This window comes from Peromyscus leucopus, chromosome 3 (genome assembly GCF_004664715.2).
Source record: "Peromyscus leucopus breed LL Stock chromosome 3, UCI_PerLeu_2.1, whole genome shotgun sequence".
In the NCBI taxonomy this organism is placed as follows: domain Eukaryota; kingdom Metazoa; phylum Chordata; class Mammalia; order Rodentia; family Cricetidae; genus Peromyscus; species Peromyscus leucopus.
The window spans coordinates 132737465-132809553 of NC_051065.1; the positions used below are offsets into that span (position 1 = coordinate 132737465).

Genomic DNA, 72089 nt, shown 5'->3' on the forward strand with positions numbered 1-72089 from the left:
GAGAGGGAGGGTATATGTACACATTAATGTGGCAGACGTGCACAAATCATATGCATGTGTGTACACGGGCTAGATGTCTAGTGGATTCCTTAATTGCTCTCCACCTTATTTCTGTTTTTAGATGAATCTGGAGTTCATCAGTTCAGCTAGAGTGAGTGGCAGGTGAGTTTCTGGGATCCTCCAACTCCCCAGCACTGGGTTACAGATGTGCACCACCACACCCAGCTCGGATCCCAGGTGCTCATGCTTCAAAGCAAGCACTTTATCACCTGAGCCAACTTCTCAGACCCAAAAAGAGAGATTTTGGAATGAGCCTTCAAAGAAGCCTCCTCCAAAGTCAGGCTAAAAACGTAAAATGTCACCCAGTCCTTTAGTAAATGACCTCAAAACATTCCAATGAACATCCTGCTGGACTGCAGAAACCTTTGACAAGAAGCATGCCAGGACGCAACTCTTGTGGAAAGAATAATAACAATCATGAGGTGCAGACATGGCCAATTGATCTGGGTACCTCATATATCAATTCATTTAAAGAGCTTTTTCAGGGCCCAGGAAGACAACTCAGTGGGTACAGGCACCTGCTGCCAAGCCTGATGACATGAGTTCAAATCCCAGGATTCACACCGTGGAAGGAGAGAAGTGAGTCCTTAAGGTTGTCCTTGGACCTTCACAGTGGATCATGCACACACACACACACACACACACACACACACACACACACTCACACACAAGTAACTTTTAAGAACTTCACAATCCACAGTGCTTGTACAAATGGATAAACAATAAATTCTATAAAAACTCTTAAGGTTAAGTACAAGTGAATTGATGTTATGAAAGATAAGAACATTAAACTTACTTAATCATGTCTCAGAATAGAACTCAGAGGGAACCTGAGAGGTTGTCGTTGGCTTTCTGCCTCTGAAGTTGATAAGAAGTTTATCCCGGACGAGGAACATTTTATACTGTGTGTGTGTGTGTGTGTGTGTGTGTGTGTGGTGTGTAGTATAGTATGTGTGTGCATGTGTGTGTGTCTGTGTGTGTGCATGTGTGAATGAGTGTGTGTATAGTGTAGTGTGTGTGTGTGTATAGTGTAGTGTGTGTGTGTGTACACCTGTGAAGCAGGAAGACAACGTCAGGTGTCTTCCTCTATCAGTCCCTACCTTATTTTTTGCATTATTTTCTTTTTTATTTATTTTCTTTTTTTGAGACTATAATATCATTACATCCCTTTCCCCTTCCCTTTCTGCCCTGCAAACCTTCCCTTACACCCCCAAAAAGACAACAACAAGAGACATGCTAACGTGGAAGCCGGGGTGGAGCGCATGTGGAGCTCATGGGGCCTCAACCCTACACAAAGAACTAAAAGCAACTAAGGAACATTGAGAATGGGGAAATCTTCTTCCCCAGGGCAGAGCACAGCAATTGCTTATCTAATACCAAATGGTCAGCACTGAAGCACATGGGTAATATCACACGGGCTGGGCAAGTTTCCCTTATATATTTAGGAATGCATATACTGTATTTCTGAGACAAGATCCTCATTAAACCTGAATCTACCCATAAGATGGACTGGCCATGAAGCAAGCTCCAAGGATCCCCGTCTCCACCTCCAGCCCTACGATTACAGGCATGCAGCACCATCCGCCTTTTTCCTCAGACCCTGGGGATCCAAACTCAGCCTCACATTTGCATGGCAGGCACAGCACCCCGAGCCATCTCCACAGACCCTTCCTTATTCTTATTTCTTTTCTTTTTCTTTTGAGGTGTGGGGTGTTTTGTTTTTGTTTTGAGACAGGGTTTCTCTATGTAACTCTAGCTGTCTCAGAGCTGGCTCTGTAGACCAGGCTGGCTTAGAACTCACAGAGGTCCACCTGCCTCTGCCTCCTGAGTGCTACGATTAAAGGCGCACACCACCGCTGCCCAGTATCCTTAATTCTCTATACCCTGGTCTTTGCTCTCTTCTTCTCAAGAACCTTTTTCCAAGCTTCGCTTTATTCCAGTGCTGAATTCTGCTGGTGCTTTCTAAGCTCAATGGATACAATGCCCAAGTTAACTCTGTTCAAGCATCCTCCCTCCAGTTCTAGAAAAGTTACCAGGTGGGTGGTGCCTGCTACTGTCAGCTTGAGTCAACTATCCAAGCCAATACCAAGTGTGAAAATATGAACCACACAGATGCAGTTATTACTGTAGCAGTACATATTATGGGCCCAGTATAATTTTATTTCCTATGGAATGTATGGTGTGAAATTAGCCTAATTAGCATATTCATCTTCTTGAAATGATTTGTGAGGCCAGGTTATCTTCTATGGCTCAAGCTGAATTCAGAGTCATGATCTGCCTGCCTCAGCCTCCCGAGGCCAGGAATGACAAGCGTGTGTCACCACAACCAGTTCCTTGAACACTTTGCATTTCATTCATTTTATCTTTAACTGATATATAATGACGTTTTTAAAAACTAGATGGGGTGCCAAGCAATATTTTGATGCATATATCCAAGTCTCAATTAGAGTAAACATTTGTCCCTTTAAATATGTCACTTACTTGTGTGAAAAACAAAATTCCAATGTCCTTTTGTCTACCATTTGGGAATATGTCATACATAAATGTCACCTATAGTCATCTTCTATGCTTCTGAATCCTATTCCACTATAACCTTCAAGGAGGTTTTCTGTTGATAACCATTCTTTTGTAACTAATGAGACATTCATTTATTTACCTCTTATGAATTCATAGCACATCCTGATTCACCTTTCTTGCTGTGAAGCCCTCTTGAATGTTGGTGAGGTACAGAATGAACAGTCACTAGTATTTTGTCTTTGAAGCCTAACTCTGGTATGTGTGAAGCTTTCTCTCCCTTTCTACATCAGAACAAAGCAGACACTCCAAATGACCTGTGTGGAAAAAAACATTTGCTGGGGTTTCTCCAACCAAGAAGCTATAACCAACGAAATTCCTACCTGGCCCAATCTTCTTTCCCTACATTCCTATTTATACCCATTGTAACCTCTGCCCAAGGCTAGTTCAGGCTGGAGACACGGCTCGGCCACCAGAGCATGTGCTGCTCTTATAGAGGACCAGAGTTTGACACTCAGCACCCACAGAGGGCAGCTCACAACTGCTTCTGATTCCAGCTTCAGGGGAATCCAATACCTCTGGCCTCTGCAGACATGTGCATGCACACACAGACATATAGAGACAGACAGACATGGAGAAGGAGAGACAGATAGAGAGAGTGAGAGAGAAAGAAAAGAGAATTCTTAAAATAATAAAAATTCATCTCTACAAAGTATCTATCAACCAAGCTATTAATCTCCAGGTCCTTCCAAGTTCCTAGAGGAGTTAATGGGTTTGTTCTCCTCTCAGACTTCTCAGATACAGAACCCAGAAGGGCCATGGGAAATTCAATTAATTCACTGCTGCGCAAACTAATCAATGTCTGTATAGTTCATTGGTGACTTCTAGAAGCACACCAGTAAGTGTTGTATTCTATTATTTATTTCAAAGAGAAAAAAGCATACAATTGGAAACTATTGCCCATTCAGTAAAATATCTAAGTGGAAAAAAACAAAAAACAAAAAAACACTATCACCAATAAAAGAAAACCCACACACAAACGACACAAGGCCTTTCCTGTGATCCCCACACTCCCTCACAATCCAGGGCCTGGAGTCTGGCTATTTCAGGCCGAAGATCTGGAGCTCTCTCAAGGTGTCCTCCCATGGCTTCAGTCAGGTTTGCTCCGGAACAGAAGAAGTTCCAGCACATAGTAGGTGTTCAACAAATGCCTCTTAAGGTAATGAGTTTTTTCACTCAGATGTGAACACAATTGAAGTTCACAGGTCGGTGTCTCTGGCCACACTTGGCCTATGAATACAGAAGTTCCCATGACATGAATGTATATTCAGAGATTGGAGAGAAACAGTACTTAACACTAACTGAGGCTGATCCTTGGGCTGGGGAGTTGGGGATCATGACAATGACCAACATTGTCCCCAAGACACTAGGTAGTTAGGTCAGAGGACTCTTCAACAAAGTGATGACTCCTGGTCATTGGACACCTTGACTCTCACACTGAAATCATCTTGACAGAAGCTTCAACTCTGGGCTGCAGCCCCTGGGGTCAGGCAGCTGAATGTGAGAGGCAAGAAAATCTGGTAACTGAAAATGAAATCAAAACAAAACATATAATGAATCTAATTTGGGGGTCACAACTGCCTATGTTGCGTTGTATGACTTCACTTGCTTCTGTGCACGCTGCATGGTGCACGCTGTCGGCCCACACAACAGCAACAAACACTTCCTGAAACGCCTCAGCTCCGAGTCAAGCATGTTATGAACTGCAGCATCTTTACCACACTTCCAAGTTGTCTTATAAAAACACCGTGGCTTAATTACAAAAAACCAAGTTAGTGTGCCTTTGATTGGATTGAGTTAGAAGGTTTGATTTTTCAAAACTGCTATTTGAGTTGCTGAGTTTCATAAATAAATAAATTTTTAAAAACTGTGAAATGAATTTTGGCTTGAAAATAAGATAGAACTTCCAACAATTTCTGAAATGGCCCCAAACATATTTCTGCCATTTCCTACTACATATTTATGTACAGCAGTATTCTCAGAACTGATGATTATAAAATCAAAATATTGATCTATTCTGAAAAATGTTGAAATTTAATCCTTTATATAAAATTAAACAATACATCCATCTCATTAGTATGCAAATTTTATTTCATCTTTAGTAAATGGTAAGATTATATGTATAACAAATATTTCATTTAAATAAAATTAAATGCCTAAGGCACAAACCTTCAATCCCAGCACTTGGGAGGCAGACAGGCAAATCTCCAGAAGTTTGAGGCCCTCCATGGGTACAAACTTATCTCAAAATATAAATATAAATAAATAATAAAACAAATGTCTTCATGATTTATTATCAGTAAATGTTTGGTTTGTATTCCTGTTTCATATCTCTGTTGTGATGCTCAGCCTTCATTATCAGCCTCATTGGGTTTAGAACGTCATGGAAATAGCCGCTCAGCTTGTTTACGAGAATGTTTCCAAAGAGATGTAACTGAAAGTGCGGAGCGTTCTCCCCGGAGTTAGGATCCCCAGCTAGGTACAAAGGAGAAAAGTAAATGGTTACGGGCATCATCTCGCTGCTTCTCGACTGCAGAGAGTGCCCGTGACCATGCCTTCCCTGTTTCCCTGCACATGATGACCACCTTCAAACCATGAGCCAAATAATCCTTCTGCCTACCTGCCTGCCTTCTCCTTCCCTCTCTCCCTCCCTCCTTCCCTTCCTCCCTCCCTCCCTCTTTCCCTCCCTCCCTCCCTCCTTCCCTCCCTCCCTCCCTAAGTTTCTCTTTTGTCGGGTATTTTCTCCTGCTGTGGATGATTGATTGATAAATAATACACTGATTGGCCAGTAGCCAGGCAGGAAGTACAGGCGGGACAAAGAGAGGAGAAGTCTGGGAAGTGGAAGGCTGAGGCAGAGAGACACTGCCAGCCACCGCTATGAGGAGCAGGATGTAAAGTACCAGTAAGCCACGAGCCATGTGGCAAGATATAGATTAATAGAAATGGGTTAGGGAGTGGGTAGCAGGGGGCTTCTAACGCATCACGTGGATGGAGGAGATGTCCTATGAGCCACTGGACACGTGTCCGCTATTCATGTCTGGACCATCCAGCAGACTGTGGCAAGAAGACAGAAGCAGCTGTGGTGGTCCAGAAGAAGTGGGCACAGGATACATTAGAGGGAAGCTGTGTGAGCATCTCCCACAGACCAGTGAAGACCAACGGCCAGAGATGGTACATGGGAAGCTACTTGTTTACTAGCCAAGAAAGCCATGTGGGAGGGCAGGGCTTCCCAGGGGATGTCTCTGAGGAATGGGGCAAGGCCAGGCTTTGTGCAAAAGGATGTGCAACATCCAGAGCCACGGGAGGCTTCATCCTCCTCAGCTGAATTGTTACATGATAAAGAACCTTGGCTTTCACAAAGTTCCCAAAGAAGAGGGCAGCTTCATCCTTATTCCTTTCTCTTTTTTTTTCTTTTTTCTCTTTTTTCTTTATAGTGTCTCATGTTACTCCGGCTGGCCTCAAACTCACTTATATAGCTGAAGACGACTTTGAAATTCTGGTGCTCTTACCTTCATCTCCTGACTGCGAGGATTACAGGCACGCTCCACCACACCTCATCAATGAAGGGCTGAGGATCAAACCAGGTCTTTGTGCATGATAAACCAGCACTCTACCAACTGAGCCACATCTTCAGCCCCATTTCCATTATCTTTCAAGCCAATTTTCCATATTTAAAGCTTTACCTTTGATACATGCCAACTATTTCCAAGCATAGCCCCTGGACAGTTGATTGATGGCTGGAATACAATGTCTACCATAATGAAGGTGTTGTAGGAGACAGGTAGCAAGCAGTGAACAGCATCAGACCAAAATGCTGAGCTACACATGTCCCACCATTCAGGAGGTTGAGGCAGGAGGTTTGCCCTGAACTCAAGAACAGCCAAGGCGACATAGTGAGTTCCAAGTCAGCCTGGACTACAGAGTAAAACCATCTCCAAAATAAGGAGAGACTGTGTTGCCTGTTTCTTTACTCACGACTGTGAGGGACAGAGGTGGTTACTAGAAGGGACAAGCTGAGATTGCTCCTGTAGGAGCAGCACATTCCCACCCAGGGCCTGCCTGGGAAGGTTGCTTTTAAATACAGATGTTTCTCTCTGCTGAGGCAGGTCCCCGCACACTTCCTTTTCATCTGTCTTCAGAGCATTCTCATGTTTGGCCTTAAAACCTCCATGAGGAAACTTCACAAGGCTTAACCCACAAAGGCAGGCCCAGAGCATTCCAAACCGACTGAGGGGAGGAAACAGGTGGTGTGCACATTATTTTCAAGGCTGCATATGCCAGATTACTAACTAGAGAGGGTTAAATATAAAAAATTCACTCACAAAGTGCTAAGTCCTACAAGACGAACCTGACACTGCTGCTCACATGATATTTATACTCTTTTTGTTGTTAAGAGAAAAAGTAATAAGCACTAACACAATTGTGCTGTGGGAAGAAATCATTTATGCAGTAGGCATAAGAAGAACACTACTTTTTATCTCCTGGACATGACACAACATTTCATGTTTCTATCTAGTTCTGTCCATCCCATGTGAGGCAAGTCTATCTGTTGTTCTTAGTGAAGGGACAACTCATTTCCAGTCCCTACAGCAGCCTGGACAGGTGGCACCATGGACAGAGATTTGGTGCTGGTGGGGATACTGAGGTCAGAAGTCAGAGGAAGGGGATTAGTCAGTGAGAGGAATGTGTCCACTGTGTGTCATTGTCCTTGTTACATTTCTGTTGCTGTGATAAAATACCCTGACCAAAAGCAACATAGGACAGGAAAGAGTTTGTTTGGCTCTGAATCCCAAGTTTCAGTCAATATAAGAGTCAAGATAGGAACTCAAGCAGCCAATCACATCACTTCCACAGTCAAGAGCAAAGGCAGAATAAAAACATCCGGTTTGCTTGCTCTCTGCTAGCCCTCTCCTAGCTTGTACTGTTGGGTCTTTCTACAAAACAATCCCCCACAGACATGCCCATCGGCCAAGCAGATGTAGAAAAGCCCTCACTTGAGGCTGTCTTCCCGGTGAATCTAGGTTATGGAAGTTAGTAAAGGTAAAGCAACCATCGCAGCCACACAGTGAACACTTCAAAATTATTTCCTGAATCAATATTCTACCTACAAATTTGGTGATATGACAGTGAGTGATGTTCATTTCTCTATGACACCAAAGCCTGGAAGTCCACTCCCCAAATACCGCATCAGTGACGAGAACAAAATGGAATAACCACAAAAATGCGCTGGCCCTCCTCAGAGTATCGTCCCTGAGGGACAAGATACAATTCACCCCATACTGATGAAGCTGGTTGACTGACGTGATGTTTCCCAGACCTTCCCACCTTAAGAACACTACTTTGCCCTTTGTACTTAGTAACATTGTTTAGCATGTGTATGTGTGTTCACATGTGTGGGGGTGCATGTGTGTGCAATGAGTGTGTGTCTGTGCAGAGGCCCAGAACTCACTGCTTTTGCTAGTCTCAAAATCTCTGGTCTCATCATCTCTACCTCTGGAATGCTGGGATCACAAGCAGCTGCACACCTGCCTGACTTTTCACGTGGGTTCTGGGATTCAGACTGCTGTCCCCATTCCCGTACCACATGAGCTGAGCCACCTCCTCAGCCCCGAGTGAACAGCTTTTAAGAATATGCTTTAGTCAGACATGATGGTGCACACCTTTAATCCCAGCACTCAGGAGGCAGAGGCAGGCCAATCTCTGAGGCCAGCCTGGTCTACAGAACAAGCACTAAGAAAGCCAAGGCTACACAGAGAACCCCTGTTTTGAAAAACCAACCCACCACCACCACCCAAAAAAAGAAAGGAAGGAAGAAGAAAAGAAAAGAAAATATGCTATAATGGGGCTGGAGAAATGGTTCGGTGGTTAAGAATGCTTACTGCTCCTCCATAGGACCTGAGGTCAGTTCCCAGCAACCATGTCGGTGGGCCACAACCACCTGTAACTCTAGTTCCAGGACCATCATCCTCTTCTGGCCTTTGTGAGCCCACACACATGTGGCACACACAGAAATATACATACACATAAATAAAATTTTTAAAAGAATACACTGAGATTCTGTAAGGAGATAGCCATAATCACCTAGAGTGTGCACAGACGATTCTTGCTGGACCAGTTCCTGCCACGATAACTGCCATCCATCTTCATCCATCACTTGGCAACGTGCCATAGGAAAAGCCTGTCCCTTCTTCCCCACTCTACTATTTACATTGGCACATCTCCGTCTTACTGTATTGAACGAGGAGCTTCTGAAATTAACAATCATTAACACTTGTTTTGAGTTGCCCAATGTGGATCCTATAATTCATTTCCACCCTTGTTTCTTACTTTCTGGCTCAGGAAGGTATTCTCAGCTCACCTTGCCCTTTCCTGCTCTAACCTTTTCCCAGGGTCCTGAATTCTATTTAGTGGAAACTCTAGTATTCGGTACCCAGAATCTGGACAAGCATGTTCCAGACATCAGTGCACTGAGTTAAGGAATATGTATGTGCAAACACAGGGGAACATCAATATGCACATAGGCTTCTGTGAATATTTTTAAAATGACTTAAGCCGGGCAGTGGTGGCACACACCTTTAATCCCAGCACTCGGGAGGCAGAGCCAGGAGGATCTCTGTGAGTTCGAGGCCAGCCTGGTCTACAGAGTGAGATCCAGGATAGACACCAAAACTACACAGAGAAACCCAGTCTTGCAAAACCAAAAATAAATAAAAATAAAAAAAATAAAAATGACTTAAAGCTGATCTCCAATTCCAACCCAACACTGTGGAACCCCAGTCTTATTCTGCTCTGAGTTCCTTTGTGTCCGTGTTCACGTTGGTGCAGGTTCACATGCCAGAGGTTAGCCTCGGGCATCCTTCCTGTCTGTGCAGGGTCATATGTCAGAGGTTAGCCTCAGGCATCCTTCCTGTCTGCGGATGTGTATGCCAGAGGCTAGCCTCGGACATCATTCCTGAGTATGCAGGTGTATGTGCCAGAGGTTAACCTCCACATTATTCCTTAGCAGCTGCGCCCTTGTTTTTTGAGACCGAGCATCTCACTAGGATCTCTGCTCTACATGTGCCCACATATGACCAACCATAAATAGGATGTGAGCAGTGATTTCAATGTAGTGGATACATTTTAGCTACTAAGTGAATTCTCAAATAATTACTGAATTATTCACAACTCTCACATGAGAAAAATTAACTATACTGGACCCTCAAGCCTCTGAGTGGAAGTCTGGGGGTGAGGCCTCTTTCTCACCAGTTTGAAAGTTAGCCAGGATTTCTTCTCCCAGGGGTCCTCTGTTCTGCCTTGCCTGGTAATAATAACATGATACTCAAGCTATAGACAGGTGCACAAAATCCACTGTTGAACTTAAGCTCTGTCTGAAAAGAAGATCGTATGTGTGTCACTGTCCTCATGACTGTGACAAACACCTGACGAGAGCTGTCTGTCACAGAGGGAAGGGCACAAAGGCAAAAGCCTGGGGCAGCGGACCACAGTCAATCTGCAGTCAGGAAGCCCAGAGATGAGTGGTGGTGCTCAGCTCACCTTCTCCGTGTTATGTAGTCCGGGACTCTAGCCCATGGGACGGTTTGGATGATAATGCCCCCCTAGGCTCATATGTATGAACACTTGGTTCCCAGTTGGTATAACTGCTTCTCGACTGCAGAAAGTGCCCGTGACCATGCCTTCCCTGTCTCCCTGCACATGATGACCACCTTCAAACCATGAGCCAAAATAATCCTTCTGCCTACCTGCCTGCCTTCTCCTCCCTCTCTCCCTCCTTCCCTTCCTCCCTCCCTCCCTCTCTCCCTCCCTCCTTCCCTTCCTCCCTCCCTCCCTCTCTCCCTCCCTCTCTCCCTCCCTCCCTCCTTCCCTCCCTCCCTCCCTAAGTTTCTCTTTTGTCGGGTATTTTCTCCTGCTGTGGATGATTGATTGATAAATAATACACTGATTGACCAGTAGCCAGGCAGGAAGTACAGGCGGGACAAAGAGAGGAGAAGTCTGGGAAGTGGAAGGCTGAGGCAGAGAGACACTGCCAGCCACCGCTATGAGGAGCAGGATGTAAAGTACCAGTAAGCCACGAGCCACGTGGCAAGATATAGATTAATAGAAATGGGTTAATTTAAGATAGAAGAACTAACTGGGCGGTGGTGGCACACGCCTTTAATCCCAGCACTCGGGAGGCAGAGGCAGGCGGATCTCTGTGAGTTCGAGGCCAGCCTGGTCTACCAAGTGAGTTCCAGGAAAGGCGCAAAGCTACACAGAGAAACCCTGTCTCAAAAAACCAAAAAAAAAAAAAAAAAAAAAAAAGATAGAAGAACTAGATAGCAAGAAGCCTGAGCCATTAGGCCAAACAGTTTAAGTAATATAAGTCTCTGTGTGTTTACTTGGGGGACGTGAGTGGGAGAGATTTGTCCTGACCTTGGGCCAGGCAGGACCAGGAAAACTTCAGCAACATTCTCCCAACAGTGAAAAAGTAACTAACACACCTATATACCCAGAGTTGTGTAAAACTTCCTCTGGTGAGAAGGGGTCATGAGTGGGAAAAGTTTAAGCCCTGCAAAGATGGTTTCTGAAATGCTGATGAGACTGTAGCCAGAGAGTTTAGGCTGCAAACAGCAAAGCATTTATGGGCACCAACAGGGTTCATGGGATAGTCAAGAGGGAAATCTATCGTACAAAGAAAACTCAGAGTGTGAACGCTTATGGGAATAAAATAAGAAGCCGATTCCCAAGAACTTTCTCTACCTCTAGCACATCACAGAGAAAGCCAGACAGATGAAGAAGGCATGCAGAAAGGGCCTTCTATAGATGAGAAAAAGATGGAAAACATCATAATAGCTGCCACACAAGTAAAGGAGATGCTTTTAAAGTTGTGTAGGGTAGGGGCTGGAGAGATGGCTCAGAGATTAAGAGCACTGGCTGCTCTTCCAGAGGACCCAGGTTCAATTCCCAGCACCCACAAATCAGCTCACAACCATCTGTAATTCCAGTCCCAGGGGATATGATGCCCACTTCTGGCCTTTGTGGGCACTGCATACATGTGATGTGTAAACACACGTTCAGACAAAACACTCATACACATAAAGTAAAAATAAATAAAATCTCAAGAAAAAAGTTTAAGTGTTCAGGGTAAACCAATAATAATTTTGTTTATTATCACCAGACCTGTTGCAAACCTATCTCTGCTGGTAGAGACAGGCATTATGACCCTTGATCCCTAGTAATGAAAGAGAACAACCAGTACCTCAGAAGTCAACAGTGGCTTAGTGACTTCGCCTGGGTATAACAGACTCTTGAAGAAATTTTTCAGGAGAGCATTGACAATAAAGACAGTATGGTGGGCTTAATGTCAAACTTTGTTAGTCTGCCATGGCTAGCCTGCTGAGTTCTATGGATACTGAGAGAAGACATGCTGTGGGATGGTCCTTCTGTACACTGTGAATATGTGTTGCTCTCATTGGTTGTTAATAAAGCTGTTTGACCAATGGCTAAATGAGATAAGGTTAAGCAGTACAATCAAACAGGGAGCTGAGATGAAGAAGGACAGACGCCAGCCAGCCACCCAAAGAGCAAGATGTCAGAGAACTGGTAAGCCATGTTGTAACACAAATCTTAAAAGGTCTTATTAATAAAAAGAAACCTAGGGCCAAGTATTGGGGTGAATTCTGAAAGGTCCGAGAAGTAGAACAATTCACACCTTGCCAACTTCTCAGCCCATCCTGTTTCCTCAAACTGGAAGCCTCTGAGTCCTCACCCGAATGGATCTCAGCTGAACTGCTGCTAAAAGCCTAAAAGCTTAAAAGCCTCTAGTTCCTGGTCCTCACAAATTATATACCTTTCTGCTTCCTGCCTTCACTTCCTGGAATTAAAGGTGTGTGTCACCATGTCTGCCTGTTTCCAGTGTGGCCTTGAACTCACAGAGATACAGATGGACCTCTGCCTCTGAAATGTTAAGATTAAAGGTGTGTGTGCCACCATTTTCTGGCCTCTATGTCTATTTAGTGGCTGTTCTGTTTTCTGGCCCCAGATAAGTTTATTAGGGTGCACAATATATTGGAGGACACAAATATCACCACACCATGTAGCAATGCACAGATTAATAGAAATGGGTTAATTTAAATGTAAGAGTTAGTTAGTAGTAAGCCTGAGCCATTGGCCAAGCATTTATAATTAATATAAGCCTCTGTGTGTTTATTTGAAGGTAGCTGTGAGACAGGGGGAGACAGAGAAACTCTATTAACAAAGACATGAGATTCACAAATCACAAAGAACATGTTATTTTTCCTCACAACAGCAGTAGTTGGAATATCCATATTTGACCCAGTTTCTCTAAGACTCAAATTCTACAAGGAGATGCAGAGGGCTAGATGGTGTGCATCCAAAGGAACTGTGTTCCTGCAGAAAACCCTGAGCTTGGAGAACTAAAAATTAACTAATCACTAGAGACTGCCAGAAAAGCACAGTGTTGCTACACTGTATGGGAGGCAGGCTCTCCCTTTACTGGTTCAGAGCAACTCCCATCTCCATCTGCAAGGCATATTGCTTCTCACTGCTGCTGTAACAAAGTATACTTATCTTCCGGTTCTAAAGGCTAAACACCAGAATGTGAGCAGGGAGACCCCATTCCCTTGACTTTTCAAGGAAAAATGTATGTGTGTGTATGTGTCTGTGTGTAAACATGTGTATACATGTATTTACACACAGACAACCAGACTGAACCTAGATCAAAAGACTGCCTTAGTCTACATGGGTCAAAATGGGTAGATAATTTTATGTTTCCTCCTAAAGAGGAGCTGTACCAAATGGTTTCTGGTTTGGGGTTTGTTTTTTGTTTGGGTTTTGAGTTGGTTGGGAGGAGTGTTGTTTGGCTTTTTGAGATGGGCTCTTGCTATGTCCTAAAATACTAGTCCCCCTGCCTCAGCTTCCTTAGCAACTGGGACTACAGGTGTGCACTACGACACCCACCTTACAGTGAAACTTTATTAGCAGAGATCTCCCAATTGAATAAGGGCCCAAGTATGTGACCAGCTGCCATCTGCTTGCAGGGGTCGGGGACACTACAGGAAATAAAGCAGGCTCATGACCCAGCCAAGTTCAGACGAGGCCAACTTCAGGAAAGAGTCTTCCGGTCATTCACTAGTCTTTATTTTTTACTGTAGTATGTATGGTGTGAACAGAGACACACATGACACAGCACCCAAGTGTGGGTCAGAGTGACTTTTAGGAGTGGACTCTCTCCTCTTCACTGTGGGATCCAGGAGTTGAGCTCAGGCCTTCAGGTTTGCATAGCAAGTGTTTTTAAGTGCTGAGCTGTCCTTCTGAGCTGATTATTTCATAGCTTGAAACTCATCTATTTGGGGAAATTCTTTGTGTTTAACCTTAACACTTACTATTTGTAGCTTCAATTCACTTCTTCTCAACCTCTCCCCAGGTGTCTCCTGCATATCCCTTGTATGTTTCCAAAGGAGAAATGAGGCTGTTGTGAAACTTTCTCTAATAAATTGTTTGGAAAGGGAATTTTCTCTGTTGTTCTTACACCAAACCTATTTTTTTAAAAAAAACTATTTGGACCACGTATAGCTGTGCACACCTGCAATCCCAGCATTCAAAGGCTGGTGTAGCTAGAGTTTTCCTGCCTTGCCCACAGTCAGGACAAATCTTTGTCACCTGCCAGTCCCACAGTCACTCAGACCCAACCAAGAAAACAGAAACTTATATTGCTTACAAACTGTATGGCGGTGGCAGGCTTCTTGCTAACTGTTCTTATAGCTTAAATTAACCCATTTCTATAAATCTATACCTTGCCATGTGGCTGGTGGCTTACCGGCATCTTTACATGCTGCTGGTCATGGCTGTGGCTTGCAGTGTCTCTCTGCCTCAGCCTTCCGCTTCCCAGAATTCTCCTCTCTCCTTGTCCCACCTACTTCCTGCCTGGCCACTGGCTAATCAGTGTTTTATTTATTGACCAATCAGAGCAATTTGACATACAGACCATCCCACAGCAGGCTGGGGCAGGATGTTCATCACAAGTTCAACCTGGCTATATGTTAAGTCTGCCGACAACCCGGTCTTCTTAGTGGGCACTTGACTCCAAACACAAAACCCCAAATATGAAATAAGTATTCACAGCTATTGGCTTTCCAGGGACGATGACGTCTGCCCATGGAGCTGTTCACGTGGAAGTAAACATAAAGAAGTGTTTGTGTGTGTTGTATATTTGACTTGCAATAGGATGTTAAATAGAGGGCACAATAGAGGCAACAAGACCGAAGCCATGATAAGGTGCTGTGAGATCACAAGCAGAATTTGCAGGGGAGTCAGCCCCAAACACCTTACTGTGGCTCTTGAAATGCTTCACAGACAGCAAGGTTACAAAACACCAGATTGTGGGGAGACAGCAATTTGTGGGAAGAATCTGTTTGAAGGTAGAGGTTTTCCCCCTAAAGCCACTAATTTGACATCCTGGTGGGCCAGGCCTGTAATTCCAACTACTTGGAAGGCTGAAGCAGGAGGATTGCACATTCCAGCCCTGCTTGAGCTGCAGAGAGAGCTCAAGTCAACCCAAGCAAAATCCTGTTTCAAAATACAAGGCAGGCTTGTGACGCAGCTTGGTGCAGAGGCCTGCCTAGATTCAAGTCTCAGTACTGGAAATAAATAAAAAAAAGTCCCACAGGCCTACGAGAGGAAAGGAGTGGCAGATGTTCCCAGCAACTGAGGACTTAGTTCATTGTTAAAACATCGCATTGTGTCTTAGTTAAGGTGACTATTGCTGTGGTGAAACACCATGACCACAAGCAAGTAGGAAAGGGTTTATTCAGCTTACACATCCACAGCACTGTTCATCATCAAAGGAAGTCAGGACAGGAACTCAAACAGGACAGGAACCTGGAGGCAGAAACTGATGCAGAGGCCATGGAGGGGTGCTGCTCACTGGCTTGCTCCCCATAGCTTGCCCAGCCTGCTTTCTTATAGATAGCACTCAGGACCACCAGCCCAGAGATGGCCCCAGTCACGATGGGCTGGACCCTCACCCATCGATCACTAATTAAGAAAATGCCCTAGAGGCATGCCTACAGCCCAGTCTTATGGAGGCATTTCCTTTATTGAGGTTCACGCCTCTCATATGGCTTTAGCTTGTGTCAAGTTGACATAAAACTATGCAGCACACATTGCCTGTGTGAGGCCCTGAGTTTGGGTTCCAGCACCACAAATAATAATAGTAATAATGATGATGATATTTAAAAAATAAAATAAAAAGAAAGCACCAATGTAATGTGCAACCATAGAGCAGGTGAGATAGAAAGTCCTGGAAGAATGCTGGTTGTCAGTTTTTCTTTTATGGCTTCATAATGCCCCACCAAACAATAACTTAAATAACTTCTGCACAACCCAGAAATCTATCTCACACACAAGGAGAAATGATACTTCATCGTTATTTTAGCACCCAAACATTTTGGTGAATTTAACGTTTTCGTGGTCCCATCTTTGGTAGCATTTAGAGAGTCACAAAGTAGAAAGAGGAAACATCAAAGATGGCTGGGCCAAAGGCAGAAAGAACAGCATATGGTAAACAGGAATGAGCGCCCTAAGTGGAAACAGGCTGGAGCAGACAGAGCAATGCGCTCGTAGGGTTTCTTAAGTTTAATTGGTTCCTCACGGCGGAGTCAATGAAAGCAAGATGGCCACCAGGCGGGCTGCAGTCAAGTTCACTTGGAGTGACACATCTGTCGAGATCAGACGAGGTCAGAGATAGACTTTACAGAATTAAGTCGTGTGGCCGTGGGGCCCGGCAAGCCAGCATCAGTTCAGATAACCAGCTGGGAAGTCATTAGATTGGAGCCGCTCCGGTACTGACGTTTCCTATGCACAGCTCAGAGCGAGCACCATGTTCCAGGCCAATCAGAAACCACCAGCTAGCCTCTAAGGATTTTCCAGTGGACTGATTTCCTCGCCGTTCTTCCATGTTCGTCCCATAAAAGCTCTATCCTGGGGCTCCATCAGAGAAGCCCCAAGCCTCCTGTAAGCTAGAGGTAGTCAATTTGTTGGGGCCATACACTCAAATAAATTATAAATACCAGTGTGTCTCGGGTTAACTATCAAACCCCAACAGGCTGGTCTTGAGGAAAGAATTTGTTCAAGAAACCTCCTTCGATTTTTGTCTTGCAGTGTCCCCTGATTAGATGAGGCACCACCCACTTATTAAGGGTAGTTCTTTTACTTAAAGTTAACTAATTGTGGGTGCTGTGTGAACCACCTTTGTGGCGACACAGCAACAGTTCAGTGCGTGTTGACTCTAGTTCACACAAACGCAGCCACAGTGAATGACAGAGGTACAAAAGGGTTAAAATTTTAGGCTAAAATTCCAGGGCTAAAAAATATGATTTCCAGGGGGGAAACAATAATATCTAAAGAGGCTCTTCTAACCATTGTCTCTCCACGGACACATCAATTTGAACAGGCATTTATTTTGGGCTCCAAACTACCTTCTCAAGAGCTAAGGAAGCCAGCTGAGGAACTAGCGTGCCTGGCGCCTGAAAGATGAAAAAATTGACAAAGTTAGGCAGGAAAGCGCTGGTTGAGATGCCCCACCCACCACACCAAGCGCTCTGGTGGAAGATGCCTCCTACTGGGTGCAGGGATTGAGTTGCAAACACCATCATGGTGAGATGAGCAGAGTCCCAATGCGGAGATGTGACAACGTGTGGGAGAGGAGCCTGCGCCTCGTTGCTCCATGGTGATTAAAGCCTGGCCGAATCCCACAGTTCCTGACACACACGACTGAGGGCGAGGCAGTTGGGCCTGCCTTGCAGTTAGGGAAAGACTTATTGCTTCCCCAACTCGGGCTTAGCAACTGCAGATTTAGGACAAAGCTGTGGTTGGAGCGCCCTCTAGTGCTCAGACAGTGACAACAAACCAAGAGCGTGCGGCAAACCTGGGCTTAGGGCTTCCTAAAACGCAGGTGCGAGCACAGACGAGCTGGTGGGGTGGCTTAGCGGATAAAGGTGCTTGCTGCTAAGCCTGACAACCTGAGTTCGATGCCCAGGATCCACAGGGTGTATGGAGAAAGTTGACCTGTAAGGTGTCCTCTAACCTCCACGTATGCCAATGCACATGCATGCCCACATAGGTGCACATGTGCAAACACACACACAACAAACTAACCTTAAAATGCAATACTCATGACTACAGGCTCAGAGAAAATCACTTCTGGGAAGACAGTCATGGTATGTACTCACTCATAAGTGGATTCTAGATATAAAATAAAGAACAATCAGACCACAACCCATAGAACCATAAAGGCTATATATATATAGCATGGAGGTCCCTAGGACGACTGTGGCTTATAATAAATTTCGGTTTTACTCAATTATTGAAAAAAAATAGCCAAATGAATGGAAACACATGAACTATGAACCAAAGGCTGAGGGGCTCCCAGCTGGATCAGGCCCTCTGAACAGGTGAGACAGTTGATTGGCTTGATCAGTTTGGGAGGCAACTAGGCAGTGGGACCAAGTCCTGTGCTCATTGCATGAGTTGGCTGTTTGAAACCTGGAGCTTATGCAGGGACACTTGGCTCAGTCTGGGAGGAAGGGACTGGACCTGCCTGGACTGAGTCTACCAGGTTGATCGCAGTCCTCGGGGGAGGATTTGCCCTGGAGGAGATGGGAATGGGGGGTGGGCTGAGGGTAAGGGGAGGGGGTGGGAGGAGGGAGAATAGGGGAACCCGTGGCTGATATGTAGAACTGAATGGTATTGTAAAATAAAATAAATAAAATTTAAAAAAAAAAAGAAAGAAAGAAAAAAGAAAATCACTTCTGGGAAAGCAAAGTTAGATTATGAATCCTGAAAAAAAAAAAAACTAATCTTTCCATATGCAGGTGACGTCACATGGAGCATCAAGAACTGTCGGGGAAACAAGACTCAGCTAAAAGCAGAGCACCAGGAATGGCCTGGAGAGCAGCACTCCAGAGAAGAATTTGAAACAGCTGTTCTGAGGACACACCTTGAGTTTTCAGAGGAGGAAGGACCTGGTGTTCTAACAGAGAAGCTTGGCTGGAAGCTAGGAATGAGGTCTTCAAATCAAGCAGAAATTCCTGAGCTGAAAAACCATGAAGCAAAATTTTAGATGCAGCAAAAGGCCTTGATATCAGAAGAAACCAAACCAGGATTCCCCAAGCTCAATAAAAAGCTTTTGAACAAAAACAGGGTGTGGGGAGTGGGGAAAATAAAGAGAAACTTGCAGAAACGTCTAAAAGAACTTTGCTGTGGAGTAATCCTCTTGTACACTGCAAAGATTTGCCACTCTCATTGGCTAATAAAAACCTGACTCGGCAGGAAGTTAAGTGGGAGAGCCAAACTGAGAATGATGGGAAGGAGAAGGGCGGAGTCAGGAGTTGCCAGCCAGAGGCAGAGGGAGCAGGAGATGAACATGCCATGCTAATAAAGGTACCACCACACAGCAGAGTGTAAATAAGGAATGTGGGTTAACTTAAAATGTAAGTTAGTAATTCATACAATTCATATAAGCCTCTGTGTGTTTATTTGGGACCTGGTGGTTGGGACAGGTAACGCCCAATTACAGGAGTTATCACTGAATCCCAAGAAACTAGAAAAACGAGGTAGAGACATGGCTCAGTGGGTAGAGCACTTGCTTCACCAGCCTGAGGGCCGGAGCTGGGAACCCAGGCGTCCATGTAAACCAGGCATTGAAGTGCATGTCCAAAGCCCGGCTCTGTGGGGCCGAGAGGCAGGTCTGAGGGCTCACTGGCCAGTCTAGTCCACACAGCGTTCAGACTGTGTCTTGTCAAAATGCCATGGGGCTAGAAAGACAGGTAAGGCTAAGAGTGCTTGCTGCTCTTGCAGAGGACCCTGCACACATGAGAGCTCACGATCACCCACATGAGGGCATCTGGCATCCTCTTCTGTTCTCCACAGGCACTAGTCACACTAGAGTGCACTTACTCACACACATGAGAAATTCAAAACACTCACACAACGTAAGAAATTTTTAAATATTTTTAAAAAGGAACACATACTAAAAAATAATAGCAATAAGATGGAAAAACAGCTGGGACAGACATCTCAACATCAATCCCTGGTCTCCATATGCGCCTGCATGGGCAAACACACCCGCCTGCACACACAGATGTGCACACACACACACACACACACACACACACACACACACATACCACACACACCAAATGTGTGTGGGGTGCATTATTAAAAAAATTCAAATTAGAAGGAAAGAAATAATAAAGATCCAAGTAGAAAGAAATCTGCTAAAATGCAATCCAGCAGATTGGTAAAATGAGCAGTTGTTTGAAAAAGATAAAATTGGCAAACTCTTACCTAGGTTCCATGGGAATCAGAGACAGGGATAGGTAAAGTGGATGCAGGAAGGCCGTGACAATGGGCACAATAACAGCACAAAGGGTCACACTTCATGAAAGAGCCCTGAGTTCTCAGTGCTCAAGAGGCTGAATCAGGAGGGTAGGGAGTTTGGGGCCAGCCTGGGCTACACCACAAGATCCTGTCTCAAAATTTGAAAATCAGAATTATTTGTTTTTCAGGTCATGTGATTTGTCTAAAGGAGTAGTTTCCAATGCAGATGCCACTCTTCTCCTGTCCCTGATGGACAGCCACACTTGGGGGGCAGAGGGCAGATGGCCACACTCACATCCATCTTCCCCTTTGTCACCTCAAGGCAAACCATAGCCCCTGGGGTCCTGAGCAAACCACACACTGAGCAAACCAACTTCTATGGACAGAAATCAGAAGCTCCCAAACTCTTGGACTATTTTCTGGAATTTTTCCTATTCATCCTAGAAGACAATTCTAGTCACATTGAATCATTTCTCCAAATTTAAGCCTTGCATCAATATTTATCAAGTTGAGCCCAAGAAACAGTCCTTTCCAAAGAGGAAAAAACAAAAAACAAACAACAAAAAAAGATCCTCAAAATATTCTGTTAGCCCTTCAACATAATCTGATCAACAATCCCTTTTAATTTGATCTTCAGCAGGCATAGTTCTTCTGGAGGAACCTGACCCCTTATCTTACTTAAAATTAAATTTCTTAAATCAATTAAATAATAAGATTCTTGGAAGATACTTGAGAGAAATTGAACAAAGAGGATAAAAGTGCGTTTCATCACCTAAATACAACCATTGTTAATGTACGTTTATAATTTCTCTGAGCAGAAAAAAAGAAAAACATGCAAATCTCTTGCTTATACACACATAAGCATATACACAAATATACACATATTCACACATATACATATACATGCACACATATACGCAAAAATATGTACATACACATAAATATACACACATACACACAAATATACACTTACCTATACATACACATGCACATATATATCTTACACATTCACACAAACATACACACATATACACTTACTTACATACACATGTACATATACACACATACACTCACACACACATACACATAGTTGCACCTGCATCACTAAAAACAACAGAGAGAGAGACACAGATGAGACACGGTTTCCTGCCTCCGCCTCTTTTGCAGACTGCGCTAACCATCCGCCGTCCTGCATTTCCCGAGACCCCTAGGGAGAGCGTTCCCGAGCCCTCCGGTGCTCCCACAGCCCCTCACTTTCCAATCTCTCTGGCCTTGAGCAGAGGAGGCGGGTGTGCTACCCCTTCTGTCCTGTAGGTGGCAGCACGACCTCTAATACCGCCTTTTCCTCCAGCAGTTGGCCATTCTTGCAACGATCTCTAAGGAGTTGGAGAGATTAGGAATGGAGGAAAGTGCCATGATAAGGGAAGGCGTGGAAAATGGAGACACCGGAGCCTGTGGGGTCTACACACTCCCAGTGTCTATGTCAAAGATTCCACACACCCGGACTACTAGCGCCATCAATTCACTGCTAAGCTGCAAGATTCTGAATAACAGCACTTGTTGATTAGTTCACTTAATGCAGGCAAACAGACTCCCCGCTGTGTATAAAAGCAGCATCACGCACCTCCAGCAGAGCCATAAGCAGGTCACTCATCCTGCCCTCCTGGATCTTGTGTTCTCCTGCAAGAGCTACATGGTTAAAAAGGAAACCAATTAGTGGCTGATGGGAACTGAGCCGCTGATGGGAGTGACTGATTCAGACAGGCTTGTCAAGGAAGGACTCCGGAACTGTTTGTTTTCTTATCAATTAAAATTTAATACATTGTTACTGCCTCTCTGTGAGTGAGAGGGGGAGGGGCACGTGCGCCAAGGGGGGTCAGAGGACAACTTTGTGCAGTTGGTTCTGTCTTTCCGCCATTGTGAGTGTTCTGGGCATCGAACTCAGGTCAGGCAGCAAGCACCTTTACCCACAGAGCCTTTGCACGGCCTTTCTTTTTCTTTTTCTTTTTCTTTTCTTTTTTCTTTTTTAGACAAGGTCTCATGTGCCCAGGCTGGCCTCAAACTTGTTATGTAGCTGAAGATGGCCTTGAACTTCTAATGTTCGTGCCTCCACCCCTGCAGTACTGGGATCACAGACATGGTCCATGCATTTCATCCATATTTCCTCTTCTCCTCCCAAGTACAAACCTGTCTGGTAGGTGAGCATCCTCTATGGTGTCAGGACAACCATGAGACCTGCCTGTGTTAGTGAGCATCCTGTCACCCCCGCAAACACTGAGAAATAGCTTCTAGAGAGAAAAGCTTTATCAAGGTTCATTCCTTCAGAAGGTCTGGCCCATGGCTGGTTAGCCCTATCTATCCCTTTGCCAAAGGCAATACACCACAGCAGGATTGTATGGCAAAGCAAAACCACTCACCATGTGGCAGGGTAAAGAAAGGGGGGGGAGACTAAGGCTCCCTTATCTCCCTCAAAACCACATTCCCAAAGACCTAGAGGCCTCCGTCAGGTCTCACTTCTGAAGGTGTGCCACACTATGCAACAAGCCTTTACCACACGGATCTCTGAGGGACACTGGAAATCCAAACCACAGCAATGTCCACGGTCACAGAAATAAGGTATCTCTTCAGAGTTGAAATCTCCGTAGGCATGTTCAGGACTGATGAACTGCAGGTAAAATGGGTTATATGACGTTCTTATTTTGTGTGTGTGTTCATGTGTGTGAGCACAGGTATTCCTGTGCTACTGTATGTACACAGTGGTCAGAGGGCAACCTCAATATCAGTCCCTCACCTTTCACCTCATTTAAGACAGGGTCTCCCACTGGGTGCTCCAAGCTAACTGGTCCCAAGTCCCTCCAGGATTCTCCGTCTCTGACTCCATTCCACTGTCGGAGCACTGGGATGGGCGTGCATGTCACCACGCCCCACCTTCTGTGGGTTCTGAGGATATGAACTCAAGTCCTCCCATGTACACAGCAGATACTTCATTTGTTCATCCACCCCCTGCCCCAGGTCACATGAATTTTAAAGGCACAGATCGGGTCTCCTGATTTCTGCCAGTATTCTAGTCAGCCCTGGTTGTGAAATCACTTTTTCTTAAACCTATTTTTTCTAATTATTTATAATTACAAGTGAGTTTATCAGAGCATTCAGTCCCCTCCATAACATCCAATCAATATCTCAATACAGTTATTTCAGATTTCTCACTCTGCCTTCGAATTGCCTGCATCTGTTTAGCTTGAAGTTCTTCTTATTTTGGTGGGAAATTTCTTTCCTGTTTATCTCCCAGAAAGCAAATCAATTAAATTAAGTCATCGAACATTCCTCCGGTGGCTGTGACAGGAACTCGGTAAGGTGGGAAATAGCCAGTAACATCGGGCTTCTCCTCATTACAGTTTTCAATACCTGGCTGGTCAGAGTCTGAATGCCGAGCATGACCACGAGTTGCATCCTTGGGGTGCCAAGGTGTGTCACTCACACTTTAAAAGTCTGAAGAAAACCATGAGCTTTAAACAGCAGGAAAATGTCAGTGCTCCCAGAATGCTCCAATCTCTGTGGTCCTCCATGACGGAGCCCTAGGGATTGCAAGGTGATTTCAGGACTTCATCTGCTTTAAGGGAGCTCCTAAAAGTCATATGTCAAGCTTACTATTGGACAGTCATAACAGTATGGTAGCATTTCCCTCTATTTGCATCACAGTGGACATTATATGTCAAAAAAGCATTTCATTAAAAGAGAAAACCAAACAACTATTGATAGTAGGCCAAAAGTTACCCAAACTTACACATTGTCTCCCTTTTTAAAAGATATATTTTCTTTTTAATTATATATGGTGAGGGACAGGGTAAGTACTAGCAGGGTCCAGAAGAGGGCAGTGGACCCCCTAGAGCTGGAATTGCAGGTGGCTGTGAGCTGGACAGTTTGGGTTCTGGAAACCAAACTTGGCTCCTCTGCAAGAGCAATAGGTGTCCTTAACTACCGAGCCATTTCTCCAGACCTTAACCTATAACCTTCTCAATGTCAGCACAGTAAATATCCTAATGCCCATGTGATGACGAGGGTCCAAAGGTGAGGATTCCTTCACTGCAGAGAGAACACCTGTCCCCCAGCAGTCTCACGTGCCTTGGTCCACAGAGCCCCCTCTTGGGAGTCCTTTTAGGACTCCACTCTGTGGCATAAGTGATTGGCCAGGGCAGGAGGTGCCTGGGAACTCCCCTTTCTCTGTACAGAGCCCTGACAGCTGAGCTCCTAACATAATAAGCCTCAGTTCTTGAGACCACTTAGTCCTGTCCAGGTACCAAGGGGCCCTTGATCAACAGAAACACCCACAGCTCTTCCCTAGAAAGATCCCCTCCCGTGGTTACAGTAGACCCCTCCATGCCCTGCAAGTATTCAAAAGTACTCCTGATGAGCTGGAGTAATCACATGCCAAAGGGAGCCTTCCTGCCTCTCATTAAGATGGTTTAATACCCTTTCTCAGAAAGTGTACTTTTCTACTGACCAAGGAATCTGAGTGGGGTATCTATACTACACAACCCTGCAGGGAGGAAAATACACTGTCATCGCATGTGATGCTACCAACATGCATTTGGGGCGTTTTCATGCTTCGGGTTTGCCTTTGTTCCTTTTTGGTTTTTGTTTTGAGACAGAGTCTCACTCTGTAGCTCAGGCTGTCCTATAACTTTTTATGTAGTCCAAACTCTCATGATCTCCCAGCCTCCACCTCCCCAATATTAGGACTATAGCCATGTGTCACCATGCCTAGCTTAGATTGTTATTTTTAAGAAGTTTATGTTGTGGTTGAATTAAAGAAGCGATTTAAGCCAAGTCAGTGGCTTACCTGGCACAGATATGCACCTGTAGTCACCACTGCTCCAGAGCCTACAGCAGGAGGATTGCTTGAGCCCCAAAATTTGAGACCAGCCTGGGTGAGAGAGCATGGCCTCTGTCAAAGAGAAGAGGAGAAGGGAAGAGGATGATTAAGAGGAGGAGAAAGGGGAGGGAGGGAAGGGGGGAGGGAGGGAGGTGGAAAGGAAGGGAGAGAGGAAGGGGGTAGGGGAGAAGGGAGGGAGGGAGGAAGGAAGAAAAGGAAAGGGGATGATGAAGAAGAGGAGGAGGGAGGGAGAAGAGGGAGAGGAGGCGATAACTTAAACTAGACTAACTGAAAACCTGGGTGGAACTATGGAACTGCAGATACAGCTTTCCCCAGAATTACATTTACTAAAACTGGGTAATATATGCCGTTTTTCAAGTCATCCTGTAAACTTCAACTATATAAAGTGAAAGAAAAAAACTTCTCATTAACCACAAAATTCAAAATAATCTAGGTCAGAGCTGTTGACCATAATAAGGTAACAAAAGAAATTAATCATTGTGTTACAAAGAAAGCTTGCAAAGTTAAAAGCAGCCACCCCAAATGGCATTTACATGGTAATTATGTTTCAAGTTGCAACTTCAGAGAAGTTTCCTGTGCATGTTTTTGAGGTTACTGTCTGTGTTTCTGAAGGGCACTTTTCAACGACAAAATCATGTGCATTTCAAAGAAATACTATCATAGGAAGAAAACAAAATTCCTTTTCTTTCTACCTGATGTGGTATATGAAAGACTAACCGCAAAGTATGATACCCTGGCACACTTGAGCAAAGCACGTTTCTTCTCCCACCGCCCTCATTTTGAGGCCAACCCACCCCCCCCACACACACACCTCTAGTGGAAAGGCTTTTTAAATTGAAATGAAGAGGAATCTCAGCAAACAAGCTTGCCAACTGTTTACCCTGAGGTCATCACCCTGATCCAGTGATATTTCCAAACAATTGTCCATACCTCCTCAAAGCTAAGCACAAAAACGTGCACTTTTCCCTGGATCTGGGGATCTGAAGTCTCCTACATCACAAAAACAATCAGTAGATACATTATCTATCCTTGGTCTTTTATCTTGCTAATCTCTCTTTCCTCGTAGGGGGTATGATGGTTTTTCTTGACAGCTTGACTGCATTTGAAATCTCCTAGGACACATGCCTCTGGTGTGCTCAGGAGGGTTTCCAGGGAGATTTAACAGAGGAGCTAGTGAACACCCACCCTGCATGTGAGCTGCACCCTCCATAGACTGGCGTCGTGGGTGAACAAAAAGTTAAAAGGAAGGGAGGCCAGCATTCATCTCCATTTTCTGACTGTTGGTGCAATGTGACCAACTGCCTCCCTCTCCTGTGGCCCCGCCCCGGCCCCGGCCCCGCCCCGCCCCCGGCCCCGCCCCCAGGATCGACAGAACCCTCAAACAGTGAGACAGAATAAGTCCAACCCTCCTTAAACTGCTTTGTCAGATGTCTGATCTAGGCAGCAAGCTGCAAGGAGTGTCCGCCACAAATCCTGCAGGGACGAGGAAGACAGTGCCTGCCTGTCCTCTGCATACCCGCAATCCTGCATCAAAAGACATAGTAACAAGAATACCACATGTGCCAGGGGTCATAGCTTTAATTCCAGAGGCAGAGGCAGGCGCATTTCTGAGTGCGAGGCTAGCCTGGTCTACAGAGTTAGGACAGCCAGGGCGGTTACACAGAGAAACCCTGCCTTGAAAAAACACAAAGAATAACTGCATGCAGGAGGGCTTGGTAAAACTTTGACAAGTTGTTAGAAACTAAAGGCCCAAAGAGTCAGTGAAATCTGAGCATTTTCACATAAGCTTTGGAGAAGAATGGAGACCCATGAAAAGGAAAGGGGAAGGGGAACGGAACGTCTCAAGTCCAGGCAGCACAGACAGGGCTGTGTGTCCCAGTGGACAGCAACAAGGATACACCCCATCAGCCACAAGAAAGCCTCTCCCGGGAGAATAGGGGAACCCGTGGCTGATATGTAGAACTGAATGGTGTTGTAAAATAAAATAAAATAAAATAAAATAAAATAAAATAAAATAAAATAAAATAAAATAAAATAAAATAAAATAAAATAAAATAAAATAAAGAAAGCCTCTCCCATGGAGGTCATACCACCTGCTTCTGGAGCAGGACGCAAATGCCTTCCTATGTTTTATCCTGATGGAGAGATAGTTCAGTCAGGAAAGTGCTCACCACACAGACATGAGGTCCTGAGTTTGGTCCCCAGAACCTACATAAAAAATGGAAGGCCCTGGGAAAGGCAGAGATGGGGTCGTGCCTGGGGCTCAGTGGCCAGCCAGACTAGGTGACATGGTGAGCTTCAGGCCAATGTCACACAACAAGATAAATATCAAATAAAGACCAACAGCTGAAGTTGGCTCTGACTTACACATGCACAAATGTGTGCCTGCGTGCACATACACCACACACACACACACACAAACACACACACACACACACACACACACACACACACACACACACACACACACACCAAGATGGAGACAGATTCCTTCCTAGGTTTTATGACTCGCTAATGGGAAAGGGTGACCTTCCTAGCTTTGCGTTTTCTCCAGTTCTTTTAGCTTAAAATATTGGCTCTGCCAGGGTGACATATTTCAGCATAAGATGCTGTGGCGATTAATCTTGTCAATTCTATGCAGTCTGGAAACACCTCAGAGGCAAACCACTGCCATGAACAGATTCCCAGACTGAAAGAGAAAGAAAGAGACCTGAGCTCCAGCGCACCTCTCTACTCCTGGCTGCCTGCGGCTACAATGTGACCAGCTGCCTCCCTGCTGCTGCCACAGTGAGCCACACGCCACTGTGATGGACTTCATCCCTGCTGAGAGCCACAAAGGACCCTTCTTTCCCTAAGCTGTTTTGATGGGTATTTTTATCACGGTAACAAGAAAAGTAACCAACAACAGGCAACCTGACCCCCACCATCACCTCAGCTGGCCACCAACCTCTCTAGGGGTAGTTTTTTTTTCTGCTAAGATTAGTTTGATGTCTATTTAAAAAAAAAAAAAAAATCTCAAGCAACTGACCCTTTGAAAAGCCAGCAGAGGTTTGGCCACATTTGAGATAAAAATATAAAGTCAGACCCTGTAATATGTCATATTATAAATATATGTAAGTATATGGAGGGTTTATTTATATTCATTTCATGAGTATGAGTGTTTTGCCTGCATGTATATCTATACACTGCATGCATACAGTACTTGTGGAGGCCAGAAGAAGGCGCTGGATTCCCCTAAAACTGGAGTTATACACGGTTCTGAGTCACCATGTGGGTGCTGGGAATCAAATCTAGGTCCTCTGGAAGAGCCATCAACCCCAAGTTTATATTTAAAATGTATACTTGTGGGCTGGAGAGATGGCTCAGCAGTTAAGAGCACATGCTGCTCTTGCAGAGGACCTGGGTTCAGTTCCCAGTACCCAATGGCAGCCAATAACCCTCTGTAACTCCAGTTCTAAGGGATCTAACTCCCTCTTCTGGCCTCCATGGGCACTGCATGTACCTGGTACAGACATACATGCAAGCCAAACACCCATACTCATAAAATAAAAATAAATAAATCTTAAAAAATAAAATGTGTGCTTAAAAGACAGTGAATCCCCAAATCAAGTGACTTTATATTAACTCACTTTTCCCAAATGACATTTGAAATAAAGAAAATTACAGATTTGCCAATAACTTATTCCAAGATAATTTCCCTGAAGCACACATTTGAAAGTGCAAAGAATCTCATTAAGCTGTTAATTAAATGTGCCCCCCCCCAAAGATGGAGCAAGGGACATGAAGTTATCCTTCTAAATATACCTCTCGTGTACCTAACAACACCCTGGACTATTTTAGGATTGGTAAAAGAAAACCAACTAAAAATGCAGAGGCTCCCCTCCTCCTCATTCTGGACAGGCCTCTGGAATCAAAAAATTAGCCCCTCAAATAACCATGACACATCATAAAAGAAGACAAGAAAACTATATGATTTAAGGGTCAAATAAAATTATTCCACAGTCATGTTAAAATCTGTGCGTTTTCACCAGGCTGAGAAATTGATTTTCTGTGAAGAGAAACACATGCCATCCGTATAAGTCCTTTCATTAAACCCCAAAGTCCTGTCTACTTGCTGGTTATAAAAAAAAAATGCTACATATGGAAAGAATGTTTAAAACCACTGTACGTGAAATTTGATGCATACACGCACAACCTTGCACACATAATTACCTGCATGTAAAACTCTTCATGGGTCTTGTTGCATTTTCCTTTTCCAGTGTTAAGTGATACTGAGTTACACAGTAGTCTCCTGCCTGGGTTTATGGTTTAATAGAACCTCTTTTTCTCTGGCCACACACAGAAAGAAGAGATTCAATTCAGCCACAAAAGTGCATGAGGTGCTAGTAATTTTGTTTACCTCTCAGATAAACTGCAACTCCGAAAAATGTAATTATGTGCTGATGATTCTATGGGAAGGCATTGTGCCTCCTCGTACATGATGTGGAGGCAGGGAAATACCTACAGTAGGTGAGATACAGCCTCACCACACAACAAGGCATTCTGTGATTCTGCTGTGGGGTCTGGCCATAGACCTGAAGCTCATCCATGCTAAGGGAACAAAGCTTCCTTCCCTGTCGCCCGCAGGAGAAGAAATGAGAAAAAAGAGTACTCCACATTCAGCAAGCCTTGTCTCTCTGTCTGGTGCTGAGAAAGTGATAATGAATGGCAGGAGCCCTGTCTGTGAACAGCTTCCCAGATTGCATGACAGAGAAATGAGTGGGATCATAATCCACCCTTTGCCCCTGTATAGCCATATAAATGTATGATCTTATTTTTAATTATATGTATGTGTGAACATCTGTGTGGTGTGTAAGTGTGTACATGTGAATAGTGCCCACAGAGGCCAGAAGAGTTTATTGGATCCCATAGAGCTGGAGTTACAATCAATTGTGAGTCACCTGACTTGGGTGCTAGGAACCAATCTTGAATCCTCTGCAAGAGCAGTTTGTACTGTTAGCCACTGAGCCATCTCTCCAGCTCCAGCTACCTGGATTTGATCTGCAATTTATGTCATGCCCCATCCCCAACTTCCTACCCTTACCTGCCAGTTCTCTGCTGAGACAGTCCGTTAGTAGGAAAGGCTTCCTGAACCTCAGTGGATTGATTCACTTAAGACTGGAGGATTTATTTTTGTCATCCATCTATATTGCAATGGAACTCATATTGTTTATGTTTATGAAAGCGGTTAGATTTTTTAACTTTTTAATTATAGAGGTTCCCAGCCTATGCAAAAAAAAAAAAAAAAAAAAAAAAAAATGGAGGAAACAGATTCATGACTCCTCTTACAAGCCTGGCGCTTCCCCTCGACACAACACTGCTCTGTCTCAGCCACAATCCCTATCTCTCATGCTCCGCCTTAATTCTGCTTCCTTGTAAAGCAAATCTCATCTCTCATCACAATACCACCTCAGGAAAATTCTTTATAGCACATCTGTAAATCTTTCTAAGTGGCAGAGGCTTCCCAAAAGAAAAACAAAATCACCACATTTCTATCAGTACACTCGATCTCTTCAAAATTATAGCACCCACACAAACAAAACCCTTTCTTTACCCCATTTGATGGACTGTTTGACTGACTGACACCCAAGTGCTGTCCAGGCTGGTTTGGACTCCTGCCTCAGCCTCCCAAGGATCTAGTATCCCGGTGTGCAACAGCTGCAGTTCTTCGCAACCCCTGGGAACTGACCCCCACCTCCATTGGAACCCCAGCTGTCTTGGCTTAAGCACTTCCATGATTCAGTTTCTCCACTGCTAAAAACAAATTGCAGCAACACGTGCCTCAGAGAGATACCAAAAAGGGTCAACAGAGAGAGTCCACGGCAAGTATTTACCACAATACCCGGCTCTTAGCAGCAATCAATACAGCAAGCAGGGAAAGGATTGGGGGAGAAACACAAAGCTTCTGAGGCTATGTATGTACAACCACGTCACTACTTCTGTCTCAAGCCCTGCAGTTAGGGAGTGGGTAGCAGGGGGCTTCTAACGCATCACGTGGATGGAGGAGATGTCTGCTATTCATGTCTGGACCATCCAGCAGACTGTGGCAAGAAGACAGAAGCAGCTGTGGTGGTCCAGAAGAAGTGGGCACAGGACACATTAGAGGGAAGCTGTGTGAGTATCTCCCACAGACCAGTGAAGACCAAGGGCCAGAGATGGTACATGGGAAGCTACTTGTTTACTAGCCAAGAAAGCCATGTGGGAGGGCAGGGCTTCCCAGGGGGTGTCTCTGAGGAATGGGGCAAGGCCAGGCTTTGTGCAAAAGGATGTGCAACATCCAGAGCCACGGGAGGCTTCATCCTCCTCAGCTGAATTGTTACATGATAAAGAACCTTGGCTTTCACAAAGTTCCCAAAGAAGAGAGGCAGCTTCATCCTTATTCCTTTCTCTTTTTTTTTTTCTTTTTTCTCTTTTTTCTTTATAGTGTCTCATGTTACTCCGGCTGGCCTCAAACTCACTTATGTAGCTGAAGACGACTTTGAAATTCTGGTGCTCTTACCTTCATCTCCTGACTGCTAGGATTACAGGCGCCCTCCACCACACCTCATCAATGAAGGGCTGAGGATCAAATCAGGTCTTTGTGCATGATAAACCAGCACTCTACCAACTGAGCCACATCTTCAGCCCCATTTCCATTATCTTTCAAGCCAATTTTCCATATTTAAAGCTTTACCTTTGATACATGCCAACTATTTCCAAGCATAGCCCCTGGACAGTTGATTGATGGCTGGAATACAATGTCTACCATAATAAAGGTGTTGTAGGAGACAGGTAGCAAGCAGTGAACAGCATCAGACCAAAATGCTACACATTTCCCACCATTCAGGAGATTGAGGCAGGAGGTTTGCCCTGAACTCAAGAACAGCCAAGGTTACATAGTGAGTTCCAAGTCAGCCTGGACTACAGAGTAAAACCATCTCCAAAATAAGGAGAGACTGTGTTGCCTGTTTCTTAACTCACGACTGTGAGGGACAGAGGTGATTACTAGAAGGGACAAGCTGAGATTGCTCCTGTAGGAGCAGCACATTCCCACCCAGGGCCTGCCGGGGAAGGTTGCTTTTAAATACAGATGTTTCTCTCTGCTGAGGCAGGTCCCCGCACACTTCCTTTTCATCTGTCTTCAGAGCATTCTCATGTTTGGCCTTAAAACCTCCATGAGGAAACTTCACAAGGCTTAACCCACAAAGGCAGGCCCAGAGCATTCCAAACCGACTGAGGGGAGGAAACAGGTGGTGTGCACATTATTTTTAAGGCTGCATATGCCAGATTACTAACTAGAGAGGGTTAAATATAAAAAGTTCACTCACAAAGTGCTAAGTCCTACATGACGAACCTGACACTGCTGCTCACATGATATTTATACTCTTTTTGTTGTTAAGAGAAAAAGTAATAAGCACTAACACAATTGTGCTGTGGGAAGAAATCATTTATGCAGTAGGCATAAGAAGAACACTACTTTTTATCTCCTGGACATGACACAACATTTCATGTTTCTATCTAGTTCTGTCCATCCCATGTGAGGCAAGTCTATCTGTTGTTCTTAGTGAAGGGACAACTCATTTCCAGTCCCTACAGCAGCCTGGACAGGTGGCACCATGGACAGAGATTTGGTGCTGGTGGGGATACTGAGGTCAGAAGTCAGAGGAAGGGGATTAGTCAGTGAGAGGAATGTGTCCACTGTGTGTCATTGTCCTTGTTACATTTCTGTTGCTGTGATAAAAATACCCTGACCAAAAGCAACATAGGACAGGAAAGAGTTTGTTTGGCTCTGAATCCCAAGTTTCAGTCAATATAAGAGTCAAGATAGGAACTCAAGCAGCCAATCACATCACTTCCACAGTCAAGAGCAAAGGCAGAATAAAAACATCCGGTTTGCTTGCTCTCTGCTAGCCCTCTCCTAGCTTGTACTGTTGGGTCTTTCTACAAAACAATCCTCCACAGACATGCCCATCAGCCAAGCAGATGTAGAAAAGCCCTCACTTGAGGCTGTCTTCCCGGTGAATCTAGGTTATGGAAGTTGGTAAAGGTAAAGCAACCATCGCAGCCACACAGTGAACACTTCAAAATTATTTCCTGAATCAATATTCTACCTACAAATTTGGTGATATGACAGTGAATGATGCTCATTTCTCTATGACACCAAAGCCTGGAAGTCCACTCCCCAAATACCGCATCAGTGACGAGAACAAAATGGAATAACCACAAAAATACGCTGGCCCTCCTCAGAGTATCGTCCCTGAGGGACAAGATAAAATTCACCCCATACTGATGAAGCTGGTTGACTGACATGATGTTTCCCAGACCTTCCCACCTTAAGAACACTACTTTGCCCTTTGTACTTAGTAACATTGTTTAGCATGTGTATGTGTGTTCACATGTGTGGGGGTGCGTGTGTGTGCAATGAGTGTGTGTCTGTGCAGAGGCCCAGAACTCACTGCTTTTGCTAGTCTCAAAATCTCTGGTCTCATCATCTCTACCTCTGGAATGCTGGGATCACAAGCAGCTGCACACCTGCCTGGCTTTTCACGTGGGTTCTGGGATTCAGACTGCTGTCCCCATTCCCGGACCACATGAGCTGAGCCACCTCCTCAGCCCCGAGTGAACAGCTTTTAAGAATATGCTTTAGTCAGACATGATGGTGCACACCTTTAATCCCAGCACTCAGGAGGCAGAGGCAGGCCAATCTCTGAGGCCAGCCTGATCTACAGAACAAGCACTAAGAAAGCCAGGGCTACACAGAGAACCCCTGTTTTGAAAAACCAACCCACCACCACCACCCAAAAAAAGAAAGGAAGGAAGAAGAAAAGAAAAGAAAATATGCTATAATGGGGCTGGAGAAATGGTTTGGTGGTTAAGAATGCTTACTGCTCCTCCATAGGACCTGAGGTCAGTTCCCAGCAACCATGTCGGTGGGCCACAACCACCTGTAACTCTAGTTCCAGGACCATCATCCTCTTCTGGCCTTTGTGAGCCCACACACATGTGGCACACACAGAAATATACATACACATAAATAAAATTTTTAAAAGAATACACTGAGATTCTGTAAGGAGATAGCCATAATCACCTAGAGTGTGCACAGACGATTCTTGCTGGACCAGTTCCTGCCACGATAACTGCCATCCATCTTCATCCATCACTTGGCAACGTGCCATAGGAAAAGCCTGTCCCTTCTTCCCCACTCTACTATTTACATTGGCACACCTCCGCCTTACTGTATTGAATGAGGAGCTTCTGAAATTAACAATCATTAACACTTGTTTTGAGTTGCCCGATGTGGATCCTATAATTCATTTTCCCCCTTTTTTCTTACTTTCTGGCTCAGGAAGGTATTCTCAGCTCATCTTGCCCTTTCCTGCTCTAACCTTTTCCCAGGGTCCTGAATTCTATTTAGTGGAAACTCTAGTATTCAGTACCCAGAATCTGGACAAGCATGTTCCAGACATCAGTGCACTGAGTTAAGGAATATGTATGTGCAAACACAGGGGAACATCAATATGCACATAGGCTTCTGTGAATATTTTTAAAATGACTTAAGCCGGGCAGTGGCGGCACACACCTTTAATCCCAGCACTCGGGAGGCAGAGCCAGGAGGATCTCTGTGAGTTCGAGGCCAGCCTGGTCTACAGAGTGAGATCCAGGATAGACACCAAAACTACACAGAGAAACTCAGTCTTGCAAAACCAAAAATAAATAAAAATAAAAAAATAAAAATGACTTAAAGCTGATCTCCAATTCCAACCCAACACTGTGGAACCCCAGTCTTATTCTGCTCTGAGTTCCTTTGTGTCCGTGTTCACGTTGGTGCAGGTTCACATGCCAGAGGTTAGCCTCGGGCATCCTTCCTGTCTGTGCAGGGTCATATGTCAGAGGTTAGCCTCAGGCATCCTTCCTGTCTGCGGATGTGTATGCCAGAGGGTAGCCTCAGACGTCATTCCTGAGTATGCAGGTGTATGTGCCAGAGGTTAACCTCCACATTATTCCTTAGCAGCTGCGCCCTTGTTTTTTGAGACCGAGCATCTCACTAGGACCTGGACTGGGTCACCACTGAGGCTAGCCCAGCTCCTGCTGCCCACAAGCTGGGATTAAAAGCATGTGTCACCACACTCAGATCCTTGACATAAGTGCTAGTGATCAACTCAGGTCCTAACACTTGTTTACTGACAGCTACCTCCCCAGCCCTGCAGTCTAGAGCTTTTAAGATTTATTTGTGTGTGTGTGTGTGTGTGTGTGTGTGTGTGTGTGTGTGTGTGTGTGTGTATCACAGCATACGTGTGGAGGTCAGAGGAAAAATTTGCAGGACTCAGTTTATCCATCTATTTTTTTTAAGGCCAGGTCTCTCTTGTTTCTACCACAGCACTAGCTGATTCTCCTGACTCTCCCTCGCTCCTCACCACACAGAGCTGGGTCACAGATGTCACCACCATATCCAGCTTCTTACAGGGTTCCCGGAATGGAGGTCAGCTCACCGGTCCTGGGCAGCAAGCACTTTATCCACCCAGCCATCTCCCCAGCCCACTTTCTGTACCTCGTAATCCTTTTCTGCAGTGGTAGAAAATTAGTCCCTGTATTTCACTCTTTTTAAGATTTTATTTTTAGTTATGTGTCTGTGAGTACAGACACCATAAAATCCCTAAGAGGGCATTGGGTTCCTGGAGTTACAGGCAATTGTGAAGCACCTGATGTGGGCACTGGGAACCAAACTCAAGTTCTCTGCAAGAAGAGTACTCACTCGACTGCTGAGCATCTGGCCAAGCTCTCAAGATGCTGGTTAACAGCCTGAAATGCACGTCCAGGAGACGGCGACTTCCATTTTTGCTTCCACCATTGCTGGTTTTCATGTTTCTTCCAAGCTTTTCATTTTGTTTTGTTTTGTTTTGTTTCACTTAGGTGGAGTTTCTGTTTCAATTAAGATTTAAGAAAAACAAAACACAAAAACAAAACAAAACAAAAAACAACTTTAGCCAGGCGGTAGTGGTACCCACCTTTAATCCTAGCACTTGGAGGCAGAGGCAGACAGATCTCTATGAGTTTGAGGCCAGTCTAGTCTACAGAGTGAGTTCCAAGACAGCCAGGGCTACATACAGAGAAACCCTGTCTTGAAAAACAAAACAAGCCGGGCGGTGGTAGCGCACGCCTTTAATCCCAGCACTCAGGAGGCAGAGGCAGGCAGATCTCTGTGAGTTCGAGGCCAGCCTGGTCTCCAAAGCAAGTTCCAGGAAAGGCGCAAAGCTACACAGAGAAACCCTGTCTCAAAAAACAAGAAAAAAGAAAAAGAAAAAGAAAAACAAAACTTTAGTGCGCGTGTGTGTATGTGTGTGTGTGTGTGTGTGTGTGTGTGTGAGAGAGAGAGAGAGAGAGAGAGAGAGAGAGAGAGAGAGAGAGAGAGAGAGAGATAGACAGACAGAGACAGAGAGAGAAGAGAGGTGGGGGAGAGGTGAGGGGGATGGACACGTACTTGCCCCAGCAAGTGTGTGGCCAAAGGACAGCAGTGAGGAGTCAGATTTCCCCACCAAACTCAGGTCTGCAGCTCGCCCAGCAAGCACCTTCATCTGCTGGGCCTTCTCCTCCGGGGTGATTTTCTCTCTGGTCCAACACCCCCTGTGAAGTGTTCGTAGGCTCTTCCTGGTGTTCAGCTCTACACCAGGCCTTAAAGGATCTTCAGAGAAAGTTCTGTCCAAGCTGTGCATTCATTTTCAGCTACTTCTTTATCTGAAACAGGAAGCTCCTTCTCAGTAAATGATGTGCACATGACATTTGTATGGATCTGGCTTGTTTTGTTTTGTTTCTTTCCTTGCTAGTCTTTATTGGTTTTGGAGATTGTGGAGGAATTTCTATTTGGATGCACAGCATTATGTCAGCTACCTAGAGATCCCCTCCACGTATGATATTTTTTTAATGACTCAACACATTCAATGACATCATGGCTTTTATCTGGATATGGAAAGTAAATTCCTATGACATGTGACATATATAAGGTTTTACAAGATCTGACACAGAATTATAGGAATTGCTACAAACTATAAATCTCAAAAATCTGGATTGTTTTATTTAAAAATGATAATTTTCTCAACCATGGGATGCTAGGGTTAAAATGTTAGGCCTTCTTTACTGGGCCAGTTTCAATTCAAACACTATTATTTTTCTTTCCAATGTCATCCTAAACTTGAACCAGTCCTCGGGTTTTTTCTATTGTTGCCAGATTCATGAGGTTTCTAAACAACAACAAAAAATTATCTTCAGAAATTAAGTGGAGAAAAGTTTCAATAAGAATGGTATTGCTTCTCTCTGTTGTGTATGAGCTTAATTCCCTGGTGTGTAGGGCAGCAGTTTGTGTTTTAGGACTAAAAAGACAGTCGTATTTGAAAACTTACAGGAGTTTGGCATCCAATCCAGATCTGCAGCAACCCGCAGCCATACTGCAAGCCAGATGGAGGAGCCATCTCTTTTACAGCATTGAGCAGCTGTCTCCTCTCGGTGCTCACATGCCTGGAGTGGAAGCCCGCAGCCTGCATGTGCCCTAGTGAGTAAGAGACATAGAAATCAGATTCTTCCCAGCTTCCTCTTTGACTTACAAAATAGTCCTAAGGGCCAGAGAGATGGCTCAGCAGGTAAGGATGCTTGGGATCCACATGAGTGGAAGGGGAGAATTAAGTCTTGTAAGCTGTCCACTGACCTCCACACAGACACCACAGTATGTGTGCATGATAAATAAAGTTTATAAGTAAAATGTAATTTTTTAATTTTGTGAATATTTTTGTTGTTGTTGTTGTTTTGAGATAGGACCTCTCTATGTAGCCCTGGTTATCCTGGAACTCTTGATGTAGATCAGGCTGGCCTCAAGCTCACAGAGATCCACCTGCCTCTGACTCTGGAGTGCTGGGATTAAAGGTGTGCGCCACCATGCCCAGATTTAAATGTATTCTAAAGACATGAACTAAGTGGAAGGAGTCCCGGCTAGTTGTGGTCTTGTGTCTGTGGAACAGGGAACTTCATTTCACCTTTCCCCCTACTCACAAACACTTTACCACGTGGTTTGCACACAGGACGCAAATAGTTTTAGATCATTTGATCTAAAACTCAGTAGAAAGGTATCATTTCAAAAACAGCACTGAGAGCTGAGGACATGCCCAGTGAAGAAGAGCACTTCCTGTGCAAGCACAGGACTTGCGTCTGAATCCCCAGCACCCATGGAAGAAGCCAGGATTGGCTACACATGCTTGTAATCCCAGCACTGGGGGACAAAGACAGGCAGATCGAGAGCTTGCTGTCCAGGCAACCTAGCCAAATAGTGAGCTCATGGCTTTGTGAGAGACCATGTTTCAAGGCAATAAAGCAAAGAGTAATAGAGAAAAAGACACCCAACTTCCTGCTCTAGTCTCTGCAGGTGCGCGCGCGCGCACACACACACACAAATTAAATTAGTTCTACGGGTCCAGAGAGATGGCTCCATGGTTAAGAGTGCCTGATGCTCTTACAGAGGACCTGAGTTCAGTTCCCAGCATCCACAGTGGGTGGTTCACAGCCTCCTGTGAACTCCAGCCCCAGGGGATCAGATGCCTTTGGCCTGCACAGGCGCCTGCACTTGCAAGCACATACTTCCACAGAGACACATAATTAAATATAATAAAAATAAATCTAAAGCTTAATTTATAGATTAAATAAATAGAATAGCAAGTGAGCCTCCCTGGGTTAACCATACACACACACACACACACACACACACACACACACACCACATGTGGTCCACCTCTTTCTGCTGTGCACTAAATCAGAGGCTAAAGAGGGCAGGTAGGAAGTTTGGACTCAGGGGCTCATCCCAGAAGACAAACAGGAGAACAGATGGCCAGTCGTAAGGCAACCCCAGCTCTCCATCACTCTGGTTCTCCCAGAATTAAACATTTAAACCACAACGATTCTCACATACATCCATAAAAAGCAGGAAAACAGAAAAGGTATGCAAATTCTCCTGAAACCCACGTCGATCTCGTGGAGATGGAATTAATCTGAGCCTCCATAAAATCATGGGGTGTGAAGATCAATCTTTTTGCGCAAAATTAACATGTGACCCAGAGCTCCTAGTGCTTCCTGTCCCTCAGATGGAAACTATTTTTGCAAGGGAGATGGTTTTTCAGGCTGGCTGAGCCTCAGCTGGATGGCAATCTTCTGCTCACATCATCTACTGGACCAATTTTTAAAATGCTCGTTTTGATAGCAGGAGCCAAGAGCAGCTATAGATTAAACAGACCTACAGAGCCCTTGGATTCGATTTCACTGGGAAATTTCACTGCAGAATGTACTCAGGGATCCATTCACAGAAAGACATTAAGCAGTGTGGCTCCAGTCTCAGCTTAAAGACTCTGCAGGGTGGTGAAAGGCGAGAGAGGAAAAAGAAGAACAGAGAGAGGTGCAAAGAAAAACAGGGGTGTGCACGTCTCTCCATCTTTAGAGTGAACGAGCCTGGCACCATACTCAAGGGAGGAAAGAAACACTCCGTATGTGTAAAGGGGACCGGCCTGGCACAACACTGCACAAGAGAACCCATGTGGGGTTAAGTTATTGCTTTCTTTGGGAGAACAAACACATTTGCAAAAGTGAACTGGTTCCAAATAAAACAAAAGATCACTTAACAATCCAGTCTTGATGAAAGTGGAAGTCAGACATATTATCAATGGCAAACTTAAGCCTTCGATCCCAGTACTTTGCCAGCACAGGCTTTTCTTGCTGTGGCTTCACTCAGTGAACAGCATGCCATTAAGAGACTAAGCTGGACAAGAGTAGTCAGTCCACCTTCCCGACATGATGCCACCCACATGAAGGACAGAGATTGTGAGAAAAATCAGAGCTGAGGAAATCCAACATGGAAAATAGGTTTCATTTCTATCATTTACTTAGGGCCAAGCTAAAATGGGTTAGAAGGGGTCAGTGGGTACGAGTGTTCGCTGTGCAAGTATGAGGATCTGAATTTGAATCCCAGGACCCACATGAAAACCTGCACCACCTTTCTGCTGGGTACTGGCTGCTTACTGTCAAAATGGGCAAGTTCATGAAACCCGGGACAGTGGTGCCGGTCCTGGCTGGACGCTACTCCGGACACAAAGCTGTCATGGTGAAGAACACTGATGAATGGCATTTCAGACCGCCCTTACAGACATGCCCTGGTGACGGGAACTGACCGCTATCCCCGAAAAGTGACAGCGGCCATGGGCATGAAGAAAATCGCCAAGAGATCAAAGATCAAGTCCTTTGTGAAAGTTTATAACTACAGTCACCTCCTGCCCACAAGGTACTCTGTGGATAAACCCTTAGACAAAAGTGTTGTCAACAAAGATGTCTTCAGAGACCCAGCCCTGAAACACAAGGCCAGACGGAAGGCCAAGGTCGAGTTTGAGGGACGATACAAGACAGGGAAGAACTGACGGGAGCCATAAGCCTAAATGGCCTTTGGCTCACATGCCGCCATATTTGGGCTTCTCTCCTCTTTTCTTAGATCTAGGCCCTGCTTAAGTCTCCATAGCAACCTCTTCTCACAAATACCAGAACCTCTTCTCAGAAATCAGGTGACCCAGCTGCAGTTAGGCAATTAGGCAGTTAGGCAAGAGTAGATAGATAACCCCCGGAGCAACATTCCCTGCTGGCCGAACAACCCATGACTGAAGTCCACTCCCTGCTTGGACCCCACTTTGCCCCCATCTATATACGCCTAAAGAGGAAAATAAAATTTTGGAGTTTGATCAGACATCCTGTCTTGCTCTCATTCTTTGTATCTCTTGTCCCTCTCATTCGCCAGCCCCCTCCAGGTCCCCCTTGAAGACTCCGCTGGCCGGCCGGGACAAAGAACAAATAGTTTTTCCAGAAGCTTTGCTTTTAGGTATATTTTTATTTCCATCATTTAAAATTAAAAAAAAAACTGCACATTAACTTATAATCCCAGCACTGTGGGGCCTTCTGACCCCCAAGCTATCTCCAAGTTCAGTGAGGAAATGGCATAGAGTTACAGAGTGGGACAGATGTCTGCCTCTGGCTTCCAAGAATGTCAACATGTACACACACACACACACACACACACACACACACACACACACACACACACATTAATAATAATAAATTATGAAATAGTGAGATTTTTGTTTTGGTTTGGTTTGGTTTGGTTTGGGTTTTTTTGGTTTTTCCAAGACAGGGTTTCTCCTTGTAGTTTTGGTCCTGGATCTTGCTCTGTTGACCTTGAACAGAGAGAGATCCGCCTAACTCAGCCTCCCAAGTGCTGGGATTGAAGGCATGTGCCACCACCACCACCACACCACCACCACCAAACCACCACCACCCACCCACCCACCCCACCCACCCCACCCACCCCACCCACCCCGACTGGAATAGTCAGATCTTATCTGAGCCTTGTAACTTTTTGCGTTGTTTGGTTTGAGGCAGCACCTCACTATGTAAACCAGGCTGGCCTATGACTATAGAAACTCATGTCTTTAGCATCCATTTCCCAATTACTGATATTACAGAGACCCAATTTCCTTATTACTAAGAAAACAAGAGACACTCGGGTATAAGACTGAGTGCTGGGTTTGGGGCTGGGAGAGAGGTGAAGTAAGAAACTCCTTCTTTCCAGCTTCAACATAGCTTCCCACTTCCTTATACTGGAGCTGGTAGCACAGTCTCGCCTGATTTTCTCAGCTGTTGGTTTTTCAACTGGGGGGAGCTCTCTAGAGCAAGGGTTCTCAGCCTTGCTAATGCTGCGACCCTTTAGTACAGTTCCTCATGTTGTGGTGACCCCCCCAACCGTAAAATCATATTCACTGCTACTTCATAGCTGTAATTTTGCTACTGTTATGAATCATAGTGTAAATATCTATGATTTCTGATGGCCTTAGGCAACTCCGGGGAAAGGGGGGGTCTCGACCCACAGGTTGAGTATCACTGCTCTAGAGGTCTGCACTGCCATCTGCAGGCGGCCAGATTTGTTGCAGAGAACAGAGCAGGAGCCACAGACACAGCTCCATGGCACTGCCTATTGTTGTGCCCAGATCACGACCCCCAGAGAGACCACCAAGGACGAGCAAGCCGGAATGCAAAAGCAAGGTTTAATCGTGGATATCCAAATGCAATACAAGCCTAGGCAGGGACTTCGTCCAACAGATCCAACGCAGTGGAAGCTGGAGGAAGTGCCCACCTGTCTGCAAGCTCAGTTTCTAAAGGGAAAAATCACAAGGTTACATCATTTAGGGGGTGCTAGTACGGGTACAATTCTGATTGGCTTGTGTCTAGGAATTCCAGAAATCACAATTCAGTTTTCCTTCTAAGGAAGTAGTTGCCCACCACCATTTTTCATTGGCTGCCCCCAAATGGGGGCATCTGGTGATTACACAGTCACTATGGAAACTAGGGTTGGGACATTCTATGGTCAAGCAGTTGCCTAGGGGGCCAGGGAGAGGACATTCCATAGTCCGGCAGCCATTACCTCCTGACTACCTTGTGACTCTGTACTTTTACACTTCCTGGTTTCTGGAATCTGAACTGACTGGTCTCAGTAACTTCTGGCCTGTTCCAGTAACTTATGGCCTGTAGCTAAAAGGAGCAGTCTTAGGCCTTTAGTTTTTGGGGTGAGAGCATTTTGGTCTTATTTTGGTTCCACACCTATCACAGCCTGGAGAACTGTTTGCAGCAGCCTTCGCTAATTCATTCTCTCTCTCTCTCTCTCTCTCTCTCTCTCTCTCTCTCTCTCTCTTTCTCTAAAGATGTAGTTAATTTTATGAGGATGGGTGCTTCATCCTCCTGTGTCTGTGTGTGCAGCATGTGCTGCAGTGGCTGGGAGGCCGGAAGAGGGCATCAGATCCCCTGGCACTGGAATTACAGATGGTTGCGAGCTCCCATGTGGATTCTGGGATTCAAACTCCAGTCCTCCGGAAGAGCAGCCAGAGCCATTAACCACTGAGCCATCTCTCCAGCCCAAAGACAAAATTCTACACTGGTAAGAATTTCGGAAAAGTCAGCGCAAAGCAGGGCTGGTGTCTACTAAGAGCATATTTTAACAGAGATTTAAGCACAAGAGTTAAAGTGGGGTGCCCTGGGAAAGGTAAGACATGCCCATGTGTGGGCACGGCCTTCTCAAGAGTGTCTTTACAACAGCCATATACGATTTGGGTGGCTTCTGGGGTTATAGCTCAAAGGATTACTAAGCCCTCCCCGTTTGGGGGGTAAATGAGGTCATAGCGTAGCTTCTGATGTAGGAAAAGGAAACTCTGGGTCACATAGGTTGCAGAAGAATACTAAGATGTATAAACAAAGTCGATGTCATGTTGGTGAGTTTCCCAGAAGACTGTAGGAACACATCTGGAAATGGGGGAAGGCCATACTTGGGCCTTAGCACGGTCTGTTGCTATTCTAACATTCTGAAGCACCCCTACATAAAAAGATTAGCATCTCTATGTAGACAATCTTCACAGAAGGTTTTGTTAATTATGCTAGAATTTTTTAAATTAGCATACAAGGTATCATCTATCGTTGTGGTATTTTTGAACAAAAAGATGTTTTAGCAGATTCTCTTTCTCCTCATCTCTCCCACCCGCGTGCTCCCATACCCTCTCACAACTCCTCCCCCTTCAGTCTCCTGCCCGCCTTCAGGTCACGTGTGTCCTTTTGCCTCCCCTGCTCCCACTTCTTTCTACTCTCACACATGTGTACATCATAAGCTAAGATCTACAAAGAGCGAGAACATGCAGTTTTCGTCTTTCTGAATTCGGGCCACATTGCTTACACTTTCCATATCCATTCATTTTCCTGCATGTTTCATAATTTCATCTTTCTCTTTTTTTAAAAGATTTATTTATTATGTATACAGTGTTCTGCCTGCATGTATTCCTGCATGCCAGAAGAGGGCACCAGATCTCCTTATAGATGGCTAGGAGCCACCATGTGGATGCTGGGAACTGAACTCAGGAACTCTGGAAGAGCAGCCAGTGCTCTTAACCTCTGAGCCATCTCTCCAGCCCCAATTTCTTCTTTCTTTACAGCTGAATAAAATCCCATTGTGGCCAGGCGTTGGTGGCGCACGCCTTTAATCCCAGCACTCAGGAGGCAGAGCCAGTCAGATTTGTGTGAGTTCGAGGCCAGCCTGGGCTACCAAGTGAGTTCCATGAAAAGTGCAAAGCTACACAGAGAAACCCTGTCTCGAAAAACCAAAAAAAAAAAAAAAAAAAAAAAAAAAGTGCATTAAAATCCCATTGTATATACATTTTCATGACCCTTTCATGAGCTGGCAGATATCTAACTGGTTCCATTTTCTAGCCATTGTGACCAGAGCATCAATGGACATTGATATGCAAGCATCTCTGTAGTCTGGCATGGAGTCCTTTGGGCATATGCCCAGGAGTGGCTATATATACCCAGAAGTGGGTATATATGCCCAGGAGTGGTATATGTGCCCAGGAGTGGTATATATGCCCAGGAGTGGTATATATGCCCTGGAGTAGTATATATGCCCAGGAGTGGTATATATGCCCTGGAGTGGTATCAAAGGTCACAAGGTGGTTCTGGCTTTAATGTTATAGAAACGTCCTCAATGATTTCCATAATGGCTGCACTGGTTTACATTCCCACCAGCATTGAGTAAGGGATTCTCTTTCCCAGCTTTCTCATCAGAATTCTCTAAGCTGATGAGACTCCAAACTGAGCAGGTTCTTCCCATGTCTTCTTAATTTTCTCTGCCTTTGTATTCCACCTCAGACTAACATGGGAAATGGAGGCACCATAGAGATAGCTGGAAGCTGAGGTAACCACAGATGCAGCTGGGACCAACATGGCCAAGCAAGATGGCTGCTAACTGTCCTCTGCTTAATAATAATGACATCTTCACATCATTAGCCCTACAGAAGTATTCCCATCATGAATCTGATATCATTCCACATCACAAATGTGGTGGTATTGTGTTCCCCAAAATATTGTATACCCTAATAAACTTATCTGGGGTCAGAGACAGAACAGCCACTGGATACAGAGGCTAGAAAATGGTGGCGCTCATGACTTTAATCCTAGCCTTCTGGAGACAGAAATCCCTCTGGATCTCTTTCAGTTCCAGGCCACATTGGAAACAGCCAGGCATGGTGACTCATGCCTTTAATCCCAGGGAGTGATGGCAGAAAGCAGAAAGGTATATAAGGCGTGAGGACCAGAAACTAGAAGCATTTAGCTGGTTAAGCTTTCAGGCTTTCGAGCAGCAGTTCAGCTGAGATCCATTCGGATGAGGACTCAGAGGCCTTCAGTCTGAGGAAACAGGATCAGCTGAGGAATTGGCGAGGTGAGGTAGCTGTGGCTTGTTCTGCTTCTCTAATCTTCCATCATTCACCCCAATAACTGGCCTTGGGTTTGTTTTTATTAATAAGACATTTTAAGATTCCTGTTACATCATAAAAACCCCGCAGAAGAGAACAACTCCCTATTCCAGAGAATCCTGACCTGCTCCTAGCACGCCATCTTCTCCCTCACCTCAGCACGGGCACAGTCCCCCCACCACTGCGACTCTCTCGAGTCCACACTTAAGCTCTTCAGTAAAACTCCCCAAATCCTTACTCTGAATCCTTTCTCTGCTGATGACGAGAGCCTGGGAACGCTGGGTTGAGCTGTCAATCCACTCCCCACCTTTCTCTGAGTCCCCAGCTTCACCAGCCAGGCACTAAGTTCATGCTGCTTCCTCCAGCACTAGATTTAGAGACAGAAACACACACCGCCACTTCCCAGTTGTTTGCCATTCACCAACTTGTGTATTCTAAAAAGACACAAAACGTTTTGCTTCCAAACCCTGACCTCTAGTCAGCTCTGTAGTAGTCTCTAAGGTCAGGGAAACCAATGGAACCCTTGCACTGATTGTGGGGCTTGGGGCAAACCCTGTGTGCATGTCTGAAACAAAAACACGGTTTTCAACAGGCCTAGGGAGCCGTGTCATGGCAACATAGAAACACGCAAGAAAATCAATGTTCCCTAGTACATGGTAAGCGCCGCTTCTGAAAGGCCCATTTAGGAAGGGCAGGGCTGAGTACCAAGCCAGAAGTGGGTCTCCCTGCACTGCAGTAGGCCTTGCTGTCTCAGGATGCTTTCGGCTGGATCCTTTGGGTATCAGAAACACTTTAAGGTGTTCCTCACTTACACACAAGTAACCAGATTTGAACTTTAATACACTCCCACCAACACTGAGTGAGCCCAGACCTCACGGAGCCTTCTACTCCTCCAGCTTTCATTCACTTTATTGTCACATGCATCAAGTCTCACACCGATCCACTGGCCATGGGAAGCTGACCATCAGGAATGTTTAATCAGGATCACCAAAGGGCATGCAGATGGTTGCTCAAAATCCATCTCTTGAAAGCCCCTACTGGATGGAGAAAGAACCGCCCAGAACATGAAACTCATAGCATCTAAGAAAAAGATTTAGACGAATTGCCTGTCTATGTTTTCTAAAACAGTAGTCTGCTTCTAGGAGAATAAAAAGAACTTCCGGACCAGCAAACACAGAAGTAGCAAAGGTCTGAGCAATGGTCTGAACCACACAACCAGAAGGGACAACATGGCTAGGACAGCTCTTCACTTCTGCATCCTACTGTATCTGAATGGGGGGAGCTTTGGGGAACATGCAGAGGGGGTTTGTCTACAAGATCAGAATGATAGGGCTCTGCTCACTTAAGCTAAATCACCAATTACTATAGCATTTTTAAAAATTCCTTAAAACTCTGCATTTTGAAAGTGTATGGAAGACTGGTTCTTGTCCATTTACCAGGGAGCCTGGCCTTTAATGAAACAGGCCTCGGGTTTCCACCTTTTCTACGGAGAGCTAACACAGACAAAGAATCAACGGGCACTAGGGTAATTTTCCTTAAGAAAAATTTCAAAAGAAAAAAGCACTCACCCATAAACATCAAGAAAAATTTTTTTGCTTACTATCAAAAGTGTAAGTTCACCCAAAGGTGAAATCAGTTAATTGCCCGTCTTTCTGGGCAATGGAAAGAGTAAGTGCATACATTGCTGGCCTGCTTACAGAACACTGTTTATAAAACATTTAGTGCAGTGCTTTCTTGCCAATTAAGAGTGAGGGTAGGATTTACCCTTCAGTTTTAATATCTTCGCCTGACTCTCATATACTAGGCAATATGAGCCAAAGGGATTAAGGAAACCATTGGCTACACATCTCTGCAAAACTATCTCCCTGGAAATTATCTTCAGAGTAAAAGGAAATGGTATTGGGGCTTGAGTGAGGGATTGGCTGGATTTCCTCTCCATATTATCAGTCCAAGTTGGAACGTGTTTGTATTTGTACTGCCAACATCTGATTATCTGGCCATCGCAGAGATTCTTTGAGCTACCTAATACCTTACCAAAGCACTCTATCCTGACCAGAGGGGGTAGGGCAGATCTCTAGGTCACAGTACCCTCTATCCTGACCAGAGGGGTCAGAGCAGACCACTGGGTCACAGTACTCTCTATCCTAACCAGAGGGGTTAGGGCAGACCTCTAGGTCACAGTACTCTCTATCCTAACCAGAGGGGTTAGGGCAGACCTCTAGGTCACAGTACTCTCTATCCTAACCAGAGGGGTTCAAGCAGACCACTGGGTCACAGTACTCTCTATCCTAACCAGAGGGGTTCAAGCAGACCACTGGGTCACAGTACTCTCTATCCTAACCAGAGGGGTTCAAGCAGACCACTGGGTCACAGTAATCTCTATCCTAACCAGAGGGGTTCAAGCAGACCACTGGGTCACAGGGTAACAGATACTAAGGGTTTGCAGTCATTAGACCCTCAAAGAAATGGGAAGATTTGGGAGGCATCCTCTCTCAGTTAGGTCTGAAAGCAACGGAGAATCCCTTAGCATTTCATTTTCCAAGGAGCAGGAGTTTCGTGCATGAATGACTTTGGGAACATGGAACGAAGCATGTACTGTTGGCAAGAACAAAAGGCCTGGGCTCCACACAGGAAAATTTACAGGAAGGAGACACCAAGTTCAATATTTAAAACATCTGGTACATGACACAATCACAGAATAAAGCGTTGCTGTGATCAGCCTTTCAAACACCTCTTACATCTTGTGGTTGCTTCACTGGGATCAAGATACTGTGGATCTCGCATTTTCACAATTGGAATGTGGGCTGGTTTCACAGTCTGTCTGTTAAGTGCAGTTGGGACACTAACTGAGCAAGAGCGGAGCCCTGAGACACACAGTGGAGAGGCTGTCGGCGCTGCTGGGCCACACAGTGGAGAGCCCGTGGGTGCTGCCGGACCCTTTAAACCAATAGGCCCTCTTTGCCAGATTCAAGAGTTCCCTCTTGGAGTTTGTGTGTGGTGAGGGATATACACATATGTATATGTTTATGAGGATGTGCACACATATGCCATTTTATGTGGAGGCTAGAGGTCCATGTTAGATGTTTCACTTCATTGCTCCTCATCTTATTTTTGAGACAGAGTCTCTCTCTAAGCTGAAGCTTACCAATTCAGCCAGGCTGCCTGGCCAATGAGCTCCAGGGATTCCCCCTGCCTCTGCTTTCCCAAAGCAGGACCAAGTCTCCTATGTCCCACTCCTCCTCCATCTATACCTACAACTAGGGACTTTTTGCCACCACGCCATGCAAGGGGAAACTGCAAAGCCAAACCATGAAGTATACAGCAGAAAGAAAAGTTACCAGAACTGGTTAATTCATAACATCAGAAAGCTGGAGAAATGTGCAAAAATGGAGTATGAGGAAGCTAGGTTAAAATCACATGGTTTCTTCTTCTTTTATTTTTTATTGGATTAATTCGCGCGCGCGCGCGCGCGCACACACACACACACACACACACCACATACATGCCTGGTACCTCCAGATGTCAGAAGGTGGTGTTGGATCCTCTGGAGTTATGGATGATTGTGTTTGCCACCATATAGGTGCTGGGAATCAAACCTGGGTCCTCTGCAAAAGCAACAAGGGTTCTTAGTCACTGAGCCATGTTGCCAGCCCATTTTCTTTCTTTTAAAGGCCTTTTTAAAACATGTATGTACATGTGCTTTCATGAGTTCATGTATACCGCATGCATGGAGGAGCCTGCACAGGCTGGAAGAGGGCACAGATCCCTGGAACTTGAGTTACAGACAATTGTGAACCACCATGTGGAAATGCAATAGAATCTGTACCCTCACTAATACCAGGAAAGGAATCTCCATTCAAAGTAAGCTTAAGCCTAACCCAACAAAAGAATTTAAGAACAACTTAAAATCAAAAAGTTGAAGGTCATCCTCTGCTATGTAGTGAATTTAAGGCAAGCCTGGGCTACATAAGACCCTGTCTTAACAACAAAAATGGCGAAGGAACTCCCAAAGGGTGAGATATTACCTTCCATGGACTCACTTAATTCTGTAAGAGCAGGAGGAAATGATACATCTTTAATTTTTTTAAATGTATTTATTTACTGGGATTGGGAAGGCACTCATGTGGAGGTCAGAGGACAGGTTGTAACCATCAGTTCTCTTCTACCCTGTAGATGTCAGGGACTGAGTCCAGGTTGTCATGCTTGGTGGCGAGTGCCTGGACCCACTGAACTAGCGCCCCAGCCTGGGGTGTTTGTCATAACCATCATACAGAGAATATTTAATACTTAAATGTTTCCCTAGTAATCTGTGAAACTTGGAGTTAGCTGTTCAGAAACATGGCCTCTCCACTCACTTCCGATGGCTCCTATGGACTGACCTGTAGGGTTCAACAGCCAAGGGATGAGTTAAAAATGTCTGTGCTGGTGGGAAGTCACTTGTTTGGTGAGTGATCCGTCTTAACCAACAGTTAAAAGCTGCATCATCACCAGGTAGTGAAACGCTGTCTCCAATATTCATAAAGGTCGGCTGCAATTTCTGAGGAGCTCTCATCCAAAGTCCTGGCGTGCTTCCCTTCTAAATCCAAGACCACACGTTGCGGCAGATACTGAGATCTCTTGGTCTCGAGACTGAGGGATAAATAAGTAAAATAAGCAGAGGCCATCACTTGTCCGGGACTTTCTAAGGACAATCTAGGGGGATCATTCAAGTAATTCGAGAAATACAGTGCCTGAAGAAACAGAACTGCTAACGGTCCTAAGACACCGGAGCAGACAAACGAGGGTAAAATTTCTCACTAGAGTGACAATGACTGTTCTCCTGGCTTTGTTCTGCCTTAGGATGGGAGGGCTACAGTGCGTCATGGCAGGGCAAGCATGGCAGCAGACACCCATGGCAGCCGCTTACATGACTTCCACAGCCAGGAAGTAAAGAGCAGACAGGAAGTAGGACCAGGATATCAAACACAAGGCCCGCCCCAATGAACCACTTCCTCTAGCAAGGCTTCACCTCCTAAAGGTTCCACAACCTTCCTAAACAGTGCCACTTTCTAGAGGCCAGGTGTTCAAAGACACCAGCCTCTGGGGGGAATATTTCACATTCAAGCAGTACCACTATCTAGCTGATGAACATTCCCCAGATGGAGCAGTATTTCCTCAGAGAAAATCTCTTCAGATAGTCAATGATGGAGAAAACATGTAGCCCATGCAATCAGTGGTAACACAAGCCTCTGTTAACGAACATAGTGATGGAGGAAACCGACAAAATCAGCACCAAATGAAGTCTTCTCCCAAAAACTCCATCATGAGACTTTGTGATTGACACATTTGAAAAAGCTGAATGACTTGGGGGGGAAAGTGTCTCCTGTCTGAGGAAAGCAGTCCAGCGACTTGGATTCCCCTGGAAACTTAGTTTGCAAGTTTGTACTATGAAGACTAGAGACAGCCATGATGTTCTTAGAGACGAGTTGCAGGCCCCCAGCACTGGTAGTAGCTGGCAGAGCCAACCCCAGACACCAGCTTACATTGTTCTGAGAGATCAATAGTATCATCACATATGCACCTAAAACTTAAAACATCTCAATGGTATTAAAATATACCAGAAATGAAATATGGAAATGCTCTAAAAAACGATTTTCAGAGCTGGGGTCTCAGCTCATGTGGCAGAGTCCTTTATCTAACATGCATTGAGCCCTGGGTTTGATCCCCATAACAACACAAACCCAGTGTGGGGGTGTGCTTCTGCATTTCCAGCACCCTGGATATGGAAGCAGGAAAGTCATCCTCAGCTACACAGAGAGTTTGAAGAAAGTCAGGCTGCATGAAATCCTGCCTCAAAAACAAAAATACAGCCAGACGGTGGTGGCACACGCCTTTAATCCCAGCACTTGGGAGGCAGAGGCAGGTGGATCTCTGGGAGTTCGAAGCCCACCTGGGCTACAGAGTGAGTTCCGGGAAAGGCACAAAGCTACACAGAGAAACCCTGTCTCAAAAAACAAAAACAAACAAACAAATAAACAAAAAACTATTTTCATTTAGTTACTTAAATGAACCTAAAAAATGCAAATCAATAAACTATATGCCTTCTGGGTCTCATTATCAGTAAATGAAGCAGAGAACTACGTAATAACCTGTTCTCAATATGTTTTATTATGAGACATACTGAAATCATGACGGGATTTGTGTTCTCTCTTTTTCAAAGCAAGTTTCCAGCCCATCTGCAAAATGTATCATCTGGTCCCATGTGGGCTCCTATTAACTTCCACTGTTTCGTGTTGTTGTTTTTGTTGTTGTTGTTGTGTTTATTATTTGTGAGAGTGTGGGGGAGGGGTGTGAGAGGGAGGGTGGGGGACAGCGACAGGGAGCAGGAGCATGCCACAGTGCATGTATAAAGGTCAAAAAACAGCTTTCAGGAGTCAGGTCACTCCTGCTTCGTTTTTAATCCAGGGACTCTTGTCCCTCCCACTCCGGGTACATCAGCTAGCAGGCCAGCAGGCTTCTGGGCACCTGTCTCTGTCTCCCAGCTCATGTGATAGGAATGCTAAGATTGCAGACATGCATCAATGCATCCAGCTTTTCTGTGTGGGCTCCAGGGGTCACACTGAGGTCACCAGGCTCTGCAGCAAGTACTGTCACCTGCAGAGGACCAGCCCTTGGTTCTTGTAGGCGGTAAACCCTGAGTGTCTCCTTCCATCATGTCAACACTATCACTCAGATCACGCAAAACTACACGAGGAAGGTGGAACTGCAACCAGTGTGGTCCTAGAGGAGAGAATTCGGGAGCCGTGGGGGAAACTGCTCACCGGGAAAATAGCAAGGAGTTCTTATTCAGAAACAAACTCCAGCCTGAAAGAGCAGCAAGGATTCTTAACCACTGAACCTCTTCTCCAGGTGAGTCTTTTTTTTCTTCAATTTTAAAATTATAGTGTGTGTGTGTGTGTGTGTGTGTGTGTGTGTGTGCTGTGTGTGTATACATGTGTATGTGTGCGTGTGTGCGCGCATGTGTGTGTGCACGCGCGTGTGTTCGCGTGTGTGCGTGTATGCGTATGTGTGCACGTGTGTACATGTGTATACGTGTGTGTATGTGTGCACGTGTGTACGTGCGTGTGTGCGTGTGTGTGTGTGTGCGCGCGCACGTGTGTACGTGTGTACGTGTGTGTGCGCGCGCGCCCGCGCTCTGCAGGACATGTGTGATAGTCACAGGACAGTTGACAGGACTCAGTTCTCTTCCTTCCCCCATGTGGGTCCCAGGGATCAAACTCTGGTTGTCAGGCTTGGCGGCTTGAGCACTGAGCCATCTCACCAGCCCCCGGCCATGTTTACATCAGCTACTGAAATCTTGACACTGAGCAGTCCTAGGTGCTCCATCACTAGTCTATCCCCCGCCAGATTCTCCTTACCCCTCATCCTCCGTTCCAGCGCCATCACATTCTTACCAGTCACGTCTCCCTCTTCAACAGGTGGCCGTCCTGGTCATTTCAACATGGTTTCTAAGTATCAATTAATACAGCCTCCAAAACTTACGTAGACCAAGCCAGGGATAGTGACCCATGCCAGCACTCAGGAGACGGAGACAGGAGGAGCATGGCAAGTTCAAGGCCAGCCTGGACTACATGGCGAGGCCCTGACTCAAACAGCAGCAACAAAAAATAGAGCAACTTAGAGCTGAGACTGAATTAATGATGGAAAAATCCTTAAATGACAAATTTTCAAATTATATTGAATTGCAAAACATGTCATCTGGTCCCACGTGGGCTACTACCAACTTTCACTGTCCTAGTTACTTTGTTCTATTTATTATTTGTGTGTGAGAGAGAGGGAAAGAGAGACAGGCAGAGAACAGACACAAGTACCACGGTGTGTGTATAAAGGGCAGAGAACAACTTCCAGGACCAGGACTCAGGTTGTTTTTGTTTTTTCATCTTTAGACTAACTCATGTTCATGTTTTTTGAGTTTTAATGAGAGAGAGAGAGAGAGAGAGAGAGAGAGAGAGAGAGAGAGAGAGAGAGAGAGAGAGAGAGAACACCACACATGTGCTATGCCATGTACTTGGAGGCCAGACCACAAGGGTCAAACTCAGGTTAATGCTAGGCATCTCTCCAGCCCTGGACTAATCCTCTTAATGTTCACAATGCCGCATCAAGATGGATGCTGTCATGGTTCCACGGATGGTAGGAGTCAGGCAAAGACACCTGCAGCTGCTGGGATGTGCAAAGCTGGAAATTCAAGGAGATTTGCTCTGTATTTATTACATTTATATATTTATTTAGGGGAGGCACACACGTGCCATGGTGCACAGATGGGTGTCAGAAGACAACGTGGAGTAATCCGTTTTTCCTTCCGCCACCAGGAGGGCCCAGGAATCACACTCAGGTCACCAGGCTTAGTAGCAAGTGCCTTCACCTGCTGAGGCATCTTGTAGGTTTTTTTGTTTGGTTTGGTTTGGTTTGATTTTTTTGAGACAGGCTTTCACTGTGTAGTTTTGGTGCCTGTCCTGGAACTCACTCTGTAGCCCAGGCTGGCCTCAAACTCACAGAGATCTGCCTGTCTCTGCCTCCCAAGTGCTGGGATTAAAGGCGTGTGCCACCACCCAGCTAGGTTTTTTTGTTTGTTTGTTTGTTTTTTTAAGATTTATTTTGGGGTTGGGTTTACCTCAGTGGTAGAGAGCTTGCCTAGCAAGCGCAAGGCCCTGGATTTGTGTGTTTGCCTGCATGTATGTGTGTGCGATGTGCATCCCTGGTGCCCACAAAGGTCAGAAGACAGAGTCCATTCCCCTGGAACTGGAGTTACAGATGTGACTGTGAGCCACCATTTGGATGCTGGGAACCAAGCCAGGGTCCTCTGCAAAAGCAACAAATGCATTGTCTGCAGCCCCTCTGGGTTTAGTTTTTGAGTAGGTCACATGTAGCCAGAGATCACCTTGAACTCCTGATCCTCCTGCCTCCACCTCCCAAGTGCTTGGATTTGAGGTGTGAACCACCACACCCAGTTTTCTGTGGTGCTACAGACCGAGTCCAGAGCTAGGTAGGCACTCTACCAACTGAGCCACACCTCCAGACCATAATTTGTCGGTCTGACCAACAGGTAGGGTGGAGGCGGGACCGGTCCACCGGGTCTCCCTTGGGGCTGAGGGGGATGATGAGCGTCGATGGCCCAGACCTCCCCATTCCACCAGAGAGAAGCACACTGGGCCGGGAGTCTTGCATCAGGAGTGGACTTATATAGGTTGGGGTGACGGAGGTAGGGGGGGTGGGGGGAGTGGGTGGTGGTGGTGGTAAGGATAGCGGGCCAATGAGATGATGCCGTCTCAGCAGTTACTAGGCAGAGGCGATTCTAGGTCAGGCAGTGCTGAGTCACTCATATGTGGAAGTCATATCCGAGGACAGGTCGCCAAACTCCAGCTAGGCTCAGGAAGTTGCACTGGCCCTCTTGCCTGGGCCTTATGGGACCCAACAATAACTGAGATTTGAGACCAAGCAGTCTTATTCCAGACCTATACTCTTTAAACCTCTGTCCTAGGCTGTGTTCCCAAAATAGGAAAACAAAAATTGAAAGATGCTAAGTGGTCTCCCCCAACCCCTCTGTGTGCGTGCGTGCGTGCGTGCGTGCGTGTGTCTGTGTCTGTCTGTCTGTCTTTCACACACACAATTTGTCTTTTGAAACATGGTCTCTCTATGTCCTCAAACCCTTGATCCCCCGCCTTGGTCTCCCAGTTGCTAGGATGAGCTACACCTACACCCAGCACCGAGTGCTCTCTTCGGAACCCCTTTCCTACTTCACTCAGTTTTTTGGGGCTGCTTTCCATCCCTTCCAGTTCAGTTTCCCAATCGCTGAAGGAGAAGAACAGAACAAAACCTTTCACACAGAAACCGCTGAGAAGAATCTGTCCAAAGAACGCAGGAATGTGGCCCCAGGACTCTTGCTCAGCCATCTGCTCACATTACTCACTTGAAGCCAGCGGGCTCACCACCCCTTTGCTGGCTTAGCTCCACACACAGGTTTTCTGCAGGCTTCTATCTTTGGCCCCCGGTGGGAGGTACCTGGAGGTTAACTTGGCACTCACCTTGCTTCCTGACCCCCCTCACAGATCCATCTGGTCTTAAGTCTGAGTGGCCCACACTTTGGGCAAAATGCTTTGGCTTTTTCTGATTTTTGGTGAAGCATTTCAGGCATACAGAACGATGTCAGCATCCATGCAGCCTCAGAAATGAGAGCGGCTGCGTCAGTGGGAACCCCATGAACTCTGCACCATCTGCTGTTTGCTCCGTCTCAAATTCCCCACCACCCTGAGCTTGGCATACAGAGATGGGAGACTTCCAACGGGAGTCTAAGAACAGTACACATCACTACATGCCTTTAGACTTCAGAGAAATGATGTCACATTGTGCAATTCTATGCTTCCAGCTACTGGCACAGGTTGACAAAAGGAGCGTAGCTGTTACCATGACATCCAGGGGCCCTGGTCTTCATCCCACCCCTTTGCCCCAGAGGCAATGATGTCCCCTGACTAGCCTGGCCACTTGCCTCCCTTCTCCACAGTTGCTGGATTCCCAGATCTGGGCTCTCTTAGCTTTACACGCTCTTTGGCATAATAATGTGTGTATACAAGGTCACTTCCCCCATTTAGTGTCTTGAAATCTTTCTACGATGGTAAATGCAGCAGCATTTGCTCCATTTCTACTGTGATACAGTACACTGTGTGATGTATAACTCTACACCGTGTCAACTTTTCTGTTGGAACAATTTCCTTTCATTGCTTATATTCATATTCTCTAGTTCTCCTTTTTTTTTCTTTTGTCTGAGATAGAATCTCACCATGTAGCCCAGGCTTGCCTTTTTCTCCCATTACAAGTAAGGCTGCTGTAAGTACATGTGGCCATTGGGCTCTCTATGCACAAGAACTACTACCTAATCGTTATCTTGTTGTATAATTCTGTTACTGAGATAATAACCTTTGTATGTTCTCAATTTAAATTTCAACCCAACCCCTCCGGGATTTGCTCTCTGCTCCTCGCTTCTCCAGATGAGCAATGCAAGGAGGCAGCTTTAGCAGGAATCACAGGAATTTTGTATGGAAAGGAGTTCCAGATCCATTGTCGTGCCCCACCTTGGTGTGCATCCCATCCTGGCTGTGGGTTTTTCTTTTCCTTTGGGTTTTGGATACTTTCCTTGGCAGCAGTCTCTCACATCTTACAGCTCCCTCTTAGCCTCCCTCTGTACCTCTGTCGAGGGAAGAAAAAAAATCTTCCAGGCTCCTCCACACTATTCTTGCTGCTGAACCAGTTAAAGCACTGCCTTAGTCTGGCTCTTCCTGGACAAGGGGACTTATCTGTCTGTCTGTTGAGACAGGGTCTCATTGTATAGCCCAGGCTGCACTTAAATTCAGTCTCCTCCCACTTCAGCAGGGATCAGACCTGCACTCTCATGGCCAACCCAAAGGGACCTTTCTGTCTCCTGCAATTTCACCAACAAGAGAGGCAGAGAATAGTCCTGGTTACACAGATCACTGGGGACATAAACAACACATATAAAGCCTGCCACTGCAGTGAGGTTAAATCTATCCTGATGATCTGAATTAGATAAATGCCTGGAATTACTAGGGAATCACACGATTGAACAGGTAACCTTAGGGAAATCCTGGCCAATGTGACAGCCACTAGACATACATGGAGACTTGCGTTTAAAATATAACCAGTTAAAATAAGTCATTCAGAACTCTGTGAGTTCAAGGCCAGTCTGGTCTACAAAGTGAGTTCCAAGACAGCCAGGACTGTTACACAGAAAAACTCTGTCTCAAAAAAGAAGAGGAAGAGGAAGAAGAAGAGGAGGAGGAGGAAAGGAAGAAGAGGAAGAAGAAGATGAGGAGGAAGAAGAGGAGGAAAGGAAGCAGAGGAAGCAGGAGCAGAAGGAGGAAGAAGAGAAAGAGAAGGAGAAGAAATGAAGCTCAGGTTCACACAGCAGATCCCTTTACACTCTGGTCAGAACAGACGAGAAGACAGAGAAGCTGAGGTGCTCCCTAACCCCCTGATTCGGCAGTGAAGGAGCTGAAATGAAGCAGACTTTGCATTTGACCATTAAAAACCCAGAAAGGCCGGGTGGTGGTGGTGCCCGCCTTTAATCCCAGCACTTGGGAGGCAGAGGCAGGCGGATCTCTGTGAGTTGGAGGCTAGCCTGGTCTACAGAGCGAGTTCTGGGGACAGCCAGGGCTGTTAAACAGAGAAACTCTGTCTCAAAACACCAAAGAAGAAGAAGAAAAGAAGAAGAGAAGAAGAAGGAGGAGGAGGAGGAGGAGGAGGAGGAGAAGAAGAAGAAGAAAAGAAAGAGGAAGGAAGGAAGGAAGGAAGGAAGGAAGGAAGGAAGGAAGGAAGGAAGGAAGGAAGGAAGGAAGGGGTGATATTGTGTTCCCCAATATATCGTGCACCCTAATAAATTCATCTGGGGTCAGAGAACAGAACAGCCACTAGACAGACATAGAGGCCAGAAAATGGTGGCACACACACCTTTAATCCTAGCATTTCAGAGGCATAGATCCGCCTGGATCTCTGTGAATTCAAGGCCACACTGGAAACAGCCAAGCATAGTCACAAGAGCCTTTAATCCCAGGAAGTGATAGCAGGAAGCAGAAAGGTATTTAAGGTGTGAGGACAAAGAACTAGAGCTGGTTAAGCTTATAGGTTTTGAGCAGCAGTTCAGCTGAGATCCATTTGGGTGAGGACTCAGAGGCTTCTAGTCTGAGGAAACAGGATCGGCTGGGGAATTGGTGAGGTGAGGAAGCTGTGGCTTGTTCTGCTTCTCTAATCTTCCAGCATTCACCCCAATAACTGGCCTTGGCTTTGTTCTCATTAATAAGACCATTTAAGATTTGTGCTACAAAAGGAAGGAAGGAAGGGAGGGAGGGAGGGAGGAAGGAAGGAAGGAAGGAAGGAAGGAAGGAAGGAAGGAAGGAAGGAAGGAAGGAAGGAAGGAAAGAAAGAAGGAAGAGAAAACAGGAAAATAAAGCCATCATGGGCCAATGAGATGGTTCAGCAGGTAAACCACATGATGACGACCACTTTAGTTCAATCCCCAAGACCCACATAGAGAACCACCTCTGAGAAGTTAGTTGTCCTCTGACTTCTATGCACTATGGCAACCTCATGCCTGCTTATATATATGTACACTAAATAAGTAAAATGTTTTAGCATTTTTTTTTTTGAGACAAGATCTCACTGTGTATGTATGTACTCCTGGCTGTCCTGAAATTCAGTGCATGAACAGGCTGGCTTTGAATTCACACAGATCTGCCTGCCTCTGCTTTCCAAATGCTAAAATAAAAGCATGGGCCACCAAGCTCAGCCAAAACAAAACAAAACAAAAAAACCTTTTCAATGAGCTGTTCATGCCTATAAGCCCAGCCCCCTTGGGGGTGGAGTCAGGAGGATAAGAAGCCCAAAGTCACGAATGACTACATAGTATGTTTAAGGTCAACCTGGGCTACATAGAGAGACCTTGTCTCCAACATAACATTGAAAACTAAAATAACAGCTCTGTGCTGCTCCTGGCTGTTCAGTCTGTCTCTGCATTTCTTTCTCCTCTTACTGTATCAGCCAAGAACCTACGCCCTCAGATACTGCCTGCAGTCTGCATTTCTATGACTCACTGGAGCTGGTGGATTAGGGACCAGAAGGGAGGTAAGGGAGGGAGATGAGGAAGGAGGATGGAGCCTAGTGGACCTCCTCTCCCAGGCCACCTTTAACAACATCTCCAGCCACACCTGTCTTCTACAGCTCCTGCTCACACCACCCAGGCTAGCTACAGCTTCATCTCCTTAGAGTGACCCTAACCTCAGGGCTCCAGGAACACTGACTGGAGTGATGCCCTGCAGTCATAGCAAATATGGGGCTTGGCTCACCATCTCCTGTGACTTCCTGCAAGCACTTCCAACATCTGCGTGAAACTTGGTTTCTGTGCCCCCAGCTGGTGGTGAACCAGCTCCATGTGTCTGTTCATGCTGAGGTGGCAAGGCAGAGGAGTATCTTCCTCAGCTTCTGCAAAGTGTGCCCTGCAAGTTCACAAGACTAAACCCTTCCCTAAACTACACGTACACACGTGGCCTATGCTGTATTCAATGGTAATCTGCATGTACCCACGTGGCCTGTGCTGTATTCAGCTGTAATCTGCATGTACCCACGTGACCTGTGCTGTATCCAGCTGTGATTTTTTTTTAAATGCTGTCTTTGATTACGAATACTGAATTTTGAATACAAATGGCAGCCCACCATGCTTATTTATCAGGGAGCAACTGATACTGTGGCCCCCTGTAGTATGAGATGATTCTGGTCTGATTCTATATTGTACCTTGACCCAGGTATGAACAGATTTGCCCAAAAGGACATTTTTGTCTGACTGGTCTCTGCAGGATGACCACATTTGGAAATTTATTTAAAAAGAAATCTGTTTGTGGGGCTGACGGCTCAGCAGTTAAACAACTCTTACTGCTCTTGCAGAGGGGACTCAGATTGGATTCCCAGCACCCACATTGTGGCTTACAACCATGCATAACTCCAGTTCCAGGGGATCCAACAGGCACACACAATGACCATACATGTATGCAGGCAAAACACTCATATACATATAGTCAAATAGAAATCTAAAAAAAAAAAGTTTTAATGAATATTTTTTTACATATCTCTCTCTACAGTACACAAAAGCTTCTTAGTGCCAGAAGTGCTTAATATCCTCTACTTCACACACACACACACACACACACACACACACACACACATATGCATACACGCATACATGCATATAGTGATATTTTATTTGTACTAAAATGTGATTTGTATGTTAATAAATAAAGTTGTCCGGGGGTCAGAGCTAATAGCAAGCCATCGCAGAAGCTGCACAGTGGTGGTGCACGCCTTTAATCCCAGCTCTTAGTAGGCAGAGTTAGATAGATCTGTGTATTCAAGGATACAGCCAGCATTGGAGACACATGCCTTTAATCAATACCAACCATAGAAGACCTGGAGGTCTGTACAGACAGGCAGCGACGAAGCAGTCATGTGGTTGGGTTTACAACCAATGAGAAGGCAGAACAGAAAGTCTTTATAAAGACAGACACACAGGAAGTAGGTCTCTTTCAGAGAGGTAGGACCACCGCGAGAGGAAGGGTAAGGTTTTTAGCTCTTAGCTATTGCTCTGACCTCTTGGCTTTCTTCTTTGCATTGTTTCTGTGTTTCTTATTGAATGAGACAGTTACTACTACACATGCATACATACACATGCATACATACACACACATACATATACACACACATGCATACACACACAAACACACACACACTATCATGACTCTGAAACCATTTAGTTCCACACACTTCTGCTGCGTCCACTCCCTAAACACAATATTGTATCACTTAACAGCAGGGTTAAGCTCTGAGAAACGCATCATTAGACAACCACACCTTCACAGCCAGTATTCGCAGAAACTATGATGGGCTTATGTCATTATATGATAAGATCTTTATTTCCACAGTGCTGGGGATCGAATCAGAGCCTTAGACTTACTGGGCAAACTCTACCACATGCCCCAGGCCCTTGATTGTGTAAATCACAGGACCAGCAGCCCCAGGAAGAGGCCTTGTAGTGGGTAGCCATTCCAGCTTTGATCTGGAAGATCCAACCCCCATTGAGGCTTCGGTAACTGTCAAGCCTACAAGGCGGGGCCAAGAGAGGACCCTGAAGATCCAAGATCCGGATGCGCCGGCTCTCTTGGTTCCTGGACCCTGGACACTGGAGGTAGACCCAGCAGAGTTCTCCAGAGAACACTGCTGGACTGCGCTACACCTTTCCCAGACCTTGTTACCTATCCTTTCACTTGTAAGTTACCCACAAAATAAACCTCCCTTTTAACTACGTGGAGTTGCCTTAATAATTTCACCAATAAGGCCTTTTCTGTCAGAGGGTCCCTGGGGCCTCTCCCATTCTAGATCTTCTTTCACACTGTAGATACAATGTCTGCCTTATGGGTCTATCTGCCATCCCTATATACTGTCATCTCTTCAAGGGAAAGGACTGTGTCTCAGGCTGAATCTGCAGGGCTAGGAAAACAAAAACAACCTGGCACACAGTTCATACTCTAATGTGCAGATGGAGTGAAGATCAGAAGCACCTGAGATTCACTGACCACCTTCCCAAGGAGAGACAGATTCCATGGTCACAGGAACACCGTGAAATGACCCACATTACTTTTCCTGGGACAGTTCAGACTTGACCCAGGTATGCTGGTGTCATGCATGCTTAATCCCGGAACTCGGGAGGCTAAGACAGGCGGGCTATTGTAGTCTGGAGCCTGGACTACACAGCAAGAGCTTGTGTCAGAAAACCAAAAAGAAAGAAAGAAGAGTGAGGGGGGAGGGGCGGTGGGAGGAGGGGACAAGAGAAGAGGGAGAATCTGACACAGGACCTAACCCTACACAGCAATCTAAGCATCCAACTTGGCCTCTTCTTGTGCCACTACATTCCTGTGAGGCTTTTAGTGGCTTAGGAAAACATCACCCTTCTTAGGGAGATAACTGTCTAAAAGTTCTTGGCTCTGAGGAAATAAATTAGACAAAGCCCTTCCTGCTAGCTGGCTCAGGCGATGCAGCGCAAATGCACGCCATAGTCCATGCACACCACCAGAGCTTTCCACAGCCCACGTGGAAACAGAGGTTCATGTTCCTTTTTATCTCGATTTCTGAGCTTCCTCCACCAACTCTAATGCATATTTACTATAAAATGACTTTCGGGTTTTTGCTTTTTGTAGTATATGTAACTCCAAGGCATTGTTGAGTAAGCTTTTGATGGCAGTATTTTTAGCTACATCGCAATGAAACCACTATTTCATAAAAGTTATTTTCCGGCTCTTCTACCACCATCAGCTTCAAGTCCTCATATTTCAAATGGAGCCAGATGTGTTCTAATCGGTGTCTAGCCTCTTTCCCATAAATCCTCTGTCTTCCATAGCAGGTAGGCTTCCCAGCCCAGGAAAGGGGACTTTGCCTCTTGCTGGATTTGGTTCTTAACAAGTTCGTCTGTCTTTGCGCCTCACAGAGTGAGACGTGACACCACCACTGCCATTGTCTGCTGTCAGTCTTCATGCTGTACTTCACTCTCTTGGATTTTGGTACAGAACAAACAGATTTAACCATCTAGGAAGCAAACTGACCCATATTCCACACACTGTGCCTCCAGTCATGTCTACACCCTTTGTACATGTACGAGCATGCAGGTGCCATGATCAGGACTTGCAGAACATAGTTCTCTCGTTCCACCACGTGGAGCACAGTCTTCAAACATGGGACCTCAGGCTTGGCTACAAGCACCTTAACCCACTGAACCACACTCACCAGCACAGCCCAGGTCCCCACTGACACTTAACACACTTACCTTGAAATAATTGTGCAGATGTCAGAAACAACCATCCCAAGCTCATGAAAATGGTAATGGCTGTCTTGTTTAGAGATGACAGACAGACAGACAGACAGACAGAATATAGAAATGAGTCACACTTTTTGTAAGTTTCTGCCCTCTTCTCCCCAACTTCAAGAGGAAGCACAGCCCCATGCCCTGCTTTAGATTTCCCCCTTCCTTTGCGATGCCTGTCAGGGTCCTTTTCTTCACATCTTTTTAGTGGATGGTTACAGACACTGCTGGGAGTTATAAAAAAATCATTTCCTTTGCATTAGTGAAAGAAGCCTCTTGCTTGCCAACTCATTAGAAACACAAGTTATGATTCTAATTTTGCTCTTCTCTCTTCTCATTCCAATCTTTGCCTTATGTGCCTTTCATCCCACTTTTTCCAACCTGAGGACCAAGATCAATCTTTTCCCCCTGCTTCCCCAGGTCATCCTTTAACCTTTGCACAAAATGGGAACGCAGTCACTTCAAACATATGCACAGGCACAGTCAGCCCACTCTGTTCTGCGGTCTGTCAATCACTGATATGTGCTGAACAATGCTTCCCCATCTCCACTCTGGACTGAGCCCACAGAATTAAGCAATCTTTGTCCACTCGAGGATGTAACACTGACAGCTGAGCTGATTGACTTTGTAGAATTTTAAAAATCATCCTACTGATCAGCAGGCAGACGAAAGAAGAGTGGAACATAACTAGGAGGTCATTGCAGCAACTACAGAACATAGTCAGGTCTGACGGAGGGAATCGCAAAGGCAATGTAGGAGAGGAGATGGCATTGGGTCACCCTTAGCAGGGGTGGAAGAGATGGCTCAGTGGTCAACAGAACTTACAGCTCCTGCAGAGGACCCGGGTTCTGCTTTGAGCACCCTGAGACCCTGAGCAATAAACTGACAAGACTCAATGATTAGGAATAAGGCCAAACAAGTTGGAGAAAATAACTCAGAGTTGGGCTTTTGTGACTGAAAATGCTCTTTACAAAGAGAAGAAGAAGAAGATGGGGAGTGGGGGCATTGAGACAGCTCTGCGTCTTAGGGGCACTTGCTGCCAAGTCTAACAACCTGACTTTAAGGCCCAGGGGACACACAATAGAAGGAGAGAACAGACTGTTGCATGTTGTCCCCTGACCTCCATACAACTGACTCTGCGCGCGCAGATGCAGGAGGGAGAGGCTGGCATCTCAGTGAGACTCCAGGGACTCCCCCTCCCTCGTCTGTGAAGGAGTACCAAGTCCGCAGATCCCATCTCCAGAGTCTCTTGAGCAGCCATAGTGCTCTACATCACCTGTAAACGCGGATTGGGTCAGCAAACAAGCAAAACGAAAGCATCTCAATGAGAGGTGGGGTGTGTCCAGATGCTGTGGGAATCTGGACAGTCATCTGCTTCCAAATAGAGCCAGTCATTGCCATGAAAAATGGAAAGCTAATGTTCCCGAGCCTCTAGATTGCAACACCAGCAGACTACACAGTTTTTCCTGTCAAGTTCATCAGTGCTGCAGTGCTGGCAACAACCTCATATTTGGCTTTGCTTTGGCGTGAGAGGGTGACTCCAGGTATGGGCCCAAAATTATACATATAAATTCAGGAGTTGGTGTTGGCTAACAGATTACAACCCTGTGGTTCTTTTCTGGAAACAGAGAACAAACATCCTCATGTCTGTGGGCTGGAGACACAGCTCAGTGGTTAAGAGCCTATACTGTTCTTGCGGAGGACCTGAGTTCAGTTCCCAGCACCCACATCAGGCAGCACACAATCACCTGCACCTCAGTTCCAGGGGATTTGATGTCCTTTCTGGTCTCTGTAGACATCTGCATTCTCTCTCTCTCTCTCTCTCTCTCTCTCTCACACACACACACACACACACACACACACACACACACACAAATGGAAATAAATGTTTTTAAATCTTCACATTTTGAATCAGAGATAGCTTCAGGAAGTAGGGTGCACTGAGGGGAAGAGGGAGAACATGGAGGGAGAAAAGGAGAAAAGTTGGGGGCAGGCATAATCCCAGCCCTCAAGGAAGACTGTTACAAGCTTGAGGCCAACAGTGTAGGGGGAGGGAGGCTACACAAATGGGTACCAGGCCAGCCAGATCTACAGCGCAAGACCTTGTCTCAAAAGGACTAAATAAAAACATACAGGTAAAAACAGAGAGAGAAAGTGCAGTGTTCCTGCTGTGTAGGACTGGCGGGGGTTCTGAGAGTGTACTCTCATCTACGACACTCTCACTGTCCTTTTAGTGAGTCAGGGTCTGAGTAGCCCAGTCTGGCCTTGAACTCACATGGATCCATCCGCTTCTGTCTCTGCCTCCTAAGTGCTAGGTCTAATGGCATGTCCTACCATCTCCTGCCCATTATTAATTCCTAGAGCAAAGGGGCAAAACTAGGCCGGCGACCTCACACCTTTAATCACAGCACTTGGGAGACAGAGACAGGTGGTTTTCCAAGAGTTTAAGGTCAGACTGGTCTACACAGTGAGACCCTGGAGGGGAGACGGAGCAAAACTGTCTTGATCATTTCTCACCAAAATTCAGTCCCAAACAATCACCGCAAATATTTTTATTTCTGTAAATCTCTTCCCCCCTCCTTTTGAGACAGTGTCTCATATAGCCCAAGCTGGCCTCAAACTTAACCGGAGTAACTACACACTTAAACTTCATATCTTCCTGTTCCTATCACCTTATCTATTCTAGCCCACTAAAAAAGAAAAATCATCTGTGAGCAGCATTCTCAACCCCAGCTAGATGCCATCATGCCCATTAAAAAACAAACAAACAAAAACAATTCTCGTTACATACTTCCTGAGATGGGATGCATTTACCTCTTCATTTAATGTCATAACTTCCTTTTTTGTTGCTGGTAAGTGCCTGATCCCATAGTAATAAAAGAAAGGCGTGTACGGCCCGAGTTAGAAAGACCTCCTACCCTTGGTTTCTGTATTTTATCAACTGAAGAAGCCATCGGAGATGTTTTCTGCAGATGGCTCCCATGTGCCCACACCTTTGAATGTAAAATGAATGGTGCAGGCCATGAGAGGGGTGTTTTAAACGGAGCCCCCAGTTAAGAAAGCTGTCTAAACATGCCATGATGTTTGCAGCCATTTAAAGGTATATTCAATCTATTCAATTCATTTTTAGCCCTTAACTTTTTTTAAAAAGATTTATTTATTATGTATACAGAAGAGGGAGCCAGATCTCATTACAGATGGTTGTGAGCCACCATGTGGTTGCTGGGAATTGAACTCGGGACCTCTGGAAGAGCAGTCGGTGCTCTTAACCTCTGAGCTATCTCTCCAGCCCAGCCCTTAACTTTTTAACTTCATTATTTTTTTAGAGAATTTGGGAGGTGGTGTTTTGGGAGGTTTTTTTGTTTTGTCTTAAGCAGTGCTATAGATTAAGTGTAAGGCTTCACACCTGCTAGATGATGTTCACCTTTGAGGCCAGCCCCTAGGAAATTAAATTTCTAAAGAGAAATTGGGGGTCGGGGACTTGACCACTCACTTTTCTGTAACACCTAACACTTCCAATTCTGTGTGCACGTAAATACATAGAGTCAAATCATGGGGCCACTGTGGTGCTTGCTGAGAAAGGCATCATTAGGTAACTTTATCATTGTGACACCGTACGAGATACTTATGGAACGTATAGCACACAGTTCTCTGTGTATGCTCTGTGTATGTGAACCACTGGATATAGGCAATGGTATCAAGAAAAGTTTAGCCACTATTAGTATACTTTGCAGATTTTTTTGTAAACCAAATCTGTGCAAGATTTCATTTCTAGTTCTAACCAATTAAGCCATTAAGAAATAACATTCTCTCAAAGCTTAGGCAGAGCCTGCCAGGTGCTGACCACGCTTCGCCTTACCCCCTTCCATGAGTTCACAGGACATGGCATGGAGCCAATTTCACTTGTCCCCAGAGTGAAAGGGGAAATGAGACACTGAATCAATGTCACACTTGGTGCCAGATAGGCTTTGAAGAGAGGCCAAGATCCAGGATATTCTCGGCCATGCACAGTCCTGGCCAGCATGGGAAGAAGCCAAACCTCACGTACAGGCAAGAGAACTCTGGCTGTTTCCTCAAGTCCTGAGCTCTGGGCTCCGTTCCAGCAGCTTCCAAGCTTCCTGTCTTTCCATAAGATATGTATGTATGGAACTCTGGCACTAGAAACACTATTCTTATTACTAGAAAATTTCCCTTCTCCATGGGGATAAAAATCAATGCTCACACCCACCATGTGTTCTTACTCTGTGGATCCTCTGGGAGAAGGGAGTACTGTTCCCATCTTTGACATCAAACAGCGAAATTCCTGTGAGTCCTTCTGGAATTGTGACAGGTGGAGACATGTTCCAGACATCCAGAGTTGAAAGACAGAACACGCTTTCCCACCGAAACAATCAGTAGTTTCCCAGTGGAGTTTATAAAATTCTATTTAACCCACAGAATTCTTGGAATACCCCAGAAAAGTCTATGTAAATCATCTAATATGTCCTCAATTTTCCCCTTTGATTTTTTTTTTTCTTTTTTTGAGACAGGGTTTCTCTGTGTAGCTCTGGCTGCCCTGGAACTTGCTCTGTAGACCAGGCTGGCCTCGAACTCACAGAAATCCAACTGCCTCTGCCTCCCAAGTGCTGGAATTAACTCTGTTGATTTTTTTTTAACGGACTAGAGTACATAAGATCTCATTTTTCCATACTCTTCCACACTCTTCACTCACACTTACAAATTCTCATATGTTCAATCTGCCAGACATGGAAAGCAGATGAGGTTCAACCGAGTCGCTGGCTCGCTCCAGCACGGACCTGCCAGCAGCAGTGTGTGGGTGTGGCTCCTTCTCTCCCATCAACATTCACTGCCGTCATCTTTCATGGAAAGCTGGGGGGAATGTGAGGGCTCTTATCCTACATGATGAGCTACCACAGGTGGATTCCCCTGGATTTGGAAATGTGATATCCCATCAAGTAATGGAGAAAGAATGGATCTTGCTGCTCCCCTCAGGGTAAAACAAGATCTGAATCCTAAGATTCTCCTGCAGAGATGCTGATGGGCCTTAAAATACGCAAGCTGGAAATGTTGCCAGAGTTTGGCATCTTAGTGCGTAGGCTGGTCAGACCACACAGTGCATGGCTGGGGCCCTGAGGAGTGAGGGGTGATCTCGGAGCATCAGCTTTACCTTCTCTTCCTCAGACTCATTAGCCTCCAGGAAACTCACCAGGCTCCTACTATTGACCCCAAGGCTTGCCCCTCTCTTCCCAAGAGGAGGACTGAGCACCCCCTAATTCTGAGCTCCTGAAGTAAAGCTCCAGCCTCCCTGTCCCAGACACTCACCTTTAGTCTCCCCAAGAGAGCAGATGGAAGGACACTGTCATTCTTTTTCAAGATATGACTTCTGCACTGATTCCTGCACCCCCCATCTCCTAATGTGTGTGTGTGTGTGTGTGTGTGTGTGTGTGTATACAAGCATTGGTTGGAAGGAGAAAGGTAAAATATCATGTTTTCTCATATGCAGAATCTATATTCAAATTTTATTTTATCTGTATGGGTGTTTTGCCTGCATGTATGCCTGCATACTACATCCATACAGTGTCTGCAGAGACCAATAAAGGATGTCAGTCCTCAAAATCTGGAACCACAGACAGCTGTGAGCCACCAAGTGGGTGATGGGAATTGAACTTGGGTCTTTTAAAGAACAAGTGCTCTTTTCATTTTTTTTTTGTTTTGTTTTTTGTTTTGTTGTTGTTGTTGTTTTCATTTTTTCAAGACAGGGTTTCTCTGTGTAACTTTGCACCTTTCCTGCAACTCGCTTTGTAGACCAGGCTGGCCTCGAACTCACAGAGATCCTCCTGGCTCTGCCTCTCGAGTGCTGGGATTAAAGGTGTGTGCCACCACTGCCCGAGAACAAGTGCTCTTAACTGCTGAGCCATCTTGCCAGCCCCAAGAACCTAGATTAAAATGTGTATATATATTTCATATGTATATACATGCATATACACACCAGATGGCTAAGTTGGTAACATGCCTGCTGTGCAAACATGAGGACGTTGGTTCAAATCCCCAGCACCCATGTAAAGAAAAAGCAAGTGTGGCAGCACACACCTATAATCCCAGCACTGGGGAGGCAGAAACAGGTGGATCCCAAGTTCAGCCAGCCCAGCCAATCAGGAGCTCAAGGTTCAGCAAAGGACCCTACTTCAATGTGATGGACACCTGTAATCTCAACACTCCAGAGGCTGCGAAAGGAGCCTAGTACACATTGCAGGCCAGTCTGGTTTACATGGTGAATTCCAGGCTAGCCCGAGGTATAGGGTGAAACTTTGTTATAAACAAATAAATTGTTAAATGGTTAAAAATAGAACAAAGCTCTCTGTTGTGGGGTATTTGTACAGTGTGTGAAGATGCAATGCTGTGATTGATGTAATAAAAAGCTGAATGGCCAATAACTAGGCAGGAGAGATAGATGGGATTTTCAGGGAGAGAGAGGAAGAGGAGAAGGAATCTAGGCTCACAGGAGACACCAATGGGAAGCGGAACAAGCTGGACACACAGAACAAAGGAAAGGTAACCAAGCCACGTGATAGAACATAGATTAATAGAAAAAGCTTAAGTTATAAGAGCTAGTTAGAAAAAAGCCTAAGCTAAGGTAAAGCTTAGATTTATTAATAATCTCCATGTCATTATTTGCAGGCTGGTGGTCCCGACAAAAAATACCACTGCAGCTCTCACGGGGAAAAGAACAGGGAGTTTCAAAGGAGGAAACAGAGCAGTAGTCATGCGATGGCCATTCACTGGTGTCTTAGCTTTTTTGTTTTGATACAATACCTTGACAAAAGCAACTTAGGGGGAAAGGGAGTTATACTGGCCCCCAGTTACAAACTGTAGTCCCTCGTGGTAGGGCAGGTGGCGGCAGCAGGAGCTCAAGAGAGCTGGTCGCACCGCATCCATCCATGGTCACGACACAGAGAGCAGTGGCGGATGTTTGCATGACAACACTCAGCTTATGTTCTCCAGTATTATACAGTCCAGGAGACCGCTGCCCAGGGAACGGTGACTGCACGTGTGCCTGGTGCCCCTGGAGGTCAGAAGACTGCATCAGATCCCTTAGAACTGGAGCTAGGGAGAGTTGTGAGCCACTGTGTGGGTGCTGGGAACCAAACCGCAGTCCTCTGTAAGAGCATCAAGTGCCCTTAACTGCTGAGCCATCTCTCCAGCCCACACCTTTATTTTTGTATTTTGTAATTGCTTTATGATCTAGAATGTCAATCTGCTTTTCAAGTCGGGGTTGAGTCCCTCTGTGCCCTGACTGGCCTCCAACCCACTGTGTAGATCACACTGCTGAAAGATCCACCTACCTCTGAATCCCAAGTGCTAGGATCACAAGCATGTGCTTTGGTTGCTTTTGGAGACAGGGTTTTATATACCTCAGCCTAGGCTGGCCTCAAACGCACTGTGTAGCTTAGAGTGGCTTTGAACTCTTGCTTGATTCTCCTGCCTTCACCTCCCCAGTGCTGAGATTTCAGGTACCATCATCACACTCAGCTCGGAACATGATTTACTTTAGAGTTTATTTCCTTTCTCCTACATGAAGTCTGACTGTTAGCTTGGGCGACATGGCCAGTGAAGCTGCCATCACTATTATTGGGTTAGGGTATGTGCAGCTTTCCACACAGTGTTTGCTTTATGGAGCCCCCACCAGGTGGTTAATGTCAAGTTTACAATTGTAGTGAGTTAGCTAAATATTCCCTTATTAGTATGTACTGGCCTTTCGACTGGCTTTGGTTTGAACTTCACCTGATCAGCCATCAAAACAGCCAGGCCACCCTGTTTTCAACTTCCATTCACTTGGCTAACCCCACACTGACTCAATCTGTGAGGGCCTTTGCCAATGAAGTGTATTTCTTGAAGATGTGGAGTTGTTGGATTTAGTTTTCTTAATCCAGTCAGCTAGTCTGTGTCTGTTTATTAGAGTTAAGTCCATTTACATCTGAAGTTATTATTGAGAAAAATACATACTAATTCCTGTGACTTTGTTGGGTCTTGGTTTTAGTTGGTTGTTTGGGTTATTATTTATTTATTCCTTTCTTTCTCTCCTGTAGTGTAGAGGTTTCCTGGCTATGGTGCACATTCTTCATTCATCTTTTCCTCCCACAAAAATTATTTTTTCCTGTGCCCCTGGGATTGAGACTTTCTTCCTCCTTAGCATGTATTATTCCTTTTAGTATCTTCTGCAATTCTGGCTGACTGGTCATGAGCTGCCTTAACTGGTGTTTTTGTTTTTAAAAACAGGTCTCACCATGTGGTCCTGGCTGGCTTCCAACTCACAGAGATCCTCCTGCATCTGCCTCCCACGTGCTGGGATTCTTAGTACTTGTCTCACAGCATCCTTCTCTCTCCATCAGTCTAAGTATAGTTTGGCAAGAGTCATCTTCTCTGGCTATCATTTCTCTCAGCACTTGAAACAGATCGCCCAGGGCCGTCGCGGCTTTGAAGGCTGCTGAAGAAAGAGCTGATGTGATCTCAATGGGTTTGCCTTTGTAGGCGAGTTGTTTTTCTTTCTAGCTTTAATATTGTTTTATATTTTTTACATATTGTCTGTAAATCATGGGGAGGCTCATCTCTGTTCACACACATTTGGGATTCTAACTAGCTGCTTTGAAGAAGCCACCCATTTCTTTCTGTGTATGGGATTTTCTGTAATTTCATGAACTGAATTCTCTGCTTGGTTTTTATCTCAGCTCCTTCTGTCCCATCAGTTCTTAAGTGTGTTCTCTTTGCCACACCCCACAGAGCTTATGGGCTTTTTTTTCTTGCTGATTTGGGAATGCAGAATTTCCTCAACCTTGTCCCCCATCCCTGATGTTCTCATTGGTTTGGTACTGTTTGCTGGTTCTGTGTTTTGCTTCATTGACATTTTCATTTCCTAATTGGAAATGAAAAAGTCATTAGGATGGTTTTTTTCCCCAAATCTCAATGTCTCTGCTAAAATTTTTTCACATATGTATTTCATATATATTATATATAAAACTTGGAAGTACTTTTTAAATTTTAGATAGTCTCTCATATATCCAAGGCTGAGCTCTGACTTGCTATGTAATCAAGAATGACCTTGAACTCCTAATCCTACTGCTTCTGCTTCCTGAATTCTGGGATTATAAGCATCTACAGGTCTATATGGAACTGAGGATCAGACTCAGGGCTTCATGCTGGACAGGCCTCTATCCACTGAGCTATCTTATAATTACATTTCAGAATTTTTGGAAACTAGCTAGCTCTGCTGTCAGTTTGGTAGGGAGGGCTGGAGCACCCAGTTTACTATTTTGAGTTGGCATTGTGCAGAAATCAATAGCCACATTGATCTAGAAAAGTTCAC

General features: G+C 45.4%; 1 pseudogene; it reads left to right on the top strand.

Moving 5' to 3' along the window:
* Positions 1-39980: 39980 nt before the first annotated feature.
* On the top strand, positions 39981-40817 carry LOC114695069 (annotated as a pseudogene).
* The last annotated feature ends 31272 nt before the right edge of the window (positions 40818-72089 follow it).